The sequence below is a fragment of the Aethalodelphis obliquidens genome, unplaced genomic scaffold (genome assembly GCF_003676395.1).
Source record: "Aethalodelphis obliquidens isolate GAN/ISIS:26980383/991018 unplaced genomic scaffold, ASM367639v1 scaffold89, whole genome shotgun sequence".
NCBI classification, from domain to species: Eukaryota; Metazoa; Chordata; class Mammalia; order Artiodactyla; family Delphinidae; genus Aethalodelphis; species Aethalodelphis obliquidens.
The window spans coordinates 4,573,720-4,643,541 of record NW_020838033.1 but is presented as its reverse complement, the minus strand read 5'-3'; the positions used below and the strand labels follow the sequence as shown (position 1 = coordinate 4,643,541).

Here is a 69,822-nt window from a genome sequence, read left to right as displayed (position 1 = left end):
AACACCTCATTTCCAGGTGTTTTACATACCAACAATAAAAGACAACAACTGTTTTTCCTTCTAAGGCCTAGGGATCTACAACACAAAAAGAAGAGAATGTGCCCTCTCATATTGTCAAAGTTAAAAACAAACTTCAGGGCTTCCCTGGTGGCGCAGTGGTTGAGAGTCCACCTGCCGATGCAGGGGACACGGGTTCATGCCTTGGTCCGGGAGGATCCCCCGCGTGCCGTGGAGCAGCTGCACCCGTGAGCCATGGCTGCTGGGCCTGCGCGTCCAGAGCCTGTGCTTCGCGACGGGAGGGGCCACAGCAGTGAGAGGCCCGCGTGCCGCAAAAAAAAAAAAACAAAAAACAAACTTCAAATCACAGTGCTTTAACATGTCCAAAAATGATGGCAGATAATTAGTAAATCTGTTTTTAAAGCCTGAGTCAATTTTCCATTTCAAATACAAAAAAATAGATTCCTGGATTTGGACAGTGAAATGATGCAGAGTAGCTCAACGTTCATAACTAATATTTCCTCCCCACCCGCACATCCCAGGAACCAGTGGGTTTACAAATGTTGGCTCAAAAAACGGAGTCACACAAGGCCAAAGTTATTACCATTAGCCAGCATTTAACTACAGAAGAGAGGAGTTAATCAGATGAAGGACACACATTCTAATTTAGAAATCCAGACCAAAGCTAGACAGACTAAAATGTAGTCGGAATACAAAAGCAACTTAGGATAGCAATAAATGGTTTAGAAGATCCTTCTAAAACAGAGCTTCCAAACTTGTCTGAAGATAAGACACATCGTAGGGCATCTGTTTAAAAATCAAGCACAAAAAAGATTGCTGGGCCCTAATCCAGACCTACTAAAATCAGAAATTTTGCAGGAGAGAGATCTGGGAATCTGTATTTTCAATGAGCACCTTAAGTATTCTTGGTGTTAGGGAAGTCTGGAACACAGGGTTCTAAAGGAGCATTAGCAATCAACTGCTATCTGAATGGGCTGCAGTAAAGAAAAGGTGATGAATACGTTGGTTAAACATGAATATGTCTGTACATTTATCACACATACACACCATCAAAATTGCAGCAAAGGGATTTTTTAAGGCATAAACTTCAAAAAAAAAAAAAAACGGGAAAGGAGACAACAACATAAAGAGAGACGTCAACAAAATTTTGGAAGCTGGAAAGCAGATGCACTAGTGATAAATAACTTCACAGAAAGGAAAAAGTTAAATGCTTGCAGCAGTAAGAAGCAAGCAGGTTCCTACCACAGAATCTCAGAAAAGGCTCAGAAATTGGAGGCACCTAATACCTCTGGATAAAGGAGTGTAGGAGGGGCTAAAACAGAATTGGTTGAAAGTCTGTATAAGAAATAAGATTCTTCCATCCTCTCTGCCCCCTCCCCCATGATGCCTGGCAGAAGATGAGAGAAGTTGAACCAGAGGGCCTCTTGAACCAAGGGACCAGTCATAGCTAAGGGCAGCAGAGCCATAATGAAAACAGAGGGATCAAGTGAAAGTCTAACTTGTACTCAACAATGAGACCTCTTCCCCCATCCCCAGCTCTCTTCTCCCACTTGGCTCCAAAAACACCTGCTGCTGGGCTTATATTCTCCAGGCAGAAGACTGGAGCAGCCCTCTCTGAGGAAAGTGACCAGTGCCAATTCACCCTAAAATGGTGCCCACCACTTGATGAGCCAGGGCTCCACACTCAGCTTTTTAGTGCCTCATCCTTAAAAATGAACAGACATAGCCAAGAATTATCAGACATTTCAAGAAAACCTCTAACATGAAAGACAGGAATCAAAGCAAACAAAACACAATTCCTGACAACATGCAAAAATATTTATATATAAAATTCCAAAAAAATTTCCTGGAAATTAAAAAAACTGATAGCAAGGACTTCCCTAGTGGTGCAGTGGTTAAGAATCCACCTGCCAATGCAAGGGACACGGGTTTGAGCCCTGGTCTGGGAAGATCCCACATGTTGTGGACCAACTAAGCCCACGTGCCACAACTACTAAGCCTGCAAGCCACAACTACTGAGCCCACGTGCTACAACTACTGAAGCCCGTGCACCTAGAGCCCGTGCTTCACAACAAGAGAAGCCACCACAATGAGAAGCCCGCACACCACAACCAAGAGTAGCCCCCACTCGCCACCGCAACTAGAGAAAGCCCGCATGCAGCAACAAAGACCCAACGCAGCCAATAAATAAATAAATTTATTTTTTTTAAATTGATAGCAAAAAAAATTGATAGCAAATATTAAAAATACAATAGAAGAGTTGGAAGAAAAAACTAAGGTTATCTGAAAATTGAATGAGAAAAAAAAAATTCACAAGAGAAAAAAAATTACAGGGCCATTCTAGGAGTTTCACCATCTGGATTCCCCAAAAGGGGTTCCCAGAAAGAGAGAAGAGAGAAATAATTATCATAGAGAGAATACATTATAAAAGATGTTAATACAAGAAAACTTCCCAAGACAGATGGAAATAAGTTGCAGACTGAAAACGCCCACTGAAGGTCAGCCATGATGATTTTGTTTTTTGGCCGCACCACCAGGCTTGTGGGATCTTAGTTCCCTGGCCAGGGATCAAACCTGGGCCCCCAGCAGTGGAAGCGTGGAGTCCTAACCACTGGACCACCAGGGAATTCCCAAGTATGATGAATTCCAATAACCATCCCAATGCACATCACTGCATTTCAGAATACCAGGGATAAAGACAAGACCCTAAATGGGACTTCCCTGGCAATCCAGTGATTAAGACTCTGCGCTTCCACTGCAGAGTCTTCCAGGGGGTGCAGGTAAAGACAAGACCCTAAAATCTCTCAGAGGAAAAACAGATCCCACACAAAGAATCTAGAATCGGAATAGCATCAAACTTCACAATATGATTTTTGAAAGTTAGAAAATGACAAAGGCTTAAAATTTCCAAAGAAATATGATCCCCAACATAATATTTTATATCTAATCACACTACCAACCAGCGTGAGGGTAGAAAAGAGATGATTCAGACATGCAAGACCTCAAAAAATGCACCCCCTCCTATAGACCTTTTTTCATAAAGCCTCTGGAAGAGACTCCACTAATGTGTTCGAGTGTACTGAAAAGAGAAACTTTCATCCGAGTTTAGGGATGAATTAATGATTGACACTCAGAAAATCAAGCAAAAAAAAAGAAAAAAGAAAAAAGGCAATTATTATACTTAGGGGAAAAAAGTATGAAGAAGGAAATATAGTACACAGTCAATATACTGGATGCTTTTTTTTTTTTCCTTCTTTTGATAACACTCACCTCTACTTCCTTCTGGACTCATGGCAGAGGAGGGAGGCTGGAGGTCTGGGAACTACTTTTCCTAGAATCCCCTGTCAACGAGGTTGTGGTTTAAATTCCACCGACACAACTCATTCACTCAAGATCTGGAAGATGGAAAGAAGGTAGATGCTACTACTGACCTTCCAGGAGCAATGAGCAGGTGTGTGGCCTCCAACAGATGACAGACATGTGGTTTGCAGCAGTTTTCAATATTCTGTAAGTTGCCTGCTTTGGTGTTTAAGGCAGCCAAGATTATTAATGGTTGCAGTTTCTTACAATCCCCACAAGTGGCTTTCCCTGACCTATGCTCCCCTGGCCTTCCAATGATTTGGTAATCTGTGAAATCTCAAGAATGGTTGGTTTTTCTATTTGAATCCTGATATATAATACAAAATATTGATTTAATCAAGATTGTGATATATCTCTATTAGGCAGATAGCAGGAAGGGTTGAGCGTGAAAAGCAACATAAGAATGCAAAATTCAGTGTCCACAGTAGAAATTCAATAGATAATATCTAAGAATTGAAAAACTAAGACATAACAGTGTGAGTATACTATGTAGAAACACGAAGGTACATCAGGAAAAAAATACCAGAAGTATTCAAAGTGATTGAGGACAAATAAGGAGAAATGGAGCAGCTTTTTAAATTGTAAGACTTATAGTACTATTTGACTCCTTAAACGATGTATTCTTACTCTATTGATTTTTTTAATTTAATTACTAAAAATCAAAAAAATCTAACACCGTATAAGCAAAACCAAGCTTCAGACTGACCAAAATTTCAAAAAAATGAGGTCAGTACTGGATCTGTTACCAATGCAGTTAAAGAGAGTAGAAAATCCCAAACAAACCAAAATAACCCGTGTCTCACTCACTGTAATGGAAGCAGGCTGCCTAATGCAACCCGAATCTCTGGCACAGCCTGGGTGTAACCAAACAATGTTCACCACCCCAGAGCTCACTGCACCACAGGTCAAATATGGGAGGAACTTCCAGGCCACTATCAGAATTCGTGACCAAAATTTAACTGCAAAGGTAAGCACAAAAATAGAGGGATAAATCTTAAAATCAATTACCTTAGCCCCCTTTTTAAAAGGTCTTCTCCTCAATTTAATGCAACTAATTGAAAAACAAAAATAACCATCTGTTGTCAAAATATCTTTAGAAGTTCTAAGAAACTGTTAATGAGATTAAAAGACTGTTACCAGGTAGGCTGAAACCTAGTCACCAATGACAAAAAACAGCTCTTCTCACTCTAGGTTGGCCATCTCATAGTACTAGCCCTCGACTTCTGTGTGCCTTCCTTCATTTGCACACCCCAAATATAAAAGTAGAAAGCTTAGACATAGAACAGTCAGAAGTAAGGAAAATCAGTGATGACAGTCTCCGTTAAGAAAAGGCCTGGGCTTCCCTGGTGGTGCAGCGGTTAAGAATCCACCCGCCAATTCAGGCGAACGGGTTCGAGCCCTGGTCCGGGAAGATCCCACATGCCGTGGAGCAACTAAGCCCGTGCACCACAACTACTGAGCCTGTGCTCTAGAGCCCGCGAGCCGCAACTACTGAGCCCACGTGCCACAACTACTGAGGCCCGCGTGCCTAGAGCCTGTGCTCCGCAACAAGAGAAGCCACCATAATGAGAAGCCCGCACACAACAGAGTAGCCCCCGCTCGCCACAACTAGAGAAAGGCCGCATGCAGCAACAAAGACCCAACGCAGCCAAAAATAAATTAATATTTTTTAAAAAAGGCCTGAAAGAAAATTTAAGCAGATGCTCCATAAAATGTTGATCCAGACTCCACATGGAGAGAAGTTTCATGCCTCATTTCAAAGATAATATATTAAGTCCCAACTCACCACAGATAATCTTATAACAAAGCTATGACTTTCATTGGAGAGTCTCTTTCTCTCACTCTAACACCCTTAAGCCATCAGATACACATATGCTCCTTGCTGAAATGCTAGAAAAATCTGCACATTTTCATTCCTTGATCACTAGCGATGATCTGCTAAACCAAGAGTCTACTTTGAGCTATGAAAACAGGGCAAGCTGATCCAATTACACAAGAAAGGTACTAAATCAAACAGGACCACCTGGGCTTTGGGGAAGAGTACTGTGATTCCTGAACAAACGTCAATATAAAATATACAGCAGATGTAGCAGATAAAAATGTTTTCATATATTAAGAGTTATAATGGCCCTTGAGCTACTGATTCATTTGCATGTCCAATAAGTCGTAGGCATCATGTTAAGACATATGGCCTAGATGATGGGTATGACAAATTATATTCAGTAGTTCACAACAAGAACATCTGTGTTCTCTCTCCAGCCTCATGAGGCTTACAAAAAAAAACAGTCAATAGTCTCCAGAAGTGAAGAGGTTTTCTGTTTCCTAAATAAGCAGGTCTGGCAAACTAACAATCCCATCATCCCCCATATAAGAATTGCTCCCCAACAATCTCCAAACCAGTTCTCAAGAGCCTAAAACTTTAAGTCCTAATCCAGCCACACAAGTTTAATTTGCAGGACCTAAAAGAAATCAAGATTAAAAGAATAGGCTTTACCCAGGAAAGTTTTTAGAAAACACGTTCCACCGTACAGGCATCATACTCCTTCATGATATTGATGGTTTCAGCATCAACACTGGTCAACTACTACATGTGGAAAGAAGTGGCAGGAAAAAATGTCTATTGTAAAGGTTGAGCTCAAAATTTACTATGCCATTTATCTGTATCTTTGGAGAGCTCACACTCTCTGAAGCCTTGCCTCCTATCTCTCTGCTTCTCACTCCCTAAGCTCCAGACACACTGGAACTTCCTTCAATTCTTCAAAATAGCCGAGTTCTTTCCCTCCTCAGGACCTTCATCTATGCCATTTCCTCCCCTCTTCCTTTAGGTTTCAGCCTTAGAAGTCAATTCCTCAGGGACCTTCCCTGAGTGCCTGCCTTCCCAATGAACCAGGATCAGGCTTCTCATTAGCTCTCTCCACAGCACTTATAGCAAGAGTAATTAATTATTTGTTTAATGGATGTTTCCCCCACTAGACCATAATCGCATGAGTGCAAGCTCTGAGTCAGTTTTGTTCACTGCTGTATCTCCAGCACCTACCACAGTGCTTGGCACACAGCAGGAGCTCAAAAATTGTCACATAAGTGAATGACAGGGCCCCAAAAAAGCAGCTTCAGCAATTCTACTTATAATTTACCCTACAGATACGGTCACACATGCACAGGACCAAATATATATAGTTATTCACCGGAGCATAGTTTGCAACAGCAAAAGACTGGAAACATTAAATATCTACCAGTATAGGGCAGGTGCCCACTCTCTTTACTGTTCATGCGGAATGATGGTCAAAATAAGTTTCTTACAAACTGCAGATAGAATTAGCAGTGTGCTACACTCGTTTAAAAAAATGCAAGAAATGTATGTATTTGCTTTACATGTACACAGTATCTCTGCAAAGGATCTCAAGAAACTGATAATATTAGCTGACTCTGGGGAGACGAACTGGAATGAAGAGTAGACAAGGGTGGAGGGCAGACTATTGACTGTAAACCTTTTTTTTTACCTTTCAAATTCTGGGCCACGTGAGTGTATTATCTATTTAAAAGAATGATATTTGTCAGGACTTCCCTGGTGGTCCAGTGGCTAAGACTCCACGCTCCTAATGCAGGGGACCCAGGTTCAATCCCTGGTCAGGGAACTAGATCCAACATTCATGCCGCAACCAACAGTTCGAATGCCGCAACTAAAGAGCCCGCACGCAGCAATGAAGATCCCGTGTGCTGCAATGAAGACCTGGCGCAGCCAAATAAATAAATAAAGTATTTTTTTTAAATAATATTTGTTAAAGACAGTCCTGTCCTTATAAGACAGTGATAGCAAGAGTTTAAATTAATCTCATACCTGGATCTTTGATGACAAACACCCTGCCTACATCTGAGCACAGGGAAGGTAGAAGTGGAAAGAAGGAAATCTCACTATCTACAAATCTTAGACAGCTTGTCCCACAGTAGACTGTACCACTTTAGAAAATGCTTTTTTCTTTTTTAAACAACCAATTGTTCCAATCTGGACTTATGGAGAATGTTTCACAGTCAGAGGGATTATTGGGAGGAAAAAAAAAGGGATTATTGGATTCAGCATTTCTATAAGCACAGAAAGCCGGTTGATGAATTTGTACTGAAGAATTATCATAAATACCAACTAAAAACAAATTACTTTCACTCAGGGGCCTCAGTCTAAATGGAGCTTAATATGAATCCATGAAGTTTAAGAAACTAAAAATTTTTTGAAAACCAATTATTAAAATGGGGAGGACATCTACACACGTTCCTTGGATATACAGATGTGCCAAACTTCAAGACACTCTTCAGGAAAGAAAGACCTGAGACTAGGCTGAACACAACTCCAATAATCATATTTGTTGCCACAATCAAAGCCCTGGACCAGAGTCAAAACCTTTGGATCTGAACCTGCATATCAGAAACAGAATACTCTGGACTAACGATGGCAAGAGAAAGGTGAATCCAGGGCCACCAAGAAGAGGATTAGTTTTGGGGTTATCTCCAATGTTACAAGGGCCACTGTCACACACTGCAAGAAATGATCTTCATAATCCATTCCAAGACCTAATGGAGACACAGTTATCTTCAAATAATTATCCCCTGAAAAACAAAAGGGTAAGGACTTCCCTGGTGGCGCAGTGGCTAAGACTCCGTGCTCCCAATGCAGGGGGCCCGAGTTCGATCCCTGGCCAGGGAACTAGATCCCACATGCCGTGGAGCAACTAATAGTTTGCATGCCACAACTAAGGAGCCCACATGCAGCAACTAAGACCCGGAAAAACCAAATAAGTATTTTTTAAAAAAGGGGGTATTCACTAAGTAGAACACACTGAAAAGGACATTTACCAAGTAGCATTAAGTACTTAGTGTAGGGCTTCTCTGGTGGCGCAGTGGTTGAGAATCTGCCTGCTAATGCAGGGGACATGGGTCGAGCCCTGGTCTGGAAGGATCCCACATGCTGCAGAGCAACTGGGCCCATGAGCCATGGCCGCTGAGCCTGCACGTCTGGAGCCTGTGCTCCGCAACAAGAGGGGCCGCGATAGTGAGAGTGCACTGCAATGCACCGCAATGAAGAGTGGCCCCCACTTGCCACAACTGGAGAGAGCCCTCGCACAGAAACGAAGACCCAACAGAGCAAAAATAAATAAATTAATTAATAAACTCCTACCCCCAACATCTTCAAAAAATAAATAAATAAAGTATTCAGTGTAGTCATACTAAATTGCTCTAACTTTGCCAAGCCTAAATGGCAAGTTAGAAGCCAATTCCTGGCTCCCTTATTTGATAACCTATTTGCCTCCACAGGCATGGTAAGCCAAAATATTAAAAGACCTAAGACTGACACAGACATTAGCAAATGTATCACCTTCTTTCCCTACTAACATTGTTTTTCTCCATAAGGTTCTATTCAGCATTTTAAAATACCCCTCGATAATAACACCAAGAAGTGCGTGTGAGTTTAGCCTGTGGCTCCCCAGGCTCAAAGGCTTGGGAGTGAGCGTGAGGCGAAAAAAAAAGTGGGAAACACTCTTTCTCTCTTCCTCAATGCCTTGGACTTTCAAAGCTAGGCAAAGGCAATGATTCTGCATTTAATCACCAGATGAATAAGTAACAGATTTGAATTTAGGAGAAACATAAAGGCGTGTAAGAACGTTCAGTAAAGAGTACCGCCTCCATTTCCTTGCAGAGCAGCTCTCAGGATCTGCCAATGAACCTCACTTTGACATCAAACACCCCATCCACTCTAATCCGGGCCACATCCCTCAAGAGACAGTCAACCGGAACTCTGCCAACTTCTGCTCGGGAGCTGTGTAAAGAACAGTAGCAACAAGAGCCTACTTTGAGAAGGAGATCAACAATCACACTCAAGAAGAAAAGAAGTTATTTGGCAAAGGGAAACATGTTGCCAAAATGTTAGTCACAGCTTCAAGGTCCTGGTTTGTGTTTCTGCAACTATTCTTTGCTTTGACAGAGTCCATTCTCTGGCCCAGCAAACCCAGCTCAGCTTCTGTCCACCCTCCCCATTTGAAGCAGTCAAAAATCCTTTCAATTTGGTGGTATCAAACTGTGACACAGACAAGATGTCCACCAGAGACTGAAAAGGAGGAAAAAAATGTGCAATTTGCCATTTTCCACTTCGGACTGGCTCCAGTAGAGCAATGGAAACACATGACAGGATAGGAAAAATGGAAAACCATTATGTGAAAGAAGCAGGCTATACCAAAAGTCTGCCCAGAGCTCTGAGCCTCCACAACTTATTTCAATACCTTAAAAACAAACCAAAAAGACACACTGTAGGTTGAAATGACAGCAAAATATTAAGCAAGTTTTTACCCCCAAATAAGTGTACAGATGGGTTACATCCTGATAAACCTATTGTAAGTTGAAAATACTGTTAATTCGAAAAGACATTTAATACGCCTAACCTACTGAACATCATAGCTTAGCCTAGCCTACCTTAAATGCGCTCAGAACACTTACATTAGCCTAGAGTAGGGCAAAATCATCTAACACAAAGCCTATTTTATAATAAAGTGTTGAATATCTCACGTCATTTACTGAATACTGTACTGAAAGTGAAAGACAGAATGGTTGTATGGGCACAGAAAGGTTGTAAGTGTATCAGCTGGTGTGGCTGACTGGGAGCTGCGGCTGTCTGCCTCTGCTCAGCATCACAAGAGTATGGTGCCAAATCAGGGAAAGATCAAAATTAAAAATTAGAAGTACAGCTTCCACTGAATGCATATCACTCACACACCATTATGAAGTTGAAAAATCTTTAATGGAACCACGGTAAGTCAGGGACCACCTGTATACACTTCATACCTGCAGTTCTTCCTGGGGTTGGGTTGCTGAAACAGCCTGAATCAGCAGGCCCACGGTTTTCAAAATTACTTCAAAACAATAAGAACACAGGTTCAAGTCCACCAGGTTACTCTCCCAAAGAGCCCAAGAAGTCAAGAAAGAACATCCGACAATTTTCTCTTCAAAAGAAATAGGACTTGTGCTTTCCCTTCTTAAAAGCCATCAGTAAAACCAGAAAACTGTACAGTTCTCAACACCTTCCACTTTCCTCTACATTTCACCTTTGTGCTGACATCACCTAACTAATCAGTACCAACTAAGGTAAACACTACTCTGATATCAAGTGTGAGTTAGAATCTGCCCCTTCTTAAGCAAATCCACATCAGACTTCAGAAATGCCAAGACCTTCAGGAACACTTCTAAGCTAAACAAATTCACCTAAGGGCAAAGTGTTTATAGAGTATTATGCCCAAAGAAAACGCTAGAACAGTCAAGATGCTAAAGGATTAAGAATAAAGAAGCTAAAATTGTCCACAAGCACACTGCTTCCCCAACAACTGGCAAAAAGGGCCAAAGTGACTGGACCAAAGCAAAAGGCTCAACTGTCTACAACACTATTTTCCAGTGAATTCTCAAAGACAATAAAATAGAAATAAAATATTGCATTCTTCCACATTCTCCATCAACCAACCTTATTTATTCCCAATTCTAACTTCCCCATCTCGGTCTTGATGGCAGCCAATACAATGTAACACAACAATATGAAATTTTTGGCTACTAAAAGTTGACACTGAGAAAAGTTTAAAAATTGGACATGTATCAAATCAAAACCAACTCTTCCCTGGCACAAAAAAAAAAAAAATGTGCAAGGCTGAGAGGAAGAAACTGGGAAAGACATGTCTTCTAAATATCAATATCTCAATCCAATTTTCAGGGATCACTTCTTTGCAACCACTTTAAAGATCCCATTTGGTTAACACAATCTTTTAGAAGCAGAGAGGGATCAAACCTACATTTCCAAGGGAAAAAAATGAGACAGTTTAATGATTTGCCTCAAAGTTACTTAGTAAATCCTTAGGAATCCTTGTTCCCTGAGGTTCTGTTCTGGTTTGTAAAAGGAGAAAAAAAGTCACTCAAAACATACCATAAGTCATTCAGAAACAAACATAGGGCAAAAATAACACGATGAAAAGGGAAGTGGATCCTGGAGGTGCCCAGAACTAAGACTTCACGTCACTCCAACCTGAACCTTCAATTGCAGGTTGCTCCCATGCGAACCCCAAGGTTTCTCAATCCAACCTTTAACTCAAATCTGATTCCTTCTCAACTAATGTTCTCCAGATTCCCTCTAGAGTAAGCAATTTCCTCAGTTATCCCTTCAACCATTGGTTTTCACTCATCAACTCCCAAAATGTCACGGCGGCCTCCTCACCCGGAGCATCCTGTTAATTACCTGCTCCCAACAGGTCCTCCCTCCCCATCTCCCTTTTTGCGCACGGTTACCTCGTTCCTCACCCTGAGTCGCCGTCTTACCTTACCCAACCCTTCAGGATCCCTTATTTCCCGTCTCTCAATAACCTTCCTCACCTTTTCACAGTCGGCGCTCGCCCCACACCAATTCCCGACCACTCCTCCCTACTTAGATTCCCCACGCCCCCTCTTCTCCAGGTTCTTCAGGCCCAGCCCCCACTCGCCCTCCCCTCAGGTCCCGCCCCCAGGACCCCTCTCTCCCACAGGCCCCTCCTCCAAAGTCCCCCACTCTCCTCAAGCCCCGCCCCAATCGCCCCTCCCCCGGCTCTCCCTCCCATTCAGGTCCTCAGGTCATTTCAGCGACGGACCCACCCTCCCCGGCCTCTTCCCGACCTGGGCACAGCGGCTCCGGGAGCAAATCCTCCGCCACCTCCGCTCCGGCTCCGTCCCGTCTTGCTCGCCCCCCGGCAAGCTCCCTTTCTCGCCGCCGCCCCTTTTGCCAACCCGGAAATGGATCTGCTCCCACCGTCCCCAGCGTCCGCGAACAAAATGGAGGAGGGGGAACAGGAGGAGGGAGCAGAGCGCGAAGAGAAGCTACACGCATGCGCCCCTGGAAAGCCCTCCCCCTGCCAGGGCACGTAAAGGCGGAAGTGGGCGGGTGGCCGCCATCTGGAGAAGGTCGCAGGAATTTGGTTTAGCAGCTAAAAGCTGGGATCGCAACTTTGGCTGCGATTAGAATCACCTGGTAAGACTTGACTAAATAGTGATACCTGAGTTCCATCCCCAGAGATTCTGATTTAATTGGTCTTGTGTATGGCTAGGCATCGGAACTTTTAAAATTGCGAAAGTGATTCTAACATGTTGCGGAGGTGGAGAATCACTGAGCTGAACATCTTTTTGAATATCTTTTTCATCTTTTTTGCGCGCGCGCGCGCGCACACATACACCCCATAAATATCCTTTCCTAATTTCGAGTTAACGAAGAACCCGCCCCAGTCAACCTTGCAAGGGCTCAGTAGTCAAGCTCTGGTTGTCACGGGAACAGAGGCAGGCCTTGTTAACAAGTTATCCTTAACGTCATCTTAGCTGCCTGACTCGAACACCTGTGAACGTCCGTCTCCTCTTTACCGGGCCTGGGCTTCCTCAGTTTCCAGAGCTGGGGGTTGGTGCTGTGGACTTCCAGCTGCCTGGATCAGGGAAAGGAATCCTGTGCCCTCCCTGGTGGGGCTGCTGTTAACTCGGTCCCAGCTGACTAAGGATCCCTCCCTAGCCCACCCACAAAAATGCTTTTCCGTTGCAGTCTACCCCATTGTCATATATCTTCACAATGTCCTTTGGGTCTCTCCATCATCCTTATTTACGCTGAATCCGAAGTAAGGGGATAGAGTTGGGACTTAGTTCTCACTACTTACTGCGTACCTTTGGGCCGCAGCTACCCTATCTGTAAAATGGGTCTACATAATAGTGCCTGTCCCAACTATTTCATAGGGTTGTTGGAAGGCTCAAATGAGGTGATGAATAGGAAAGCACGTGATAAAGTGCTTTCATCAGGTCCCCAGCTCTTAAATGCTTTAATGGAAAATTGAGGAATTTTCAGGGCAAACAAAGTAAGTGAAGGCAGGGGACATAAAGAGAGATAAGTGGAACACTGAAGCAGGCTTTTGCTCTGAGGACACTTGCCTAACTAGATGAATTTGAGCTTTTTCCAGGTTTTGTGGGAAAAGAAAACACTCCAGGACCTCCTCAACAGGGGAGTTTAACAGGACATTCTCCTTTGTAAAGATGGGACCCCAAAGGACTACATCCTCATGGTTAGGGTGAACCAGAAGTAAACCTGTCCCCTCCTCCCTTGGATGTAGGGTTAATAGAGATAGATTCTAGGCTAAGATGATAATAGATTTTTCACACAGAATGTTCAGTAAGACAGTGAAAGTCATGTGGATAATTCTTGGTTGTGCAGAATGGTCCCTTCCATTGCCAAAATATAGCATCCCTAACTCCTGCCTACCAAACGCCAGTAGCACGAACTTATCATTGGGATAAACAAAAAAAAACACCACAGGAAAAAACAAAAAACAAAAAACACCACAGGGAATTCCCTGACAGGCCAATGGTTAGGACTCCGTGCTCTCACTGCTGAGGGCCCAGGTTCGATCCCTGGTCAGGGAACTAAGATCCCACAAGCCTTGCAGTGGGGCAAAAAACAAAAAAAGCTACCACAAATTTCCAACATGCATCCATGAAGAACCACTGCCCCATGCTATACTGTCAAGTTGCCAGGGGCCAATTTGTGAAGGACTTTATTATCTCTCATGAAAAGTTAGATTTTTATCTCTAGGGCAAGAGGGAAACCACTAGAAAGTTTGAGCCGAGAACTGCCATGACCCACTTTGCCTTCTAGAAAGATCCCTCTGACTGACTGCAGCATAGAGGATGGATTAGAGGGGACCAGGTTAAAGGCAAAAGTGTTGTGGACATCTAAGTGAGAGATGATGGATGCCTGCACTGAGTGGCCGCTGGGTATGACTGGGCACAAAGACTTCGGAGGCAGTGCTGTTGGAAGAGCCCAAGGCCTCGAGTCTTAGTTCTCCCCACTACTGAATAGGGTGAGACTTTGGGCAAGGTACTCAACCTCTACCAGCCTCAGGCTCCCCATCTGCAAAGTGGAGAAAAGACTAAATGGAATGCACCTGAACCGTGTACACACTTGGAAAACATTCATGAGTCATAGTATATTCACTATGTCACATTTGTTGCTGTCTGCAGGCTCTCTCTAGTTTCGGTGAGTGGGGGCTACTCTTCGTTGCAGTGTGCGGGCTTCTCATTGCGGTGGCTTCTCTTGTTGCAGAGCACGGGCTCTAGGCGCGCGGGCTTCAGTAGTTGTGGCTCACAGGCTCAGTAGTTGTTGCACACAGGCTTAATTGGTCCACGGCATGTGGGATCTTCCTGGACCAGGGCTCGAACTTGTGTCGCCTGCATTGGCAGGCAGATTCTTAACCACTGCGCCACAAGGGAAGTCCCGGACTATACACACTTCAAATAGTGGTTGCAAATTATATCTCCGTAAAACTGCTACTCCCCCTGAATGCAAAACACTATATTGTTTTCAGATATATACATATGTAATGAGAGTTTACAGAAACTCATGGAAATGATACCACACTCAGGAAAGTGGTGGCCTCTGGGGAGAAAGGAAGAGCCTGTGACTGGGGGCAGGTACTAGGAGCCTCAGCTGTAAGGTAAGATTTCATTTAAGCTGAGTGGTGGAGACACGGGTGTTCATTATATTAGTCTTTAAACTTTTTGTATGATTGAAATATTACACAACACATTTAAAAATAACTTTTTAACAAGAGTGAATGGTTAGGATACACAGGATATTTGCCAGATGCAAAAATCACCACATAGTAACTGCAAAGAGAAAAAACAAAGCGTCTTTGCAAAGAGAAAAAACAAAGTGTCTTTTTAATGGAGAAATCTGGCAGTGCCTCCTTAACCACAGAGTCAAACACAGCCACCACTAATATGGGCCAGCCTGACACTGTTCGCCTCCCGGCATAATGCTATTAACAGCAGCACCTATAAAGTATTCTTCCCTAGAATATTTAAGCTCTGGAAAACTACTAGAGCTATACGGTCCAAGCTGGGAGCCGTTAGTCACTTGTAGCTATTGATCAATTAAAATGTCATTATTAAAAAAAAAAAGTCATTATTCCGCACAGACATAAAGAAAGAACAAACTTGTGGTTGCCAAGGGGGTTGGAGGTGGGGGAGGGACGGACCGGGAGTTTGGGGTTAGTAGGTGCAAACTATTGTATAGACAATAGATAAGCAACAAGGTCCTACTGTATAGCACAGGGAACTATATTCACTCTCCTAGGATAAACCAGAATGGAAAAGAATGTAAAAAAAGAACGTAGGGCTTCCCTGGTGGCGTAGTGGTTAAGAGTCCGCCTGCCAATGCAGGGGACACGGGTTCGAGCCCCGGTCCAGGAAGATCCCACATGCCGCGGAGCTACTAAGCCCGTGTGTCACAACTACTGAGCCCACGTGCCACAACTACTGAAGCCCACGCGCCTAGAGCCCGTGCTCTGCAACAAGAGAAGCCACCGCAATGAGAAGTCCGCGCACCACAACGAAGAGTAACCCCTGCTCGCCGAAACTGGAGAGAGCCCGCGCACAGCAACGAAGACCCAACGCATACAAAAAAGAAAATATATAAATTTATTTTAAAAAAAGAACATATATATGTGTATAACTGAGTTACTTTGCTGCGCAGCAGAAATTAACACAACATTGTAAACCAACTTTACTTCAATAAAAAATAAATTTTAAAAAAGGGCTTCCCTGGTAGCGCAGTGGTTGAGAGTCCGCCTGCCGATGCAGGGGACACGGGTTCGTGCCCCGGTCCGGGAAGATCCCACATGTCGCGGAGCAGCTGGGCCCGTGAGCCGTGGCCGCTGAGCCTGCGCGTCCGGACCCTGTGCTCCACAACAGGAGAAGCCGCAACAGTGAGAGGCCCGCGTACCGCAAAAAAAAAAAAGTGATTAGTCTGAATTGACATATGCTGTGGGTATAACATGCATACCAGATTTCAGTGACTTAATACAAAAAAAAAAGAATGTAAAATGTCTCAATATTTTTATATTGATTACATGTTGAAATGATATTATTTTGGATATATTGAGTTAAAGTATTAAATTAACTTACTTGTTTCTTCTTACTTCTTTAATGTGACTACTAGAAAAATTTTAATTACAGGTATGGCTCACATTATATTTGTATTGGACACTCCTCTCTAGGCAGAACTAATAGCTTATACTCTATAGAGGGGACGGGGATGCAAGTAAACAAGAGCATGGGGAAACAATCAGACAAGTCAAGAATTTACAAGACATCTGTCCTAGACTTTGAAAAGTCAATGTCATCGAAAAGAAAAGAAGCTGTTCTAGATTAAGAGGCTGAAGAGAAATAACAGCCGAATGCAACGCATGGACCTTGATTAGATCCGGATTTTTTTTTTTTTTTTTTTTTTCTCTGTACGTGGGCCTCTCACTGCTGTGGCCTCTCCCGTTGCGGAGCACAGGCTCCGGACGCACAGGCTCAGCGGACGCGCAGGCTCAGCGGCCATGGCTCACGGGCCCAGCCACTCCGCGGCATGCGGGATCCTCCCGGACCGGGGCACGAACCCGCGTCCCCTGCATTGGCAGGCGGACTCTCAACCACTGCGCCACCAGGGAAGCCCAGATCCGGATTTTTTTAAGTTTTCTTAAAGATTTTTTTGAGACAACCTGGGAAAATTAAATATAGACTGAATATTAGCAGATATCATGGAACATCTGTTGATTTTCTTAGGTGTGATAATGGTGTGGTAGACATGTAAGGGAACGTCCTTATTCTTAGGAGATTTCTGCTGAGGCTTTTAGGAATGAAATGATATTAACGTTTGCAACTTACTTTCAAGTAGGTTGGCAAAAGAAAAAGTGTGTGTGTGTGTGTGTGTGTGTACAGAGAGAAAAAAAGCAAATTTAGCAAAATGTTAATCATAGAGTCTAAAAAGATCTAAGTATTCATTGTACTAATCTTTCAACTCTTCTGTGTTTGAAATCTTTCATGTTGAAAAGTTGGGGGAACAAGGCAAAGTAAAAAAGGAATGAATGGGACATGAGGAGTTAGAGACGACCCTTTCAGGAAGTTTGGCCTAGAACTGGAAGTGAGGGGGTACAGAAGCTAGAGCGTGTATGTCAGGTGAAGGAAAGCATTTGTAGGGAGTTCCCTGGTTGCCTAGTGGTTAGGGTTCCAGGCTTTCACTGCCGTGGCCTGAGTCCAATCCCTGGTCAGGGAACTGAGATCCCACACACACAAAAAAGAGTTTGTAAAAATGGAGAGTTGAGAGGGGTTTAAACGCTTAATGGGAAAGAGCCAGTAGAAAGGCAGAGAATGAAAGATATGGGTTATTCTGGTCAAATTTCTCATGCCTGGAGATAGACCCTCTGAGAGATTCAAGATTGTACCCCGCTCTCCCCATCCCAGGCCTCCTCCCTATTCCCAAGCGTGGTGAGAAGTAATCTTGGTGGCGACACCTAGTGGATGCAAAGGGCACTGCTTAAATTCTTCACTGTGCACCAGATCCAGAGAGCATCTTATTACATCTTATTTATTACACGCTAAATTATTTCCACCATTTTTTCACTGCTAAACCAGCCTAGGAGGTGAAACATTATTAAGTAAGCTCATCCTCTCCCCATACAGCCCACAGGGCTCTCTGACCACCTCGTGTCATGAGGGGCAGCTCTCAGTGCTGAGCAACACTCCCATGTCCACACTTTGCCCATCAAACCCTTTGCCTGCTTCAAGGACTGGGTCATCTCTTCCAAGAAGTTTTCTCTCTCTGTTTTGTGTGTGTGTGTGTGTGTGTGTGTGTGTGTGTGTGTGTGTGTGTGTACTTTTTGGCCACACCCCACAGTATGTGGGATCTTAGTGCCCAGACCAGGGATTGAACCCACACCCCCTGCATTGGAAGCACGGAGTCTTCTTTTATTTTGGTTGCATTGGGTCTTCGTTGCTGTGCACGGGCTTTCTCTAGTTGTGGTGAGCGGGGGTTACTCTTCGTTGCGGTGCGCGGACTTCTCATTGTGGTGGCTTCTCTTGTTGTGGAGCACGGGCTCTAGGCACGCAGGCTTCAGTAATTGTGGCTCACGGGCTCTAGAGTGCAGGCTCAGTAGTCGTGGCGCATGGGCTTTGTTGCTTTGCGGCATGTGGGATCTTCCAGGACCAGGGCTCGAACCCATGTCCCCTGCATTGGCTGGCGGATTCTTAACCACTGCACAACCAGGGAAGTCCCTGGAAGCACGGAGTCTTAACCACTGGACCGCCAGGGAAGTCCCCCAAGGAGTTTTCTCTTATTGTCCCCCACCCCCCTATCCCCAGACGAGTAGTGAATCTCCTTGGCTTAACTCCAAGAGCATTTATCATCCTGTGTCTTGTCCCCTTCTTACAGCTCCTATTTCAAACAACCTAATTTACTCATTCAGCAAATATGTATCAAGTGTCTTCTTGGTGCCAAGTACTGTTCTAGGTTCTGAAGCGTGAACAAGAGAAACACATGGAGCTAACATTCTGGGGGCTGGAGGAGCAAATACACAAAGAAGAGTAGATGATGTCAGGTAGCGATGAGAACTTTGAAGAAAACACAGGAGGATTAGGGGAGAGAGAGTGGGGGGTGTGCGGGGGTGGGATCAGAATAGTCAGGAAAGGCTCAGGGAAGAGCAAAGGTAAAATCCCTGAGACAAGAATGAGTGTTATGTGTTTTAGGAGCAGTAAGGCAGTCAATGTGGCTGGAGTGGGATGAGTGAGAGAAGGGAGAGGAGGTGAGGTCAGAGAGAGAGCATTTTGATTTTTCACCTAAGTGTTATCAAAAACAGAGGAGCATTATAATAATCAGAATTGTTTTAGTTGAACTGTAACATTACAGTGAAATGTATAAATCTCAATGGACACACACACACACACACACACACACACACGTGTAACCACATCCAGGTCAAGATACAGAACATTATGTTCATAGCATCACTATTTGCAGTAGCCAAGACATAGAAGCAACCTAAATGTCCATGAACAGATGAATGGATAAAGAAGATGTGGTCCATATATACAATGGAATATTACTCAGCCATAAAAAAGAATGAAATATTGCCATTTGCAGCAACACGGATGGACCTGAGATTATCATACTAAGTGAAGTAAGTTAGACAGAGAAAGACAAATATCATATGATATCACTTATATGTGGAATCTAAAAAAATGTTACAAAGCAACTTATTTACAAAACAAAAATAGACTCACAGACATAGAAAACAAACTTATGGCTACCAAGGGGGAAAGTGGGGGAGAAATAAAGTAGGAGTTTGGGATTAACAGATATACACTACTATATATAAAATAGATAAACAAGGACCTACGGTATAGCACAAGGAACTATATTCAATATCTTTAATAACCTATAATGGAAAAGAATATATATATATACACATGCATATATGTATATGTACATATACATATATGTATAAATGTATGTGTATATACATAACTGAATCACTTTGCTGTACACCTGAAACTAAACACAACATTGTAAATCAACTATACTTAAATGAAAAAAAAAAGATACAGAACTTTTTTTTAAACCAGGGAATTCCCCTGGGCATATTTTTTTTAATTAATTAATTTATTTATTTGGCTGCGTCAGGTCTTAGTTGCGGCACGCGGGCTCTCTAGTTGTGGCACGAGGGCTTAGTTGCCCCACAGCATATGTGGGATCTTAGTTCCCTCACCAGGGATCGAACCCTCATCCCCTGCATTGGAAGGCGGATTCTTAACCACTGGACCACCAGGGAAGTCCCTGACACAGAACATTATTATTACCACACAGGGCTTCTTCACACCCCTTCAATACTCTCTCCCACCCCATGAGTAACCACTATTTTCACTCCAATCCCCATAATTTTGCCTGTTTTTTAACTTCTCTAAACAGAATTATATAGTGTGTAGTTTATATGTCTGGTTTGCTTACTCAGTATTATGTCTATGAGATTCATTTACACAGGTAGTAGTCATTTGTTCCTTTTATTGCTATGTAATATTCCATTATAAGAATATACTACAATTGATTTGTCCATTCACCTGTTGAAGGATACTTGGGTTTTTTCTAACTTCTTTATCATGAATATACACCTAGGAATAGAAATGCTAGGTCACAGGTACGGTGTACATTTAGTTTTAGTAGATACGACCGAACAGTTTTCCAAACTGGTTGTACCAATTTAGACTCCCGCCAGCAATGTACAGAAGTGCCAGTTGCTCCGCATTCTCACTGACACCTGGTATCGCTGCTCTTTAAGTTTAGCCATACATTATCTGATTCAGGTTTGTAAAAGAGCACCCTGGCTGCAGTGTGGAGACCCAACTGGTGGGGTTAAGAGCAGGTTGGAGAAAGGAAGCTGAGAGCCCAGGTAGGAGGCTAGTGCAGTCGTCCAGGGAAGACGTGAAAGCGTCTGGACTGGGTGGTAATAGAGAAATCGTAGAGAAGTGGACTGATCAGGTTGTGTTCTGGAGTTGTAACCGCCGGGCCGGGCCGATGAGATGAGTGAGGGATGAGGGAAAGAGGCATAGAGGGTGAGTCTTAGATTCTCGCCTGGAAGCCTGGAAAACTTGGGTGGATAAGAGGACCTTTTTGTTTGTTTGTTTGTTTGTACGCGGGCCTCTCACTGTTGTGGCGTCTCCCGTTGCAGAGCACAGGCTCCAGACGCGCAGGCTCAGTGGCCATGGCTCACGGCCCAGCCGCTCCGCGGAATGCGGGATCCTCCGGGACCGGGGAACGAACCTGTGTCCCCCTCATCGGTAGGCGGACTCTCAATCACTGCGCCACCAGGGAAGCCCGAGAGGACCATTTTCTGAGATGCAGAAGACTGAGGGAATAACTGATGCAGGATGAGGGAAGGTCAAGGGCTCACGTGTAGCTGTTTGAGTATGTGATGTCTCCTGGAGCTCAGGCTCTCATTAGAGCCTAACACGAGGCTCTAGATTCTCCGCATAGTATAACTGGTAGGTACTGGTTGTGTGCAGAGTGCATGCTGTCTGGGTAGCGGCTAGAGCAGCGGTCCCCAACCTATTTGGCACCCGGGACCGGTTTCGTGGAAGACAATTTTTCCACGGATGGCGGGGGGGATGGTTTAGGCGGTAATGCGAGCAATGGGGAGAGGCAGATGAAGCTTCGCTCGCTCACCCGCCGCTCACCTCCTGCTGTGCGGCCCGGTTCCTAACACGCCACGGACCACTACCGGTCCGCCGCCTGGGGGTTGGGGACCCCTGGGCTAGAGAACGTGCATGCTGTCTATAGCGGACACATCTGGGTTAGGGGCCCCGTTCTGCCCCCTCGCTCGCCCTGTAACTTGGACATTATGCTGGGACTGCCCAGCTTCTAGCTTCCACCTCACAGTGTTAGAATTAAACGCGATCACATATCCATGGCACCTGGAACGTGGAAGAACGAAAACATTCACGCTTGCAAGTCCCAGGCACTAGGTGGCTTTTCTCCCAAGGTTAGCGCCTTTTCCTCTCACCCACATTTTCAAAGTCACTCCAGAACAGCCTGGTTGAGGTAGCCCAGAGCCCCAAAAGGTGATTCCCTCTCCCCTCCCTCGGCCTTTCCTTCCCCAGGCTCAAAGAAACAGAATGGAGAACAGCAGACGGGTTGATTCAGAATTTTATCAGCTTTTACTCCACCGGGAGGTTTCTGCAATGACAACCGAGCCTGTACAGTACACACGTTTCACTCTGGAAAAGCTGTGGGGCACAGGAAGGCGTCCGGGAGGCCCCTGGGCGGCAGCAGGGCAGGCGTCAAGGCTAGGGGTGGGCAGCAGCAGAGACTGGACCAGCGGGCCCCAGGGTTTGGGGAGGATGATGAGAGGTGGAGTGACAAGGCTGCTAAGAGGGGTCAGGAGGAAGGGCGGCTGCAGGGAGAGAAGGGCACATCAGCAGTAGCAGGGAGGAGTAGATAGACAGAGGTCCCTGTCTGTGAGGGATGGAGGGGGTGGGACACAGCGCCTGTGAATGTGCTGGGGGTGGGGAGTCTATAGACATTTGGGGGGGGGCAGGAGCAAGACAGACCGCTGTATAAAAGGGACTGTACAACATAACCTATGATACACTGTTTACATATGATACAAGGCTCTTTCCCTCTTTGAGTTTTAAAAAATAAATTTACAATTCCCGAGCTTTTGGTAAAAAATATATACACTCTCAGAATAGGAACGGCAGCTGCTTTGGCTGCTGCCTCTTCGGAAGGGAAAGAGGTGGTGCCAGAAAGGAGGGTGAGGCTGCACCAGGAAACCTCACACCGTAGCTGCCGGGAGCCCTGCACCCCTCAGCCCTGGAGGCCCGTGATGGGAGACAGAGGGGAGACAGACAGGTAATAAAGGCATCGCCAGAGCCCAGTTTTGCCTTTCCAGTCTCTGCCGTTTCATTCCCCACCTTGGGGGGCTGCCTGCCCCAGGTACAGGGGTCCACCCCACCCCAGCTCTGATGGGAAGGACCAAGGGGGAGTCAAGACAGGGAGGAGGATGAGACCATGTGTTGGTATCCCACAGAAGAGCCAGAAGGGAGGTGACAACTCCCTGCTTAGCAGTGAGACACCCGAACAGCAGGAGTATGGACAGCGGGCACCCCAACCCGACCCTGCCACACCTCACCCCACTGCAATGCAGACGGAGGGTCCAATAGGCAGCTTAGGCCAGTGTTTCCCTGAGCATCTTTCACCCTCTCATGGGAGCCCACCCAGGGACCTTTGGGAGGCCTGAGGGGGGAAATCCTAAGGGCTGATGGGTAACCCTCCCGTCTGCTGCTTCTCCTTGCCCTCCCGAGCAGCTTCACCCACAGGCCTGGACATACAGGGCATCAGAGGAGCTGGGCAGGGAGTGGCGGGGCGGCGAAAGCACCCCACACCGTCCCAGCGGCAGAGTAGACAAGGGTAGCACCAAACAGAAGGACCCCCTCCCCGGCACACACAACACCCTCCCTCAACTACCAGATGCACTCCTGCTCCTTCAAAGGGGGCGCACATACCCACACACACACGCACGCACACACCCACACGGACACAAGGTAACTATAATATTCGGGGGTCCATCTAGGGGTCCCAGCGTGACCATGGAGAAGCCTGGCAGGCGGTGGAGAGGAAGGACGCCAATCCCTCCCGTAACTCCGCTCTGCGAGATGGGAAGGGGGGCAGCTTTCCCGCCTGCTTGGGAAGAGGAGGCTGGGAACTGCACCTCCGGAACAGACCTCTATGCGAGGGGCTGGGGAAGGAGCTCTCTACCCACTTTCCCTGGGAGGGCAGGCACCAGCAGAGTGTGGTTTGGGCTTGAAGGAGCAAGGCGGAGAGGACTTCAGCAGGACGAACAGGCTTGTGAGTCCAGGGCTAAGTCCACCCAACTCTTTCCTGCTCCCGGGGACAGAGGTCAGACGTGGGTTGGGACGTCGTGCAAAGTGCTTGAGTGCCAGGCGCCCAAGGACCCTGGTGAAGGGCCAGCCAGAAGCTCCGTTCTCACTGACTATTGGCCTCCAGCTTGTAGGAGAGCTCGAAAAGGAGGTTCTGGTTGTCGATGACCTGGAACTGGCGCACGTAGGCCTTGGTCTGCAGGTGATGTGGGGAGGCCTCCATATCAAGGCCTGGGGGTGTGAAGACAGGGAGGCAGTCAGGGTGCTGGCCACCCTTCTTCCCCTACACACATACCAGCCAGAGGAGAAGGGTGTGGATTGGGACAGATGTTGGGCAGGAGGGCCCCCCAGGCAGGCCAAGGAGAGAATGGAGAAATGACACATTTTAGGAAATAAACATTTAAGTGGGGACCTCTCCCAGGAACCCCCCTGCTCAGTCAAAGCTCTACCTGCAACGCTCTCAAAACGCCGTGGGTTACTCACAAAGGGGCCGGCTCCGGTATTTGCGGACGGTCCTCACTTTTTCAGCCACTGAATGCTGGGAGATGACAAGGAATGAGTCCTGAAAAGGGCACAGAAAGATGCCCCCCCCTTCTAATGCTCTCCCTCCTCCAATCTCCAACTCTCTTGGTTTAACTCCCTCCAGTCCCCAGCTCTGGAGGGTCTCTAAAGGACCAAAGAAGGGGTGCAATAGGGTGCCAGGTGAGGGGGAGGCAGAGTTGCCCCCCCACCCTGAGCTGCCTGTCAGTTTTGCCACCCGTGGGCAGGTTGTCACAGTGACACCTCCAGGAAGACAGGAGTCTGTCAGGCAAGCTGGGTGCCATGAGGAAGGCTGGCACCTTTAGGGGGGATGCTAGGAGAGGACGAGGATGCCAGCCCTCCCCCACTCAATGGGAGTGAGGTTGGCAGTGCCACTCACCAGCTTCTCAATGTTCACCAAACCATCTACAAGGGTCTTACTCCCCTCGTGCAGGAAAGTCAGGTCTAGGGATGGGGAGAGAAGCAAATGGGTAAGAGAGGAGGTCCAAAGGGCCCTTCCCCTCCCCCCGACCGCACTCAATCTGGGGGGAACTCCTCTCTAGGTGGGTTCAGAGAGAGCTGAACACACAGAGCTGAGTTCAGAGGGGACGGAGGGTCAGAATGGGGCATGGAGAGCGTGGAGAGAAGAATGTAGCTTGGAAGTGACTCTCACCTTTGAGGATCAGAGGCACGAAAGGAATCACAGGGGGTTTCATCTTGGAGATCACTTCTCGGTAGCTTTTGTGGTTCCTGCAGGGGTCCTACCATTCCACAGAAGAGGGATAAAGGGACAGACAGGCCCAGTGTACCCCAAAGTCATCCCCCACTCCCTCCCTCAGCCCCTGCCCTAGAAATATCTTCAGTCAGATAGGGGTGTGTTTGGGTGTCTTGCTTGGGGCTCAACTTCTCTCCCCTCTCCTCCAGGGATAACGAAGCAGCAATCCTCCCATCTTCCCTCCCAGCGTGGTGGGCAAGGGCGGGCGGGGGTGGGGGGACCCAGGCACTAAAAACCTTGAAAGGGAAGCTTGAGGTAAAAGGTTTATGGGCACAGACATTCTCTGGGGTGCCAGTCCAGGGGCAGATAATAGAGCCAAACCCACTCACTGTCAGGTTCTCAAATTTGCGGAACAAGTTCTTGAATTTCCCTGGCAGCTTCTGCAGTTTGAAGGAAGAAGAGATGTCAGAGTCTGGAGCTCCTTGGGTTTCACGGGATCTCCTGACTAATCCCCAGGTGTTAGAGGGGGAAAGGGTCTGAGTGTCTCCCAGGGGGCTGGGAAGCTGGCCGGCGGGGAAGTAGAACCAGCCCTGGGCTAGGTCTGGGGAGCTTGAAGCGGCCCAGAGGAACGAGTTATTCTGGGGAAATGGAGGCCTCTGCAGATGCACGTGCCACGTACAAGGCCTCACTGGGTGCTGTCTGAAAGCCAAGAGCTAAGGCTGCGATCTGGCCGGGACTGCCCCCTCCCACCCCACCCCCACCCCACCCCCACCCCCAGGGGAATCCGCCTCTACTAATCTGCCCTGGGACCGGGTCCCTCAGCCCTGCTGTGTGCCCCGGGGCTGTATTTGCCAGAAGAGGGCGCCTCCTTCCAATCGGCACAAAAGCTCCCCAGAGGCGAGCAGCGGTCCCGGGAGGCCGCTTTGGGGTGAGCCCGAGATGTCTAGGCTGAGGGTGGAGGCCAAGACCCCCGAGGTGGGCCAGCACAGGTGGGAGGAGAGGAAAGGAAAGAGGTCTCATCACCTCCCAGGTGAGCCTCAGGCGGCTGACCGCGGCGTTGTCCAGCCCCATGACCACGGCGAAGAAGGACAGCAGGTCCTGGTTCTGCTTGCAGCTGCGGGGGCGGGAGGCGGGGTCAGCGGGGGGGCGGCTGGCCATGGCCTCCCCCTCCGCGGCCGCCGCACTCACATGGCCGCGATCTTGATGAACTTCTTGAGCAGCTGCGCGCGCTTGCCCGGGGCCTCGCAGAGCAGCACCTCGGTGGCCACCCAGTGCGTGACCTCGCTGCAGCGCTGCAGCAGCAGCTCCAGGTTGGCCGTTTCCCGGCGGCCGCGCTCCCCGTGGAACACGTAGTCCACGAACTCCAGCTGCGCCCGCGGTGGCAGGAGGGGCCGCCAGGGCGTGGGGAGTGCGGGTGGGAAGAGGGCAGTGCGAGGCGGTGAGCAGGGTAAGGCAGGAGGACGGGGCGGGAGGGGTGGAAAATAGAAGAAAACCGGGACAGGACAGGATGCAACAGAGAGGGGGGAGAAAAGACAACCAACATTAATAATGCTCTACCATCTACTGAACACTTACCCGGTGCCAGGCGCTTGAACCGTCTGATCGACATTATTGTCCTTGCCTTATTTTCTTTAATAGTGAATATTTTACGAATTCTAACCGTGGGTCAGGCTCTGTGTAAGCAGCAATTGCATCCTGAACCACCCAGGGAGGGGGGCGGGTAAGGCGAGGTGTTTCCTCTCTCTTTGCGTTTTTTTTTTTTTTTTTTTTTTTAAGATAAAGGGAACAAAGGCTTAGAGAGGTTCTGGCGGCACACTGCCCCAGGGCACGCTGCCAGGGAGCGTCCTAACCAGAACTTTCAGCCCAGACGCTGCCTCCCTCCAGGCCCCCAGCCCAGCTCCAGCCTCAATCCCCACCTCGTGCACACAGCGGAACAGCTCCCAGTGGAAGGCAGTAAGGTGGTTGGCGACGTCCTCAGGCTCCCCTCGGTGGATCTCTGTGTCTCCAGGGGAGACCTGGATCTCCTCGGGGAGGGGCACCTGGTGGCAGGCAGGGACATGGGCTGGGCTTCTGAATTTCTGCTCCCGGTCCCTCTCAGCCTTCCCTGTCAGCCCAGGCTTGTGAAGTTCTTACCAGGGCCTCATAGCTGTCTCGGGTACAGGCAAACAGGTGACTGTTGATGCCCAGCGTGGTGAAGACACAGTCTTCGGTCGGCTGGAGAAGGACCTTCTCTGCAGGAGAACGAGCTGCCCTGCCTCAGCCCCGGCCCCTGTACCCTCACACACCCCAGCCACCACCGCCGTCCCCTCCAGAAACTCCTAATCCCGCCCAGACATGTTCTAGACTAACAGGACTCATATCATCACCAGTTTATGCCATATTTATCTGACATTTTTCAAAAAATGAGTTCTCTTGCATTTATAACCTCCTTTTGGCTCCCAACCTTCTTTATAGCTCTTCTCTTAGTCTATCATCCCTGTGACACTGGGAAAGCAGGAATTTTTTTTTCTGAATTAGAGGAAAATAAGGCTATGACTACACTGCAGGGTTTTTGCCTTCCTACCGGGATTGGAGGCCCACCCTGTGCCTTTGGCCTCAAAAACGTAGCATCCTTAGATGCTCGTGGAAGTTAAAGGACAAGATTCCAATGTAAGAGGCAAAGCACCCAGGCAGCATGCAAGTGTCCCGGACCACTGCTCCCCAACTTTAATGTGCACAAGAATCACCCGGGGATCTTGTTAAAACGCACATTCTGATTCTGCAGGTCTGGAGTGGGGTCTGAGATACTGCATTTTTAGCAAGCTCCCAGGTGATGCTCATGTGTCTGGTCCCAGGACCGCACTTGGAGTAGCAGCCAGGGCCTAGAATTCAGTCTTTACTCCTGCCCCAAGGCACTGGGCTTGTGAATTTCTTTTTTTGTGCCCCCCGCCCCCCCCCCACCCCCGCTCCCCAGCCCAGCTCCTTCTGACCCTCACCTCCTGAGGAGGCCACAGCTACCAGGATGAGGGAATCCTCACGCCCCGCAGGCTCCTCTGAGTACTGCAATTTCTCCGTCACAGAGCCCAGAATGTCCTGCACAGATGCTGAGAGGCGGCTGCGTATGGTCACGTAGGAATGGTCAGGCATATAGACCCGGCAGAAGACTGGATAGAGACCGGGAGGTGGTTTTTCACCAGTGGGCAGAACAGCAGCATCAGCACAGTTCCCCCCTGGGCACCTCTGTTCCCCACCCCACCCCAACCTGAAATTGGTTGGCCTCTGAAAAATATGCTGTGAAAAGGACTGGTTCTATGAAAAAGGGAGACTCCACAGAGGGTGCCCGAGATCCGGAGCCCCCGGAGCCACTAAGGAATCCCTGCCCCTCCTACGGTCCACACTCACTCTCATCGGAACCCCGGAAGGCCACGCGGGTCTGCAGACAGGAGTCTATCCGACGGAAGTGGCGGAAGAGTGGCTTCACCTGCTTGCTGGGCAGCTGGCTCTCGTCCGGGATCCTGCTGTGGACACAGCTGGACATCAGGAAGTCCTGCCAGGCATACTGCATGCAAGGCAGGCAACATCAATCAGGGATATCAGAACTGGTCAAGGATGCCCCGGCATCAGGTTCAGAGAGTGGTGAAGGGGGTAAGAAGAGAGGACGATGGCCAGCATGGGACAACTGTCTGAATGACCCAAATCAAATGCCACCTCTTCCGTGAATTCTTCTCTATCCATCCCACCCACCAGGAGAGGTCACCATTTTGTCTTAATAGCTGTAGGACATTGGGCTAATATTTGTTTATGTTCATGTCTTATCTCTTTTACAAGATTGAGAGCTGACTGAATTTTATTTTCATCCTACAGGTCTAGCACACTGCCTGGCACATGGTAGGTGTAGGTCATCAGCTGTCTGCTGAATTTTGCCAACAAGAACTTCACAGTCTGGGGGACTTGCCCAGTGGTGCAGTGGTTAAGAATCCGCCTGCCAGTGCAGGGGACACGGTTCAAGCCCTGGTCCGGGAAGATCTCACATGCCGCAGAGCAGCTAAGCCTGTGCTCCACAACTACTGAGGCTGCGCTCTAGAGCCTACGAGCCACAACTACTGAGCCCGTGTGCCACAACTACTGAAGCCCGCGCGCCTAGAGCTTACGCTCCACAACAAGAGAAGCCACTGCAATGAGAGGCCCGCGCACCGCAATGAAGAGCAGCCCCCGCTCACTGCAACTAGAGAAAGCCCGCACGCAGCAACGAAGACCCAACGCAGCCAAAAATAAAATAAATTAAAAAAAAAAAAAGAACTTCACAGTCTGGGAGGGAGGGAGACATGCATACAGCTACATCTAACACGAGGCAGGAGGTGTTAGGTGATATAATAAAGGTACAAGAAGAGTTACGTTGGTATGGGGGAGGGACAGCTACTACTAAAAGATGCCTTCACTGGGAGGATGGCATTTGACCTGGACCTTGAAGGACAACAGGAAGAGAAGGGGGTGGGAGGAGGGCACGCTGGGGTGAACCACATAAGTGACAGCAGGAAGTTGGGAACACAAAGGTGTTCGTGGAATGGTGGGGTGTATAGGGAGTGTCACGGGTGAAGGGGGATGTGGGAGATGAGATGGGAAGAATGACCAGAGGCAGAAAGAGAGAGTCTCGGATGTTGCAACTTTATCTTGTAGGCAATGGGGGGCCGTGGATATTCTTGGAACAGAAGCACAATGTTGTCAAGTTTGAAAGATCTCTCTGGGGTCAGCATAAGAAAGACACAAAACCATAAGCTGAAGCCCTGGATGGGAGGCTGTGGCGATAATCCAGGTGAGAGATAATGACGCCTAAATGAGGGTTATGATGGTGGGATGGAGCAGGGAGAAACTGAAAGGGCTGAAAAGATGGAGGGATGGATGCGGTAGTGTCCTGAAGCCAGCTCACATTGGTTCATGAAAGCAGATTGTTAAATTTTGGGGAGTTCTGCCAACTGGTTTTTAAACATAGCCATTCAAAAATTAATTATACATACATATGTAAACTTACATATATATAAAACATATAATTATATATAAACATATATATATATGTTTTATAAACTTACAGCCAAATTATTACCCAAAAAGTAGTTTCCTAATTGTTTCACTACCTTTTACTCTTATCTATGCTCTTCAGGTTAAGTTACGTCTGTTGGATTTATATGGTGAAGATAGTACCTAATGGCCTGCTACTGCACATCTCTTCCCAACTTCACATTCAGTAATGTCATACTGGTAGCTTGGAATCAACCACAGTGAGAGAATTTACACCATGGGAATCAGCAAAAGCTATAAACCAGGGCTCTTTTTCCTGAAGTGCTGATCGTTCAATATTTATCAGTACACCATTGGATTGACAAATAAATGGATGGGAGAATGGACCCCAAAAATGACTGGAGACAGTGCTTTGTGCTACTCTCCAGTAAGAGAAAGGGAATGAAAATAAAAGCATCTTGGAGCCCAAAGGCCACAGGCACCCAGCCCTGTAATAGAGGAACAAGGGGGATTTCTTTCCTGTCCCCTCCCCCAGCCTATTCCCCTCACTTTAGCTCCACTGTTTCCACAAGCTGGTGCAGCCTCAGTGTGTCCTCTCGCAGGTCCTGATAAAGGGACTCATCCTTCATAATCAGCAGGTACAGATCCTGCAGAGATGAGAAGAGAGAAGGTGAGGGCAGGGGTCTCAAGCATCACCCTCTGCAAGGGCGGGGCAGGGTCTCCATGCCTGCGAGCACAGAAGAACCGTACATGCTAAGGCTCACTGGCATCATTTCCTTCCAGGTACCCAGCTTGAGAAGTATGGTTCCTTCAAAGGGGTCCCCTTCCAGAGCAAACAGCCTGCTCACCCACCTTCTCATCCCAGGCCCACCTTGATGATGCGGCCAGCCCCCTCTTCCTCCTGCAGCAGCCCTTGGTAGGTGTCCAAGAAATGAAGGAGCATGGCTAGACAGGCCTGCTTCCGGCCAAGCCCCTCGGGGCCCTCCATGCCTCCTGCCCAAACAAAGCTGACCCCTAAGTTAAGAAAAAGCCCTGGGCAGGCAGACCTGAGGACACCGGGAAGGGGTATGGGAGGCAATGGGAGGCAAGGCTACCCCTAAAAATTCTCTAGGTTTGGGGCCATGGAGAAAGGGGCTCCAGGGGCCCTTGGAACCAAGACCACCTCATGCCCCAGCCCAGGTTTTTGCCAGAGTAGGTAGGGATGACACCCACTAGACCACATCCAGCTCCTGCCCCTGCCTGTTTGAATTTCACCTGAGAAAATTCACTAGAAGCTACTCTGCCTGGACCCAGCCAACCCCTGATCAGCCCACAGCCTGGAGCTTACAGCAGGCTGATAAAGGCCAATGGTGCTAACCACAAGCCTGACAAGACTTCAGTGTAAGGCCTGGTGTTTCTAAGAGAGCCTATGATATTCTACTCACTGGCCTGACGTTTATAATTAGGTCCTAGAATAACCTGGTGAGAGGCCCTGTGAATAGCCCAGCCAGTGGCTTGTCTCTAGTAGACCCCGCTGAAGCACAGCCACGACCTGATGTTTACATCAGACCCTGTAATAACTCACTGGGCAACCAGATGTTCAGAGCAATAATTCAGTGGGGAGAGAGGCACTCTTAATAGAGTAATAACCCCTTACATCTATACAGGGCTCTGCAGTCTCCAGAGCACTCCCACATCTGCTGTCAGAATGGTCTCCACAGCAGCCCCATAGAGAGGCAGGGCAGGTGCTATTTACCCCCGTTTTACAGAAGAGGAAACTGAGGCCCCAGGAGGTTAGGTGAGCTGCCCAAGGTCACACAGCTGGTGAGTGAAAAACCTGGAATTGAAACCCAGGTGTGTTTTCTAGGGAAGAGCTTAGACCCTCACATCACATGTGGGGTGAGGGGGGGTGGCTCCCGCCTGACCTCCCCTTTTGCAAGCTCCCCAAAAGGATATTACTGGTGTAGCTCCTGCAGAAACTTCTCCGTGGGAAGGAAGAGAGAATGCGTGAGGACGATGTCATCCAGCAGGATATCTGTAGAGAGCAATTGTCACCACTGATGTCGGGAGGGCACTTCCAGGACCCAATTTGACACTCACCACACCCTCTCTTGCCTCCGAGGGCAAATTCTCTTTAGCCAGGCTGGAGCCCCAGCCACCTGCCCAGTCACGCTCTGCACACACACACGCGCACACACACACATGTGAAGGTTCTGGGCAGCCGCTGCGGGGGTGGGGTTGGCAGCTGCCGAGGCGGCTGGAGAGAAGGAGGGGGCGCGCTTGCATGGCCACGCCCACTTCTCTCCAATGTGTGTGGGAAGCTGGTCAGTTAATACACCCAGCTTGAGATCTGCCTGAAAAAAAGAGGAAGAGGCAGCCCCCAGAAGTGTCTCTAGACAAAGAGAACTTTTAAGCACAGAGGTTAGGGTCAACGTGTGTGTGTGTGTGTGTGTGTGTGTGTGTCCCTCCGCCCTTCTTCACTCCCTACCTAACAAATTTGAGTTCCAACTAGGCAGGTGAGAACCAGCCCCATTCAAAGGGAGAGGGAGCGACTGCCATCTCTTTGATCCCAAAGCCTTTAAATAGAAAGCCTGTGTCCTCCGGACGCCCAGGGATTAAAGAGTTAATGATGGAAGGGTGGAGGGGAGTGGTTCCTCACACCACCCTTTCTCCCTCCACACCCCCATCTGGGCCTGGCTCAGCCCGTCAGCCAGGTACAAGGTCGCCCTGACTTGCAGCCAGACCTGGGGTGGGGCAGGGCAGCCTGGCACACACAGACAGGCAGGGTTCGGGGAGGGAGCCAGGTGTCCTCACCAGGACAGGTTAGGGCCAGGTCCTCAGGTACTGCCCCAGGGCAAAACCAAGCCTTCTGATGGCCCCCGGGTCACCGTCCCCTGGCCTCCAATTCCAGCCATGAAGGTGGAGCAGGAGAATCAACACCAGATCCTCTACTTCAACTACTTCATTTCACAAATGAGAAACTGAGGCCCAGAGCTGTGGGAGGGACTTGCGTGGAGCTGGAGTAAGAACCCAGACTCCTGCGGCCAGCAGAGCGTCAGAGTACAGTGGGCAGGTGGGGCTGCTTAGACGTTTGAGAGCCTTTGGTTAGTTTGGGGTACCTTCTGTAAGTCCCCTCCTCCCACACGCCCTGGGAGGGAACCGAGATGGCTTAAGAACATTGGTTATATTGGAGAATATCAGAGTGGCAGGTTACGCTGATTCTCATTCACTCTGGGACTGGTTTGGGGTTCCCCAAAGCAGTTACTCTGGGGATCCAGCCTGCCAGTCCAGATAATACGGTGACAGTCAGTTCAAGAGTCCTTCCCCAGGGAAGACTGAGCAGCGCCTGTGGCACCATCTCCCTTTTCCTCTCTGCCAAGTTTTTAAAGTGAGTCTGAGCCCCCCAGCCCTGACCCTCAGCTCCAGGTATGGGGACGAGGAATAGGGATGCCCAAAATCTTTCCTCTACTCTTTATCTCACAGGAGAGCTAAACAGAGCAAAGGAAGAGGAACGTGGGGGCAGAGTGGGGGAGATGCTGCTATGGGGGCTACAGTTTGGCGTCTGTCTCTTCCAAGGCAGGCTCTGGTCCAATGTACAGCCTCCCCAGGGAATGTGTCATAGAGACATAGGGTGTGTGGTGTAGGCGGGAAGTTATGGTTAAGAGAGCTGTGTGTGTCTGATATTTTTCTAATTAAATACAAAAGGTGTCAGCTCCCCAGGGCAACTACAACCTGAGCCAAGGAGAGTACCTGGGTGTTGAGAAAAAGCTAGGGGAGTGGAGCCCCATTCCACACACCTGGGTTAGGACTCCCTGCAAAGGTCTGGGAGCAAAGCATGAAACCCCATCTTTAGGCCCTCAACCAGGGCTCCCAATCCTCAGACCCCGCTGGGCTTGGTGAAATGCCGAGAGCTAGCCCTAAAGACCCTCCGGTCTTCTACCTCAGCCACTAACCAGCAATCTGAGGCCTCAGTTTCCTCAGAATCCCCTTAGTACGGGTGCTGGTGGGGAGTGGCAAAATAGCATCATCATTCAGGGAATAAGCCTCTCAGGGTGCGGTTATTTTTTAAAGAGGCCATGTGCTGAGGCCTGCCACCGGAAGGGTGGGAGTCGGAGAGGTTCAGACCCCCCGGGATGCTGCAGGGCCCTGATGTCTGCCCAGCTGCCTCTCCCCCAACAAATACCTTCTGAGTCAGCCCCCAACTAGAATACCTCCCTCCCCCCAAGTTGCTAAGGACAATACATCCCTTTGCCGGAGCCCAAAAGGCAGCTTGGGCCGCGTGCCTGTCTGGCACTGCCCCACTGAGTGGGCCAGCCCTCTGCTCTGGGTCTTCTAAACGGAATCGGGGACTCCTGGAAGGTCTTGTGGGGCTTGGCCACCTCTAGGGGGCTGCACTGACTGGTCTGGGCAGCTTCCATCTTAGTGTGTCAGGCCTTAATTTTGGGCCACAGAAGGAGGTAGTCAGCATCAGGGACGCATGAGGGTCTAGATGAAACGTCCAGGTGAGAGGAAGGGTGGCTTAAGGAGAGAAAGGGGTTCAGCTTCTTCTGCAGCCATGGGTGAGGCTGCTACAGGGAGGAAGGTGGCACTGCCACTTCTCTGCTGCAGAAAGGTCTGTTTCTCCCATAGGCCCCCAGCTGACCACTCAACCCTCCCCCGCCCCCACGCCGAGGCTCGGCATAGGGCAACCCCCACCCACCGTCCAAGGGCAAAGGAAGAGGAACCAGGTGGCAACCCCCTACTCCGGGATGGATGAGCCAGCCACCCCTTACCTGAGGCGACGCTGTCCTTGGTGGCCCCTCCGGCCAGCCGCTCCAGAACCCGGTTCAGAAGATGCTCCGGCCGCTCGGGGGCGCCCAGGGGGGCCCAGGGTGGGGAAGTCAGAGGCTCGCCCGGGGACAGCTCGTCTGAGGAGTATGAGGAAGGGGAGCGCAGGGGACCCCCTCCCCCGAGAGGCCCGGGCCCCGGCACCTCCTCCAGCTGCAGCCAACAGGGCCCCCCGCTGCCGAGATCCTCCGCGACCCCCGCCGGCTCTCCACCGTCCTCCTCTGGGGGCGGCTCCAGACCCGGCTCGGCGAGGGGCTCCCGGAGGAAAGCTGGGAGCAGCAGACGAGACACGCTCTGACGCCGCTGCAGCGGCCGCGGTCCCCCGGCTAGACCGCCGCCCCCGCCAGGTCCCCCACCCCCTCCAGGCCCGCCGCAGCTCCCCGGACCCCCGCCGGGACCTCCCGCCACCGTTCGCCCCGCCAGCTGCGACGTCTGCTTCTTCAGAAATTTCTCCAGCGGCTTCATGCTCCCCCCCGCCCCTTTGCTCGGGGCCGCCGGGGGACCCAGGTGTCCCAGGCACAGGCGGGGGTGGGGTGGGGACACGGTGCTCAGATCTGGAGGGTCACAGCGGAGGGCCGTGCCAGGCGCCGGACTGGGGGCCAGAGGTGCCCGAGGTGCGCTGGCCGGAGTCCAGTGGCCAGGGACCGGGGGAGGTGCCAGAGGGAAGGAGTGCCCGCTCTTAGTGGCCCCCCATGCCGGCTGCAGCGCACGCGGCCCGAAGGGTGGTTAGGCTGCGGGGCCGGTGCCCAAGACTCTGCGCTCCTGGGCCGGGCTGCGGCGGCAGAGCCAGCGGGCGGAGCGCAAGGCTGAGAGGACGCAGCGGCGGCGGCGGCGGCGGCGGCGGTGGCGGCTGCGCTCCCGGCCCGGAGGAAGGTGGCAGAACTGAGACCGCGCCCCCTCCTCCAGTCCCCGCCCAGTCCCCTCCCCTCCCCTAAATGGACCCGCCCCCTGGGCCGCGCCAGGCTTCAACTTGGGGCTGACCGCGAGGGAAACAGTAAGGGCTGACCGGCATTGGGTTCAGAGCAGACGCAGACATTAAGGACAAGGGTGAGGGAGTAATTTACCAATGGAGAGGGGGTTCCTGGCTCGAGGCTTACGAGGACTCTTGGTATCATTGCAAAGAACCAGGCTGAACCTTGACTCACCTACCTGTATTCAGGTGAGGCCTACAAAAATTGCTGATTGGGTGTCCATCACTCTCGATCTCGGTTGTGTGCTCTGTTGCCATACTCACTGGAATATGTGGTCTTTATCTTGCTTCTGTAAGAAGGGATGGGAAGGCCTCCGGTGCATTGGCATTGGAACTGGGGGCGGTACCCATCTGCCCTTTCTGGTAGGGCACCATAGGTGGTGAGGGCCTGGCCTGTGGGAGGCAGGTACTGGCAGGCAGGTAGGAGCCAGGTAGGGAGCAGCAGGTTGTGGCAGGTCTAATTAGGGTGAAGAGAAGAGACAGTAGGCAGGTGGAGGAGGAGACCAGGGGCACAAGGGCACCTGAGCCTACTGGCAGCAGGAGGAAGCAGAACCCTGGAGATGGGTGACAAGCTCTAGAACTGCCAACCAACACCATCAGGCATAGAGAGCCCCTCCAGAGGTGACATAACCATGGAGTGGGCAAAGTGGTACCGAATTTGCACTCCAAATAATCCTTAATCCTGATCCTATGCCCAGATCATTCTGTCCCTAAGGGTACACTGTCCCAGGAGGAGGGGTGTATAGAGACACGCGCAGTGTAAGCACATCAAGGTTAAGGTAACAAGGTGGGAGAGTAGCACCAGGCAACAGACGGGTCGAGGCTCCTTGGACAATGCCCCACCTCTGTTTACCGTGCACGGACCAGGCAGGGACAGGAATGCTAAAGGCTGGGAGTGGTGGTAGAACTGAATAGGGTGTGTATTACACATGTGTCACTGTGTGTGCTTATCTGGTCCTACGTGTACAAGAGCATGTGTTCACAGAAATAAAGCTTTGTACACCCATCTGTTTGTAGATTTGCAAAAAGGAACAGTAAAAAAAAAAAGAGAGCACAATTTTGGCTAAGAAGCTAGAATAAATATCAAAGTATCAGTTTCCTGGACCCACTTTATTGGATACCCTAATATCCCTGGGGTTAAGAGGGGAAACTGGCTGGAGTGGCTTGGAGCTCCCCAGGCATTTTATGAACCAAGTAAGAAGAGGGGAGGGCTCCACTCCCAGCACATGCCACAGTTACCAGATTAAACTGGTTGCCTTGGTAACGTCCTCTCTGGGCAGGATCTGGGATTGTCGGCTAGGAAGGGGGAAGAATTGGGCAGTGTGGAGGGTGTAGGGGCTGCAAATAAAAGGGTCAAAGAGACTTCTGGAAACGGGAGTGTGGGGAAACAGGACCTCAGCACACTCCAACTACTCAAGGATGTCAGGCATAGACTAAGTTCAAGACCTTGAATCAGAGAGGAAAACCAGCATCGAGTTATGGTCCTCCTAGAACAGCAGTGGTTCTCACACCAATTGCACACTGTAATCCAGGGAACTTTTCAAAAATACTGTTCCCCAGGCCACACCTCAAATCAATTAAATCAGATCTCTGAGGTAGGGCCAAGGTTTATGGTATTTTTTAAAAGATCCCCAAGTGATTCATATAGCCAGGGTTGAAAATCACTGCCCTAGAGGGACAACCCAACCTAAGTGGGCTGCAGATGCTGGGAGACAACTTGGGGATTCTAAATCCTTGGCTCTTCTGAGTCTCCCGTAAGGCCTGTGCGCCGACCTTGTGGGGAGGATTGTTGGCAGGGCATCTACACTCCATGAAGAAATAGAGGGAGAGAGGGTGGTATGAATAACACCTGTGAGGAGACGGAGGCAAAAAACTGTGAGAGCCCAGCCCATGGACTTCTGGAAGGGGGTAGGGCAGGGCTACCTAAGGCTGATCCGTCTGCCCCTTAACACTCTCGCCTTCTTTCTGCCCACTGAGAGGCAGGCCGGGAGGGCAGAGAACCTGGGGGCTTTGCTGAGCTTGAGTTTCTTCTTGCTGAGCTGGTTACCAGGGCAACAGAGAGAGCAATGGGATCTAACTGCAGGACTGGAGAATCAAGAGGCAGGGGTGAGGGGGAAATATCATGCTCATTCCTCCTGCCAGCAACGCACCCCCAAGGCTGGCTGGCATCCTTTGGATGACCCCAAGAGATCAGGCCCATAGTTACCCATCACTCTGCAGAGGAGAAGGTAAGTAAACTGACATGAGTCAAAGAGGAATTAGGGCTGAGGGTCAGAAGAGTCAATGGTTCTCTGGCTGTGGCAGCAGCACCAAAGGGTATAGGAGGGAGTCCCAACTGTCATTTTAAGATGCACCATGATGCCCATGCCCCCAGTGTACAAAGACTTGTGGGACCCAAGGACAGATGCTGCCAGCTCCACACTGAATTCAACTGCTTCCCCACATCAGGGATAGCCTTTGTAGTAAACTTCCATACCACCCAGGATCTGGAGGATCTGCAGGAGGAAATAGGCAACTCAAAGCTAGCTACCAAGTGGCCTAGGTAACTGGGAGTGTGAGCCAGAGCTGGTCTTTCAATTGCCCCTCTTCTTTACTTGTACTGATAGGAGCCTCTCTCTACACTGTGGTCCTTGATACTTCAGTGCCAGCTCAAATTTTCCTTTTCAAGAGGACAGCTAGCTATTTGCACCTTCCCCTCATCCAAGACCTGGTACAGTTGTATTGATATGTGGGGCATCACCCTGGGAAACTTACTTGCCAAGCACAAAGGAAGGCATGAGGGTAACTAGCTGTTCATGTAGGTAAGCAACATCTCACTAGATTTTCTGTCCCTTGCACTTCCAATCTAAGAGACTGCATATCCTGGTGTCTATGTGGCAATGGGGTTAAGAAAATTAATAGGGAGTACAGTCATTTGTGGCCTCATAGTGGGGGGTCTTCACCTCTCTGGGCTTCCATTTCACAATTCTGAGTTGGCTCAAGCTGGGACTGCGACTCTAGGGAATCAGGGGGTCCCCTTCCCTCCCTCCCAAATCAAGACCCATGCAAAACACTGGCAAAGGAGCCAAGTTTACATGTCTAAATTTTATTTTCTCCAAGTCACAATGCCAATCACATATGTGCACCCTTTAAAACAGTAACAAACAAGAACAATACACATGGAGAAACTCTTGCAACAAAACACAGTGGACCAACAGAGACAACTGTCACAGTGTCTTAAGGTCTGGGAATCTGGGCATGTGGCCCACTGGCTTGAGGAGACATCTTCAGGTTTAAGGCAAAGGGAACAGCCTACAAAAGGCACAACCATCAGCCACCCCTGGAACAATCTCTTAGTTGTTTCCTCCTTGGGGGTTACAGTTTGAGTGCCTCTTTCCCCTCCCACCCCTGTGACTCAGAGTGGTTAAGCCAGCTGCTGAAGAGAAGGAACAGAATTAGTGACATTACTTGGGGAGAGACACAGCTGCCACCTTCTCCCTCAGGTTCTGTAGAAGGACAGGGACAATGGCCAAGTTACCCCTGGCAGTCACAAGTGCTGCAATAACAGGAATCTCTTCCAAAGAGGCAGCAGGGGAGTGGTTCAGCGCCATAGATAAGAAGGAAAGGAGGGAGGAGCCCTTGCCCTGAAAAGTGACTGGCGTCCTTAGGCTTTAGGCCCAGGTGTGGTACCCTCTGTCTGCAAGGACAGGAGTAATAAAACTTAGGGAAAACAAGGTAGTAACATCTAAAACACTTGTAGCAGGAAAGACACGGAGAAGAGCAATTGCAAAGGACAGGGAAGACCGCTGGCTGGGTAATATCTGCCTCTAGAGAGATGCATTGGTCCATAGCAACTGGAAGGGGTGTGGTAGAAAGGATGTAAAGAAAAGCAGAGCCCTCTAATTCCACTTACCTCAAAGACTGAGCCCTGAGGACTGTGTGAATACACACCCCTAAGGTGCAAAGGGTCTCACTCCACCCTCCCTTTCTCACTAAAGCATCTAGTTTGCCATCTCTCTCCACTGTTGAGACTTTGCCCTTAGTAGAGAAGTGAAGTCTACCAGAGTACAGAGACTGATGAAGGCCCAGAATTCTAAAAACCGAAGTCAAGAAGAAGGACTCCTACCACACACTTTGAGATCTTCTCCACAACGGGACACTCTGTGCAGACAGCTATGTTTCCATAGAGTTAGAAGAGTTAAGAGAGTCCAAGTATACAATAACAAAGGCCAACCAAAAATGAAAGGCCAGCTCTTTGTAGACTTGGTGGGGGAAGACTGGCTGGTAAGGTCTCAATTATCTGGGATGCAGGGAAGAGCCAAAAGGGAACCCAGAGAAGCTAGCAAACCAGAGAATGAACTTGTTTCATTTAAAGGCAGAGAGAGAGAAGGGGGCGGGGTGTGTGTGTGTGTGTGTGTTAAAGGAATATTAATTTAAGAATAGCAAGCCAGGCTTTAAAAACGAACATCTTAGAAAACAAAACAGGATGGAGCTTCCCTGGGAGCAGCAGATGCTTGAATTTCCCAGGAGAAAGTGAAGAAGAGCAAAAGATGTGGGCTCCTAGATGTAGACTCAGAAGCCTGGGCTGTCTGGATCTCTGCTCCTCTGAGCACAGCCAAGTCAAAGAAAGACTGAAAACGGGAGGAAGTCCACTTGCTTCTCCCTTTCTCCAACAGAGCCTACCCTCAGAGGAAGGCAGGGGTTCCCCCCATTCAGCTGCTTGCTGGTAGGAGCCATCCTATATCTTCGAAGCCCTCCTGGTAGTAGACAGCCAGTTGTTTTCTATCCTGGGTTCTCACCTCTGCTGTCCTGACAGGGGTGAGAAAAAGGGAAGAACCACCAAAGTGTTAGTGGACCTTTTGGGTATTTATAAGCTATTTCCAAAAAGCCACATTTCTAAATAATGTATATTAAAGTAATATCCCTAAAACAAAACAAAACAATAAAACCCCCATGGTCTTTCTCCTCCATGACCTTTAGAATTAGCTCTGCTGTAACACCTCAAATTTAGATTTCCCCTTTCCTTAATAAGGAATGCCCTCCTGCATTTTTTCCTTCCAGCTTCCCAAATAAAATGCTACCAAATTAACAGTGGTTTTTACTCAACCCTGCTCAGTGCATTCATAAAACAAAGAAACTGGCAAATTCTGGGACTCCTCTAAGCCTCCCCCTGAGATATCCCATGATTACAATTTGGAGCACTAATTAGGTGACTGTTCAGCAAGTAAGCATAAGCATTAGTTTTAAGAATGTTCTGAGTCATATTAAGTTGTACACTTACTTTTATACGATGTTAGATTTAAAATATTCAGAAATTCATATTAACTGGAACCCCTGCTTACAACCTGAAATAAAGTTGGAATTTGTTATCAGGTCATTATTATTAAAAAAAAAAAAAGAAAGAAAAGACCATTTTCCATAGAAACACACCCAGAAAAGGAGAGAAATCTGAAGAAAAGGAAAGCCCACTGAGGTCGGATGTGCCCTAAACATCCCTTGTTTAGAGCTGCTTCCCTAGGAGCTCTCATACCTCAGGTGGTGGGGGCTTGATGGTGACTGGCTGGGGAGTCCTCCGGGGTGGGGAGGGCTTTGGCTGCACCTGCTGCTGGGCGGGGTTATAGTAGGTCACTCCTCCATATACCTGTGATGGGGCCTGGGACCCCAATAAGCAAGGAGAAGAAAAAGGAATTAATTCATCCAAACTATGATAAACAGGAAACATTATTCAGGCACAAAAATAAGAGCACTGAGGAATTTATAATTTTTTAAATCTCTAAGCTGCCCCCCTTTAAAATAATTATTCATTTCTGCCTTAATATGTCCTAATAGGGTTCTTACTTCTTCAAAGTACTACCCAGCTTTCTCTAATTCCTACCATCAGCTGACAAATGGAAGAAACTGAGCTCAGTGGTGACACTCCAGATGCCACATGGTGTCAACCTTCTGGGAGTTAAACAGTACAGGGAGGGGTAGGGCTGGTAAGTAGAATACAACTTCATTATGCAGTTGAATAAACAGCAGACATGCGCACCTAAGACATACTAAAATACTTGAATGAAACACCATTAAAGAAACGGAAGAGAATAAACAGATGATGGGCATCACATAAGCTGCATTTCTAGCTCCTGACCACCAAGAGGCGTCCTGACACCACATGCAAATCAGTGGCATTGAAATGTTCTCTCCAATTCCTTGAGCATTCTCCTCATACTATATTCCTGTCTGATTTAAAGGATGTGTACTTAGGAAAATCTCATTAGCCATCTCACCTGTGTGTTAGGATATAGATGAGGCGGTGGCGGGGGAGGCAGTGCCCCTGGAGCATAAGGGTAACTGGGATTACCAAAGTTCATGACGCCTGGAGCAGAAAAGTAGGTAGGAGCAAGCAACTGCTGAGGTGGTGGCTGTCCTGGAGCCATGGACACTGGTGGGGGATAGAGGCCTGGATTGGGCAGAGGTGCCGGTGTCTGGTGGGGATGTAAACCTGGACAATAAGAAAACAAAAACTGAAATAAAAGGTAACACCATTTCCATGGGATGGCCTGGCTGAACTGCTCACCACAAACTGCTCAGGATGGAAGTCCTCAGGATGGACCCAAGAGGAGTTTGTTGCCCAAGCAGCCGAAGTGGCCAGCTTCATTAGCAAGCAGCACAGAGCTCAAGAGGATGGGGTTTGTGAAGCCCCCAACACATATCCTCACGTACTGGAAGCATACAAGCAGAGGCGCAAAGCTTACCTGGGTGGGGAAGGTGCATTTCTGGCTGCACAATCATGCCCTGAGGAGGCAGTGGGGCAGGGCTGTCACCATGGGTATAGATTGGTCCCTGGAACTGCACTGTAAGATATCACATTGGGACTCTCATAAACCCTCACTCTTCACATCACATGGACAAGTCTCCTTGACCCCCAAGCCCTTTGAAAAGATGTTCTCATTTCCATGTGAAGAAAACAGCAACCAGAGAATGTTTGTTAACCACAAGGAGAGGTCAGAAGGGAAATTCAGGAGGCAGGAGGCTGGTCTCTTAGTTCACTTCACCCTGCCAAGAAAGATACTCCAACAATAAAAATAAACTCACATGGATCATAGTAATGTCCCTCCATGATACTGATGTGCACAGGAGGGGCAGGGGGCTCCGGCACAGGTCTTTGCCGTTGAGATGAATAGCGTTTGGCTCGCCCACCCTGGACACCCTGAAATAAAGAAAGAGGTTTGAGCAAGAAGACTTCCAAAAGGCTGACTCTTGTATCATGTCCCACCCTCCTTTAGGTACTGCAAAACACTTACTTGGTACATGGCAGTGTTAAAAAAAAGTATTTGCAAAAAGAATTGAAAAACCAATAAAAAAGCATCAAGATCTAAACCCAAACCCTGTACCCTACATTTAGGGAGACCCAAATTAAAAGGGAAACATGCGAAAACTGACTTAGTTTAAACAGTGAATGAGCTGTGACATGCAACCCCCTGCATGTGCCCCTTTCCCCCTTCTGTACCATTTCTTCCATCCGGTTAAACTGAGGTGGAGGTCCTGCTCCCATGTGTATGTGGTTGGGCATACCTGTAATACACCAAAAAAGTCACTGCTGCAGAGCAGACAGATGTGAATGGGACTCAAGATACCATCAAGAAAGTGACAGGCTGAAGAATCCCAACATGGGGAATGGCTTTCTTCCTTTAAACTAACAAAATTCCTTTTAAACTATCTCTGCTTCCTGTCAACTCCAGCATTTGGAAATTTGCCCCCATTGCCTGCCACCTTAATACAGCAATAAAACCTCTGAACATGAAAAAAAAATTACTTCAGTAATGCAATTCAGAAAATGCAAGTTCAAAATTTTCCCATCAAGTATTTCCCTGAACAGAATCCCTGGGAGGTTATAATTAGCATATTACATTATCAAACATCTTGAAAAATCTCAGCCCTGAAGTCTCCGAGTAACAACTAGAGAGGTGAGGATGTTCTAAATCTACCTGATTATTCCTGGCCACAGAGGTCTGGGCTAGAAGTATAGGAAGAGATTCCCCTCTGGCTGAAGATGACTCAAGACAAGAGGGAATGTTCTAGAGACTGTCTTCCAATGGTAATAAGGCATTGGTAGGAGAGTGTACTCCTCTATCCAAAGATCAACTCCAGGTCCAGTTTAGGCTACCCTGGTTTTCGGTGTTCAAAAATTACGCACACCAGATAAGAATGCAGAAATTGCCAGTCCAAATGAGGATTTCCAATCTTTGAGTTCGATTTAGATTTCAGAAACGAAGGAAAAGATCCTCTAATCTATCTGACTGGAGGAAGAAAAAAAGGATAGGGGAGAGGGGTGGTAGATAGGTCCTAGTCACTAGCACTATGTTGTCCAACAGGATATCCACTAGCCACATGTGGTTATTTAAATTTCAATTAATTAAAATTAAAACTTCAGTTTCTCAGTCACTCTGGCCATATTACAAGTATTCAAAAGCACCATCAGTACAGAAAGTTCTACTGGGCAGCCTGGCTCTAGAAGACTGAGGAAATTAGAGAGGCTTTCCTTTCAAAAAGATTAGGAGATACTCATCCAAATTCAAATGCAGTTTCTGCCTTGAAACATTTAACCATTAGTTCAAATAATAAGAACTGCCTTCTTCCACTTTTTCTACAGCGACTGGTAACGGATTCTGTACTCAGGAGCTCAGTACTGATGACTGATCAGTTAATAGTAAGCAAAGTAGTGGGGTAGTCTTGTGCAATAGATAAAACTGCTCTGAGGTTTTTGAATGAATATACCTATGAATCCATCTGTTTCTTGCAGTTAATGAAGATATTGTCAGACACCACACCTCTGAGAGACATAAGTCCCATGCCCCTAAGTCCAATGATACAAAGGGGAAAAAGCGAGTCACTATCCCTAAGGTACCTACTCCGAAGCTCACGTGATTGCAGGAATGAAGGCTGCCCTGGGCTCCAATTCTGTTCTGTTATATTTAGTTGTGCCACATCTTGTTCAAGTCCACCTGTAGTAGAATCCACTGGAGCCTCCCAGTTCCCAGTCTTAGCAGGTGGAGGAGGCGTAGTTTCTGGGACTGGAGGTGCTGGGGTCAGCCCTTCAGGTGGAGGGGGCACCTCCTCTGCAACCTTGACTGCATCTCCAGCTTTGACCCTGGTTCTTCTTGCCCGGGAATAGGATTTCTTCTCAATAGGCCTGTCAGGAGCTGGTGGTGCAGTGTCAGGAGCAGGATTTGGTATCTCTGGGGCTGCCTCTTCCTTCTCAGGACTACCAAGCACTTGAGCATCTGCTTCTGGAGATGGATCCCTTACTGGAGTCTGCTCCAGGCGCCGTGACCGGTAACTAGTCTCATGTTTAACAGTCTCACCAGACCTGCCAGCATGCTGCCCGCCAGCTTCCATAGGCCTAAAACCAGCACAACCTTCCTTGAAGCCTCCAGATCGAGAGTAATTCCTGGCAGCAGACATGCGGCCAGTACCTACAGCATTCCTGTTGATAAATGTCCTTGGTGGTAAGGTGCCCCCAGGACCCTGGTGGCGATGGGACTTATTTGGCCGCTCCCCAATCCAGTTTGGATCTCTTTGTGGAGGACTCCCAAACCTGAACAAATGGAACAGAGAAATAACAAAAGGGACCACTAGAGACATAAACTGAGGGTCAGGGAGACTTCCTATATTCCTCACCCAATTACGGGCCAGAATAGCATTTTTTTTTTTTTTTTTAATAATAGTGTTTATTTATTTTTACTTGTTGACAGTTTGCTTTATTTATGGCTGTGTCGGGTCCTCGTTTCTGTGCGAGGGCTTTCTCTAGTTGTGGCAAGCGGGGGCCACTCTTCATCGCGGTGCGCGGGCCTCTCACTATCGTGGCCCCTCTTATTGCAGAGCACAGGCTCAGTAACTGTGGCTCATGGGCCCAGTTGCTCCGCGGCATGTGGGATCTTCCCAGACCAGGGCTGCGAACCCGTGTCCCCTGCATTGGCAGGCAGATTCTCAACCACTGCGCCACCAGAGAAGCCCCCAGAATAGCATTTTAAAAAGCAGAGACCTGGGCTTCCCTGGTGGCGCAGTGGTTGAGAGTCCGCCTGCCGATGCAGGGGACACAAGTTCGTGCCCCAGTCCGGGAAGATCCCACATGCCGCGAAACGGCTGGGCCTGTGAGCCATGGCCGCTGAGCCTGCGCTTCCGGAGCGTGTGCTCCGCAATGGGAGAGGCCACAACAGTGAGAGGCCCGCGTACCGCAAAAAAAAAAAAGCAAGAAAAAAAAGCAGAGATTTTCTCCTGTAAATATCAATAGTGTAGGCTCCAAAATTTCCTCACCTGGGTTTCCGAATTCTTCGGGGTTTGATGTCATCAGGATTGTGAGCTGAGCGGATATCATAGCCATAAAGAGCAATGAGCTCCTGTCGGGACTTTGGAGCCTGTTCATCTTCCCGAAACTTGTCATGCTCCCAGCGACCCTCATCCTTCCACAGCTTTCGTTGACGTCCCTTGGGTCTGGTTGAAACCAGGGATAAGTGTCTTAGGTTGGCAGATTCTGCCAAGTAAAGATGTTCATGGGGCTTCCCTGGTGGCACAGTGGGTGAGAGTCTGCCTGCCGATGCAGGGGACACGGGTTCGTGCCCCGGTCCAGGAAGATCCCACATGCCGCGGAGCGGCTGGGCCCGTGAGCCATGGCCGCTGAGCCTCACGTCTGGAGCCTGCGCTCCGCAACGGGAGAGGCCACAACAGTGACAGGCCCGCATACCGCAAAAAAAAAAAAAAAAAGATGTTCATGAAATAAACAGGGTTGGGCAGGGAAACAGTAGGAACTCAGGTATTCTCTCCATCTTTCCCAACAGGCTATACAAAACAGGCCTTCCAAAAGCAAGAGTGAATCACAGCACCTCAGGGCCTGCTGGGCTCAAATGTAACAGGAATAGAAATGAGGAGAGACTTCACTTCAAACTACTCAGCACTCTGGAAACATCTCTCTCCTATAAGGCCACCTATGCAAGTATTTCAGATCCCAGAGGTTTTGAGCCTCAGATTAAAGAAGGCAGTGGAAGTGTGGCTCTGGATCCCAGCTCCTCCACCAAGAGTTACTAAATATTCTAAGCCTTACTTTCCTCATTTGTACAAGAGGGATAATCACAGTACTTACCTTAAAATGTTGTGAACAGTAAATGAGATAATACAATTAAAATACTCAGCAAAGTGCCTGGCATATATTTCAATAGTAAGCACTAAATACATACTAACATACTACAGAGCAGTGGCAAGTGGCTGTTACCTGACTTCCTCCTCCTGAGTCTGCCCTCGAAGATCATGCTCAAAAAAGAGCCCTTTCCGGGGTATGTATGCTGGGTTCTTCCGATCTTCATCATCATCCAAATGCTTAGGGCCATTTTTACCAACTTTGTTCTCCACAGGCTCTGTGCTCTCCTATCGGACAGATAAAGGACTCCTTACTCACTCCAAAGTTAAGAGCTCCTATTCCAGAACCCAAATGGAGGCCTTTGGTGGGTACTAACCTGTCCATCCCCACTTTGCCTCTCTCCAGTCACAGTGCCTTTGGTATCAGGCTTTTCTTCCCCCTTCTCGTCTTTTGCTGAAGAATTAGCAGCATCATTGGCTTCTGATTTCAGCTCCACTTTGGAGTTTTCCTCTTCACTGTACTCCCCTTCATCACCCTGAAAAAAGTTTCCCTGTCAGCTGTGGAGATAAGATCTGAATGGTGTATTTTAAAATTTTCCATTTTTTAAAAAAATTTTCCATTCTTTAGGAAAACATTTTCTAACGAATTAAAAGCAAACACATCAATATTCTTACTAAAATTTCTAGAGAACAGAAACATTGTTAAAAAAATTAAAAGCACATTAAAAATATATATATACAGGGAATTCCCCGGCGGTCCAGTGGTTAGGACTCCATGCTCATGCTTTCACTGCCAAGGGCCTGGGTTCAATCCCTGGTCAGGGAACTGAGATCCCACAAGCCGTGCAGTGTGGCCAATATATATATGTATGTTTATATAGATTCCTGTAAGTTTTCCAGGAAGAAATGCAAGGGTCTGTTAACAGCAGCAGCCTCTTTCATTCACTAAGCTTATTATGATAATCATTCATGATGTCAAATCGTGCTGTACACCTTCAACTTACACAGTGCTGTATGTCAATTATACCTTAATAAAACTGGGAGAAAAAAAACCCAAAAACCAAAAACAGTGGCAGCCTCTGGGGAAGAAGCCCAGGGGATATGGATGGGAGGCTTTAAGTGTCTAGCATACAGAAGGAGCTTTATCTTTGTTGATAATTTCTCTCCCTCTCAATGAATCGTCTCTTTAAACATGCAGTGCCTGATAACTACACTCTAACTCAAGCTGTTAATTCTCTCATCTCAAAATGGCTTAGAACAGAGATTCCCAACCTTTTAGATTATATGAACCCCTTTTTAGGATCTAAAATTTTCATGGATCCCCATGAGACAATAGCTCAGTATAGTATCCACAAATTGAGAAAACATGTAATGACAAACAACTGCTATACATTCAATAATACTTTTAAATACATTTATATTTTATTAATTCATATATATATTCAATAATAGTAGTACATAAAGGTGGGAGATGTCGATTTGGTCTACAGATAATGAGAACACAGCTAGTGAATTTGCAACCCTTTATAATAACTCCATGATTTCCCAAGGCACTATTACTCTCAAGTTGGGAAATAGTGGCTTACATTTTTTATGTCTATGATATAAATACTAAATTTTCTGTAGCGTGAGAGCCCCTTAGCAACAACTCTGTCCAGAATAAAATTATAAAATTATGACTTGGAAAACATTAGAAGGACTTGTACAATCACTGCACCTGAGAAATGAAAAAAATTAAAGCCCAAATGCTCTCTCTCCTCTCCACTTTCTTCCCTCTCTTAGCACAGCAAGATTGGATAATCCAATCAATTATACTTCAATTAAAAAAACAAACAAACAAACAGGGGCTTCCCTGGTGGCGCAGTGGTTGAGAGTCCGCCTGCCGATGCAGGGGACACGGGTTCGTGCCCCGGTCCGGGAAGATCCCACATGCTGCGGAGCGGCTGGGCCCATGAGCCATGGCCGCTGAGCCATGTGGCTGGGAGAGGCCGCAACAGTGAGAGGCCCGCATACCGCAAAAAACAAAAAAACAAAAAAACAACTGGATAATCCTGCTTGTGACATAGAAGTGTTAGGTCTGCCCATACAAAGAAGGGTCCCTTAGGCCATCCTTTAAATAGGGGCCACTAGAAAGGGTTAGGCGATAGAGGTGTATCTAGTTCTAGGTAGGGAAAGGGAGCAGCTAAGGCTCCTGCTAAGGGGGCTGGCTTTAGACTAAAGTTACTCTCATATCCTTGTCATTCCAAGATTTGGACCTAAGGAGGCAGGGCTATAGGCCAGGGGAGGTAGGTTTAGAGACCTATGAGGACACAAAGAAATGGATTCAAGGGAAGGTAGTTTAGTCCCCACTGCTGGGTTAACATGTAAGGGTATCAATATACCTCTGCCCCTCTGGTATATTCATGTACACTGGTCTCTTATTCTCCTACTGGGTCTGACACTCAATCTGTACCAGACCCTCTCCTGACTCCAGGTCCAGGATGGCCTCAGGAATCTGATCAAAGATACTCACTGAGACTCCTGATGAAACAAGAAGCTCTCAAGTTCTAAGTTTTTGACCTTTTTTCAAATAGGGCTAAGACTGCTGACTGGCCCAGACTAGTCAGTTAATTCCCCTTCCCCTTTATTCCCTGCTCAGCATCAGGGCGTTTCTGCCTCTAAGTGTTTTGGGTTAGGAGTCCCAGGAAGGTGACACTGCTATGAAACCACAGAGTTCAGGGAGACTGCTTGACCACACCCACACTATGAGAACCACACCTTTACCTACAGCTTTTTAACAACCGAGTACCCTTGATTCTTCCCATTTCTCCTCAATCACAAGAAGTTTTCTCTCCTCTTGAGCTGGGAATAGGTGGGTGGTAATCATTCAGTTCTTTCCTTGGTCCTATGTTCCCTGCAGGTTCTGTAGCAGAAATTGCAAGAATCTTGCTTGGGGGACCTCCCTGGTGGTCTAGTGGCTAAGACTCCACATTCCCAATGCAGGGGGCCCAGGTTCGAATCCTGGTCAGGGAACTAGATCCCACATGCCACAACTAAGACCTGGTGCAGCAAATAAATAAATATTAAAATAATAATAATAATAAAGATTTCATCTTTAAAAAAAAAATGTCTTCCTTGGTGTGTATGTGACCTTAATTCACTACTCCCCCCCCCCGCCCCAACACTGACTAAATTCAAACACCTTAAAATAGTATCAGCATGATTAATGAGAGAACTTTGTTTTACGCTCTATCCCCTCTTAGTCTGTGGTGGAATGCCAAATGAGGCAACTCTTTTATTCCAAATGAGAAACTAATTTCGTTTCCAGGGCAGGACAGAAAGATACAAATAGCACAGTGCTGAGGAGACTCCAAATTAGCATCAAAGTCTGGTGTAATGGAAGCCAAGGTGCTACCCTAGAGTCAAGCTTCTTCAGCTATGGGCTGACATCAAAACCCTTTACCCTACTGCTGACTCTCCCATTCAGTGAACACCCTTCCCAACCCTAAAGCCTAGCTTTCTACTGAAGCAAATGCTTCCCTGGCAGAATTCTCATGCAAAGGTTTTAGCTCATTTTTTCATTCCCCACATATTTCAGAGTAAGAGGTCGACCTGATATCTTCCTCATTCTCAATGTCTCTTCCAGATCTAACTCCTCTGCCTCATTTAAAAATTTTTAAAATTTTTATTGTTTTTAATTTATTACTTATTGAAGAATAGTTGAATTATAACATGCTAATTACTGCTGCACAGCAAAGTGACTCAGTTATACATATATAAACATTCTTTTTCCTATCCTTTTCCATTGTGGTTTATCACAGGATACTGAATATAGTTCCCTGTGCTATACAGTAAGATCTTGTTGTTTATCCATTCTATATATACCAGTTTGTATGTGCTAATCCCAACTCCACCTCATTTTAAACTGCTGTTTCTCTGAGGCTTCTATCACCTAGCTATACCCTGCTTCTCGAAGGTTAGGATTACACCACTTCACTTTTATGAAAGACCTACAGTAGCACTTGTTTTCACAAACTGAAAGAAACTTGAAGATAATTTTTGTTTTAAGAAAAAAGGCAAAAGTGAAAATTGTACTCAGTGTTTTGTTTTGCAGTGAGCTGTCATACTGGCAGCTCCACACCCCAAGCAGAAATAGTGGCACCACCAAGCTCCTGCCCTGGGAACTACACTCAGCCTCTCAGCATCAAGCTACCACAGCTTTGAACTGTGTCTGTGAGCATCCGTGCTTTATGTCGATTTATTCTGTGCATCCCTTGGCAAGATGTGTCCTAAGGTAATTGCTTCTTTGCTTTAAGCCATTTCAGCTCACAGGGACACTCTATCAGACCAAGGGGGAAACCTGTACCTCTATGCCTCTGCCTGGGTCCACCTTGTCATTAATTTGAAGACTATGGCAAGGAGCTCACAGTTTTCACCTCCACTTTGGTCATCCACTTCCACGTACACACTTCAGTCTTACCTGGAACTGCTATATACATTTTCTTTTTTTTTAAGTAAACCTGATCTACTTTTAAAAATCTTAAATTTAAACACCTCAGACTTTGATCAAAACTGCCACATGGGGGACTTCCTTGGTGGCGCGGTGGTTAAGCATCTGCCTGTCAATGCAGGGGGCACGGGTTCGAGCCCTGGTCTGGGAAGATCCCACATGCCCTGGAGCAACTAAGCCCGTGTGCCACAACTACTGAGCCTGCACTCTAGAGCCCACAAGCCACAACCACTGAGCCCACGAGCCACAACTACTGAAGCCCATGCGCCTAGAGCCCGTGCTCCGCAACAAGAGAAGCCACCACAATGAGAAGCCCGCGCACCGCAACAAAGAGCAGCCTGCACTCCCCGCAACTAGAGAAAGCCCGCGGGCAGCAACAAACACCCAACGCAGCCAAATATATATATATATAAATAAATAAATTTATTAAAAAAAAAGCCACATGGAAAAGAATGAAGTTAGACTCTTACCTCACCCCTTATACAAAAATTAATTCAAAATGGATCAAAGAGCAAAAATATAAGAGCCAAAACTATAAAATTCTTAGAAGAAATCATGACTTTGCATTTGGCATGGATTCAGCAAAAGCTTCTTTGATATGACACCAAACACACAAGCAACAAAAGAAAAAACAGATATATTGGACTTCTTCAACATTGAAACCTTACACCATCAAGAAAGTGAAAAGACAACACACAGAATGGGAAAAAGTATTTGTAAATCATATATCTGATAAGAAACTTATATCTAGAATATATAAAGAACTCTTACAACTCAATGATAAAAAAAACACCCAATTAAAAAAAGGACAAGGTATCTGAATAGCCACTTCTTCTAGGAAGATACACGAATAGCCAATAAACACAAGAAAAAATGCTCAACATCATTACTCATCAGGGAAATACAAATCAAAATGAGATACCGTTTCATACCTACTAGGATGGCTGGAATCAAAAAATCAAGACAATAATAAGTGCTGTTGAGAATGTGGAGAAACTGGAATTCCCATACATTGCTGCTGAGAATGTAAAATGGTGCAGCTGCTTTCGAAAACAGTTTTGACAATTCCTCAAACAATTAAACAGTTACCACATGACTCAGCAACTCCACTCCTAGGTACACAACCAAGAGAAATGCAAACATACAACCACACAAAAACTTGTACACTAATATTTACAGCAGCATTATTCATAATAACAAAAAAACAGAAACTCAAGTGTCCATCAATGGATGAATGGATAAACAAAATGTGGTATATGCATACAACGTAGTATTATTCAGCCATAAAAAGAAATGAAGTACAGGGGACTTCCCTGGTGGTCCAGTGGTAAAAAATCTGCCTTCTAATGCAGGGGGCACGGGTTTGATTCCTGGTCAGGGAACTAAGATCCCACATACCACAGGGCAACTAAGCCGGCGCGCCACAACTACTGAGCTCACGCGCCTCAACAAGAGTGCCTGTGTGCCACAAACTACGGAGCCCACATGCCCCAACTAGAGAGAAAATCTGCACACCACAACTAGAGAGAAGCCCGCACACTGCAAAGAAAAATCCCACATGCCTCAACGGAGACCCTGCATGCCGCAACTAACAGCTTGGATGAAAACCTTGGAAACATTATGCTAAGTGAAAGAAGCCAGTATATTATATTATGTTGCCATATAATATATGATTCCATTCATATAGAAGGCCAGAATAGGGAAATCTCTAGACACAGAAAGTATATTTGTGGTTGCTTAGGGCTGGAGCGAACAAGGATGGAGGAACTGTGGGGGGCAAGTGACAGCTAAAGGGTACAGAATTTCTTTTTTTCTTTTTAAGATTTTTTTGATGTGGACCATATATGTATATTTTAAATTAATTTATTTTTTGGCTGCATTGGGTCTTTGTTGCTGCACGTGGGCTTTCTCTGTGGCAAGCAGGGGCTACTCTTCATTGCAGTGCGCAGGCTTCTCATTGTGGTGGCTTCTCTTGGTCAGCACAGGCTCTAAGTGCATGGGCTTCAGTAGTTGAGGCACGCAGGCTCAGTAGTTGTGGCTCGCAGGCTCTAGAGCGCAGGCTCAGTAGTTGTGGCACATGGGCTTAGCTGGTCCGTGGCATGTGGGATCTTCCCGGACCAGGGATCAAACCCACGTCCCCTGCATTGGTAGACGGATTCTTAACCACTGCACCACTAGGGAAGTCCCCAGAATTTCCTTTTGAAGTGATGAAAATGTTCTGAAACTGACGGCGGTGATGGTCACGCATACCTGTATATACTAAAAACTGTAGAACCGTACACTTTAAAGGGGTAAGTTGAATGGCACATAAATTATATTTCAATAAAGCTGTTAAAAAAAAAAACGAAAACCCGCCTGTTATTCCTGTTCTTCCCCAATTACTCCTTTACTCTCTAGTCTCCAATTTCTTACGTCATCCACTCCCTTGACATTTCTACCTTTTCCCTACCGATCAGTCCTTTCCCACATTCACTTTCCTCTCTCAACTCTGTGACCCCTTCATTTCAATCACTACTAGTAATTCCCTCAAGTCCCCTACTCCCATGTGCCCAAGACTGGATCAACTATCTTTTTCTAAGCTTACAACCAGACTTCTGATCATCACTAAAGGGAGTTAAAAAAAAAAAAAATCATACAACTTCACCCATCAGTGCCACCTCCAACCTCAACTACTCAAACTTCCTTTAGTCTCACAATTCCTACACTGCCCTTCCACCAACAACCATTCTTTACGTTTTTCCTTCTACTTCACAAGGAAAACAAAACAAAGGGCACACCAGCTTCCTCCCCATATACCTTTGCTTCCCACTTCTCTATAATTACAATGGAAGATGTTTCCTATTTCTTCTCATGTACTCAGTCAAGGACACCAATACACGCATTACCTATCCCCTCCCTTTTCTCTCCCTTTCTACTGATTTCTTCAACCTTTAGCCATACTTTATTCTCCAACTTAAAAAATAACACCAAACCCTCTCTTGACGTTACAGCCTTCTTTCCAGCTACCAGCTCTCTAGCCTCCCCTTCATAGGCTAATTTCTTTAAAAAATTTTCTTGGAAAAAAAAAAAAAATTTTCTTGGAGGATTCTGCGAAAATGGCAGCAGCATAGTTTTTGATCTCTTCAAATCTCCACATGAAATGGGAGCAAGATCAAAACCCTCTGGATAACATTTACAACAAAACTAGGTTACAAGCTATCCCCCAGGACCCAAAATATAAGCACATAAGAGCAAAGCATCAACAGCCACAAGACATGCATCAGATTGGTATCAGTGCTGGAAAAAGCAGAGAGCACTAAATGGACCTGAAAACAGAAGAACCCTGAACTAGTCAATAGAAAGCAAAACTGAGAATAACAGTTGAAACCAGAAGGGGTTTTACTGTCTCCAATAGAATGTGTGTTTAAGGGTCCTGCAGTAAGAAGGTCTGAAAGGGTTAGAGCAGTCTAACCCTTCTGAAATCTTAAAACCAATCTAGTTGCCAGGGCTCCCCTCTAGGAGAGTAACACACTGAAGATAAAACTGTTGAAAAGGGAATCAAATTCAGCAGAAGAGGGATAAAAGGAATGAAGGAAAGAGAAGGTCCAAAACAAGTTAGAGAAGGGAACAAAAGCAGAAAATCTCAGAAAGTAAGCCATCATATATATATTTTTTAACACTACAGAAAAACAACTGAAGAGGGAGCTCTATGAAGTTAGAAAAAGTTACTCTGAGCCGTACTTCCTTCGAAAAGATCAGGAAAACTAATTTTTAAAATCAACAAAGGAAAAATACAGAGATCAAATCCCACATAAACTTGCTATGAGAAAAAAAAAAAACGTAGAATAGCATTCCTACAATGAAAGCATGCCAAAAAGACATGCATATCATATCAAAATTGTAACTTCTATTTCAAAATGAGCAAAAAAGACATTAATATTATATAAGGCATGAAAGAACATCAGTCAGAATTAGAAAAATCCAAAAATGAAATGAAAGAACTCATTCATTCAAAGGGAGATATTAGAAATTAAAAAAAAAAATTCATTTCAAATACAAAGTCTAAAACTAGAAGGAACACAAACAACACAAACACAACAATAATGCCTTATGAGAAATTAAAAGTGAAAAGGAAGAAAATATTTAAAAATCAACAGAAAATGAAGAAACAGATATAAAGGATTACAGAAGAAGGGTCAAACACTGAAGACAGGAAAAGAATATTGGGATAGAAGTTCCATGACATACTGTAGAGCACATCTCATACCTATGAACACTGATCCAGAATGACCAACTCCAGGACAAATTCTAATAAATTTATTGGACTTAAAGAAAACATACTGGGAATATCTAGACAAAAATAGCAAGTGACTTATAAGGGAAAGAAAATCAGGTGTTCACCAGTCAGTCCGGTGCAAGATAAAAGCTCTGGGTCACACTGGTATTTTTCCAAGGGTATCATGGAAAGACAATTTGCAAGAAATACAAAGGACAGAGAGAGCATGCTGAGTTGTACTATGAATGAGTGACCACCAAAATCTTTTCAATGGATACACTGTAAAGAAAAGAAAGGGATGAAAAACTAAACTGCAGACTAAGAGATAGATCAAAATTTTAAAAATAGGCAAGACTAAAGTGTAGCATCTAGGTATATACAGTTAGTAATCAACAAGAAATTCAAGCAAGTAACATTACAAGGAAAGGCAAGATATCAAGTCTACTTCTCTAATCTAGACAAGTGCTGTCCAACAGATCTTTCTGGGATGATGGAAATGTTTTTATTTATGCACATGTGGCTACTTAAAATGTAGCTACTGCAACTGAGGAGCTGAACTTTTCAGTTTAATTAATTTAAATAGCCACATTTGGCTGGTGACTACCCTATCAGACAGAACAGAACTACACCTCTCTCTTAAATTTCAGACAATATATACTAGATATTGCCACATCAAAGTCCTACATGTTCCTCAATCTCAAAACAACCAAAACTTAACCCAACACTGTCCTTCCTGAAATCTCCTCCCACTGTGGTCTGTTTCTTAGTGAATAACACCATTCATCAACCTGGGAATCCCTTTGAGTCCTCCTTAATTCAGGCTCCACATTCAATCAATCAAGAAGTTCTGTTAGTATCACCAAAATATCTCTCAAATCTATGTCTTGCTAGTGCCACTGCCATGTCCCTTCTTTAGGGCACCATCATGCTCCTTGGACTATCCTAATAACCTTTTAACAGCTCTGTCTCCAGTCTTGCCTCATCCACAATGCATCCTCCACACTTAAGCCTCCAACAGCCTTTCTTTCTTTGCTGTTAGAGTAACATCCAAACTCATTTATAAACAGAATGGTAAACTCCTATAAAGTCACAAGCACCAAACCTCACTGAACACTCCATACTGCCTGGCAGTCTTTCTGATGTTTCTGTTCTCTAGTGACAACTGCAAACATTCCTCACTCCAAAACCTCTTATCTCCTTTTTACTCTTTGCAGATAACTTTACCATTGACTTCAAAGAAAATAAATCATCTCATCAATCACCACATTCTGTCAATTCCATAGCCTAAATAACTGTCAGTGCTGTCCACTTCTATTTTCACTGCCACCACTCCACTCCATGCCACACTTACTACTTTCCTAGACTTCCACAGTAGCTTTCTTAACTAGCTTTGCTGTCTCTAGTCTTGCTCCCTTCAGATCAACTCTCCCCACTGCACACAAAATAATGGTTATAAAAATAATAATTCTAAAATATTACTGTGCCTCAACCTGGGATCTTGTTAACATACAAATGTCTGAGTCTTCCCTCCCTCTGCAAGATTGTTTCAGTAGGATTTTTTCATGTAGGTGTTCCCTGGATCTGACAAACACTGCTTTAAAATTTAAGTCTAATTCATAACCTGTATCACACTCTTGTTTAAAACCCTGGTACACTTTTTTACTTCCTTAGAATAAAATCCAAATAGTTTTCAACCTGGCTTATAAAGTACTTTAAAATTTGGACTGAGATTCATCCTTACCACCAGTCATACTAAACCTTTCATATCCTCCAACTCACCATGGAGTCCATCCCTTCTAGACCTTCTTTCCACACTGTTCCCTCTGCTTAGAAAATTCTACCTGGCTAACTCCTACTCACCCTTCAGGTCTCTATTTGAACATTCGCTCCTGTAAACATTTCCAAACACCCTAAACCCAGTTAGTTGTTCCTGCTATGTGCTCCCAAAGCACCATATGCTTCCAATAACATGGCATTTACCAAACATTATTGTAATTACTTAGTTAACTGTCTATATTTTCCCCCTCTGACCTGGAATGTACTGCTAAGTTCCATGAGGGCAGAACCATGCCTGTCTTTTATTCCAGTGCCTAGTACAGCTCCTGGCTCTGAGCAGGCACTTAATAAAGAGAAGGAACAAGTAATCCCTGCATGATCTGGCCCCTACTCACTAATATGCCCTTATTTCTTGTATCCATCCTGTCCCGACAATGTTCCAGCCACACCAAACTACTTTCAAGTTTCCAAATATTTAATCTTCTCTCCCGTCTCTGGGCTTTTGTAGCGGTTGTTCCCTCCGCCTAGAACATGGCTTGCTTGGCTAACTCCATTCATTCTCCTCTGACAGCCTAAGATGGACTCAGTACCCGGCCATTAACACCCTACTTAACCCTATCCCCTAGCAGTTGTCACCAAGTCCTACGATTGCCTCACTGTTTGTCTGACTTCCTTATTAAGTTGTAGGATTCCTAAAGATAGGAACTTTGTTATATCTGTTGCATCTCCCGGGCTTAATGGAAAGTCTAATATGTAGCAACAGTTCTATAAAATTTATAGAATAAACCTTTGATCCACAATCCAATTCCTCCTTATATCTCAGGGCTCTGTTCAACAACTCCAGTAAACAAATAGCCATTCTGATAGCGTCTCTAGTAGTTTATCCAATCAAAACAAGTAAGTTCACAAACATTTGGCTTAGGGAAGCTTTCTGCTAAAGACAGAAAACCTTATCCATAAACTGAGAAATGTTTCTGACACAAACCACTCAGAATCCTACCCTTTTAAGGTCTTCAGATATACTCAGAAAAAATATCCAACTGGCTGGCTTCACTACCTAGGCATCATGAAATGGAGTGTCAAACAACCTGTAAAAGGCTTCAAAATGTTCTCATTCTCTCATTTAGAACCTTATTTCCTTTAGATAGGGTGAAAAGCCAGCTATTAACAGTATAACACATGTGGCCTGAAGAAGCTTACACCAAGCTTCCCTCCCTATAACTGAACAAGACCCTTTATAATAGTTTTCAGAAGCACAAATGAAGAATGCACGAGAGGAGTAACAAGTAGGTGATGGTACTTTTGAACCACAGGTGCGTACAGTTTTTAAAATACACTTTCCAACCTACACCATAGGAAAAAGAAACTATCACACTCACTTCTGAGTCTTCTGCACTTTCATAATCCGAGAGAACAGCTGAAAGGAAACAGAAACATGTAAAGAAAAAAAATTCAACACAAGTTATTATAATTACATCTCCCGACTGCCTGTTGCGGATCAAGCTAAAGCTCTCATTTAATTCTGACTTCAACCTATGAGGGAGATAAAATTACAGTCCCCATATCCAGACTGAAAACAGGTTCAAAGAATGACTTTGACTTTCCCAAGATCATACTGCTAAAACGTACGCTTTTAAGCTCTATGCTACAAAGAGCCACTTTGCGGCACCCTCCCCCAAATCCTTACAGTCTGAGAGGATGTCAATTGCTGGAAACAGCTGACCTGAGTTTATGGGCAAACAACTCTGTCAGGATGCTACTCACCATCGCCCTCGATGCCATCTTCACTCTCCTAAAAGAAAGGAAAAGACATGGGTTAGTTCTGTGATTTCCAGAGGATGAGAGCTGAAAACCGAACACAAAATGGTTGGAAAGGGGCACGAGGAAAGGTACATCTTTAACAAGCAGCATCCGAGGGAGGTCCCGTCTATTCACCTCCAGTCCCAATTTCTGAATAAACATCCACTACCCATCCGCAGAAGCTCTGCCCTCCCCCCACAAACCGCTCCTCCTCGCTTGGGGCTCCGGAGGCAAACCGCACTGGGATAGCTCTCTTCTCGAACACGTTACGCCTCAGCATCTACCGTCAACTCCCAGCCTCCCATCTTCACCTACACCCCGCCCGCCCCCCGGCCCGCCCCGCCCGCGCGCACTCACACACTCCGACTCCTCAGCGCTCTTGGCGCCCCCGCTCTCCAACCGCCGCAGATGAAGGGCCCCGGCTCGGCCTCCGCGCTGGGAAAGGAGAGAGCCACTGCCGCCGCCTCCAGCGCTACCACTACAGCTCCCGCCGCCCCGCGCCGGGGAACCGCCGCTGTCTGAGCCGGAAGCACCAGATTCTTCGTCCTCGGTGTCCTGCGAAGCGCGCTGCCGCCGCCGGTCCGCCATCTTACGGAGAACAGCCGCCGCCGGCCAGCTCCTGACGTACCCCGCCCGTCGCAGGGGCTGCCGGGAAGCTCGAGACCTGGTCCCAGCATGCTTCACTTGCGGCGCTGATCGCCTGGCTCTTCAGAGGGAGGGGCTGGGGGCGGAGCTGGCGCGCTGCGACAAGTTTGCCGGCGAGCGGGATTGCGTAAGTCGGTGACGTGAGGGGGCGTGACGCGGCCCCTGACTTCCCCCGGTAGGGCACCGGGCAAGGGGGGAGTTGCACTCGGGCAGCCTCCTTCGGCTCCACGCCCGGCCATCTTGGGCTTTCTGAGTGGATATCGTTGACCTGTCACAGCTTCACTGCGGCATTGGAGTTGTTTCATGATTTTCTTTTTCGTTTCTACCTACGTTTGAAGCAGATCGTTTGACTGAATTCGTTTGCTTGGTAAAATCACGAATCAAGGGAAACCTCTGAAGCCGTTGTGCTGCATCAGATTTGTTACACCAGCCCATTTTAAGCTAAAGGGCGGAGGAGAAACCAGTTGTCCGTAGTGAAGCCCGAGGATTTAGTGTTGCAGCACTACAGTGTTTTCCCTTGTATTCTCATTTACTCTTCCCTCTTCAAGTGTCTTCCCACCCCAGCCATCACCTCTCCCAAAGCGCAGGCTGGTATGATGGTAATCTTACCAAGATTTTAGAACCGATTTTAAAAAAGAGAATCATAGGAATGGGCATTTGGTTCAATATCCTGACATGATTTCCTTCTTGTTAAGGGCATGCCAGACGGGTAGATGAGGGAATGCTGAGATTTTGGCAACACATTTTTCAGCAATGAAAAAAATCGGTATATTTGTTTTGTACCATAATAAAAACATATAAGAAGCGTAAGCTATTAGTGCACCTACGGGAGTACACATTTTAATAATACACACCAGAGAAAGGTCACTATCATAGCACAGGATTCTGTCCTGTGTAATGCTTTTACAAATGCTATGGTTAAGGATACTGATGTTTATCAAATTTATAGACAATATGAAACCAGAAGGTATTCTGAATGCCTTCAGAGATATAATCAGGATCCAAACAGATCTCAGCTGGTTAAACAAGTGGTCAAATGTGACAACTTGTAAATACAGCTCCAGAAACCAACTGCCTGAGTTCAAAATGGAGGATGTGTGATCTAATAAGTGTTAACAGAAAGAAAAAAAAAAAAAAGACCCAGAGGATCCTATCTATCTCAAAGTAAATTGATATAGTAAAGCTGCCAAGTTTAGTGTCTAAATAAGGAAAGTGATAGTCTGCCACTTTGCCTTTCAGTTGTTTGGTCTGGATTCAATTTTTTTTTTAAATAAATTTATTTATTTATTTTTGGCTGCATTGGGTCTTTGTTGCTGCACGTGGGCTTTCTCTAGTTGTGGCGAGCAGGGGCTACTCTCCATTGTGGTTTGCGGGCCTCTCATTGCGGTGGCTTCTCTTGTTGTGGAGCACGGGCTCTAGGGCACAGGCTCAGTAGTTGTGGTGCACGGGGCTTAGTTGCTCCGCAGCATGTGGGATCTTCCCGGACCAGGGCTCAAACCCAAGTCCCCTGCGTTGGCAGGCTGATTCTTAACCACTGCACCACCAGGGAAGCCCCTGGATTCAATTTTTAAATGGACATGAGCAAATCATCCAGAGAACTGAAACATTCAAGATCCTTTCTTTTGAGAAACAATTGTAAAATCTCTGAATGTTAACCATGAAGATTGGGATTGCCACAGCAAACTTTAACTATTTGAGGGACTATGAGGAAAGGAGGAATTGATATTTTTTCATCACCCTAGAAGGCAAAGCAAGAACCAGTGGGCTCGAGTTACAAGAAGTTAGATTTTGTCAACGAGGAAGAATTTTCTAACATTTAGAAAAAAACGTATAAGAGAAAACAAAGTGTTAAAGGAGAAGCTGGACTTCATTTGTCTGGAATGTTGTCAAAGGGAAATCATGTATTGAAGTCAGACTAGATGACCTCTAAGGTCTTTGCAACTGAGGTTTTACTAATTTAGACACCAGGCACCAAGTATCCTATCATCTCTTGTTTTTAAAGTTGCCAATTATGTGTAAGGAAGAACACAGGACAAAGAGGGATGAAACATACATTGTGTTCATACACCAATGGAAGTTAATATCTCATATAAAAGGGAAAATAGTGTTTTTCTATTTTGTGAAAATGGATTTCTTTTTCTAGTCTTTTAAAATATACAAGCAGAATTGTTTAATGCTTCCCAATAAATCTAATAAATTGAAGCAGAAGTTCAAAATTAACAGCCACAATAGTTTATTTACAATTGAACTCTTTATAAGATATTTACAAGACAACCAATTTTACACATCAGAAATGGTATCAAAAGTATGAATTACAACACAGACAACAATATGAAACGGGCATAAAACAAAGCTGAAGTGGACAGACAAGCAATTTCTCTTTTTAATTTATTAACACTAGCTTAAACTTTGTTAAGGAAAGAAACAAAGAACTGTGTTTTAGGAGAACTGCAGGTCCTTCAGTTGAAGATTGAATTTCAGTGTTGTATCCCATGTAGGGAAAAAATAAGACTAATTTTCCCCCCACACTTCAACACACTGTAATTTTGCTCTTGGAACTTTGCTAATCTACTCTCCAACCTCCTTCTCAACAAAACTTCAACATATCCAAATCAAAGGAGAATTGATCTAGAAGAGGGGACAATAAAATAAGAGGTCCTAGGTAGAGGGAGAACCAAGGAAATAGAATCCACTTAAGACTGGCCAGATAGCACCCATGGATTCCTCTTAGTCTAACTCAAGTTCAAAATCTGGGGAGTCTGCTGGATAGGCACAAACATAAAGGCTAAGTTTGCTAATGCATACCCAAATTAGGAGTCTGACAAATGCTGAAAATCAAGAAGAAACTGAGAGGAATCAAGGAATAAAAGAGACACTGACTGGTCTTTTTCTTCTTGGGCACATTATAAAGGAACATAACATAGGTCAGAGTAGGAAAGCCAAACAGCTTGCCATATTAAAATGATGGAGAACAAAGAAAATCTGGCCCAGTTTTTCTAGAAATCTCCTTCCTCTCCTTAAGGTGTGAGATGAGAGCCCCTAGTGGAATAAGTCCTATTTCTCTCTACATTCTTGCTGCAATGAAGTTCACAGCAGGTTCCCTTGTGGAGAGCCCACTCTCCTAAGCAGATGGAGTTACAAATGAAAACCCATAGCCACACACACACACACACACACACACAAAGGAGAAATAAGAGCAGCAAGATCATCCAAGAATACTACATGTGCTGCCAGAGTAATTCCTTTAAAAGTCAAACTCAGGGAGCACAGATCAACATCTCACAAAAAGCTTTAGCAGTGGGAGGCCCCTGAGGAACTTTTTTCTTCCCTTCCCACAATGGTATCCCATTCTCTCATGCTCCACTGATGGGCCGGCCACACATCCTACATACCTTGGCTTCTCCTCTAAAAGTGCTAATAATCTGGGGACATATTCTCTTCAAGGATAAAAGCCCCTACCTTCTAGGAGATTAGACCCCTACTTGTTTTCATACAATAGTCCTGAAGACTAAAGAAAGGCAATTCCTATATATTTAAGACCAGAGGTCTTGGCTCTATTTTCCTTCCAGATAGTTACAGGGATCTTACACTGAGACCAAAGTGGCCTGGAGCGCTGTCCTGAAATTCTTTTAACAAAATGGGGGTGGGGTGGGAGGTGGGTGGGAGGGGGGAACTAAGATGGTACACATACAAATCTATTTTTACAAAATGAACGGAGAAGCTCATTAGGTACATCTGTTTGTTTCAAGATGTAGACATTTGCCAGCCAAAGGAAGCACATATTTCCACACACACCCCCACCCTCCCTAAATCTCTATCCCACCACCAAGAGCTCAGCTAAAAGGATAAAACCCAACTAAGGAATACTGGAGAAGTGATGTGACACAAAGACATCTATACAGGATCTGGCATGCCATCCCCAAACACCAACGGCTTTTGTTTAGAGCCATGACTGGTCCCAAACTTACCATCCTCATTCTCTTTTCAGAAGATTTTATTCTTTGAGGGGTGGGGGAAGAAATTCAGTTACCCATTAACTAAGAAAATAATCACAGCCAAACATCCCTTCCCACATGGCTATATCACAGGATAGTTTTAAGAGAACTGTCTTTTCAGATATTTATCTACCAACTCCAACCTCTTTTCTACCCTGTGAAGATGACTTGCTTTATCACGTCACTTGTTATTCCTCATCTGGTCCTTAAGCTCATGGTGAGGTTTTTTGTTTTGTTTTGTTTTAGGGTAAAAACCACTATGCTCACACTATAAGGAAGGGTATACCAGGGCAAGAACAGTGCCATGCAGGCACAGCTCTAAAGGCAGGGGTTGCTTCATCTTCCAAAAGTCTAATGAAGAGAGCCCTTTCACCCTTTTAACATAGGCAAATGTAGAGAAGCAGACCCCTGAAGCTTCCAAATCTGCCATCCTATAGATTTAGCTTGAGAGTTCATTTCCCCAAAAGGGGAAAAGAAATCCCAATCACCCTCCATAATTCACAATTAGCCCAGTGAAAGAGTATTTGTGAAATCAGAGTGATGAAAACAAAACCAAGATCAGGGGAGTATGGAAGGGCATTACCAGCGAATGATAACATACATGAGGACATTGGTCACATATACAGGTCTCTGCCACTCTCTGGGAATGGCATGCTACAACTATCTGAAGACAGAAGGTTCTTGCCAGCACAGCTATTTCCTACATGTCCGATGAGGTGTTTGCTTCTTCTGGATCTCCAACCTGCATCGGCTACGCTCATCCAACCAGGGCAGCTCAAAATTCCTGGCAAAAAAGGATACAGAAATCAACCTGCAAGACTAGAAGAAACTCAGTATGGACATGAGACTAACTCAGAAAAAGACACTATGCCCTTTACCACTCCTAGCCCTGACTCCCAAGTCCCAGGTTTAGATTGTCTTTCCTGCCTCAAAGCCAGAGCAATGGTGTGCTATTAAAGTGATTGAATAATCTATTTCTAATTCAAAAAGGAATCCTCCTAATTCCTGGCTTGGGAATCTTATCACTGCAAAAACTAGTGGCCCAGGCAGCCTCACTTCTGTCAAAGAGCCATGGCTATCCCTAAGCCAGCTATTCCACCTTATATCTAGGCTTTCATGAAGTCTGGAAGGGAGGTGAAGCACAGACTACCTGAGAGAGGAGGGGAAAAAAACTTTATACTTACTGTGGAGTTAGTTTTGGTAATGGTCGTCCAAATGCTACAACAGGCAAGAAGGGGGTAATCATCAAACTTTCAACTACGGAAGAAAGCCAAACGGGACCTTGTTAGTGACACAGATGGAAAATGTCTAGCAACTATACCTGTTCCAAAATACTGCATTCATTCAGAGCAAGTTGTATCCTGGAGCCCTGTACTCTTTTAGATAAACAAAACTTACCATCATCTGGCTCAGGGAAAAATGAGGTAACCTCGGGCTCAGATTCCTGAATTCCTTTCTTTTTATACATTCTGAGCTGCAGTCGCTGTAAAATTCTTTGTTCCCTGATCCTCTGAATATCCCATCTGGGAAAAACAAACCAGACAAACAAAACAAACAAACCCAACATTACTGAAAACCAGCTCTATAAAGGCAACTCACACAATCCAGATGCTAGGGAGATCTCTGCTGAGTCTTCTAGATGGGGGATGGGGGGTGGGGAGGGGTACGGGGGTAAAGAGAACCGCCTGCTTGGTTAGGGAAGAGCTGTATAGGTCTGGCAGTCTAGATCATGTGTTGGTGTTCCCCAGAAGAAAAAGAGGCCAAACGTGTATAACAACAACCACTTCACACTCTGATACTCAACCAATTGAGTAATTGAAAAGTATTAAGAGCTCCAGGGCTCCCCTCAGCATAGATAAGAGAGGTTAGGGTCCTATAGGGCTCAGTTGTCCCCAGAATGGACATCTCCAGCCTCACCTTTTCCTTCTCTTCTCATCCAGCTCCAGTTTTGCATGCCGCTTCGAAAACACACTGTCATCCAGGTTCTGTGTAAAGAATAGCAGCTGATAAGCTACTTATCACCGTGTGACACATTTCCATCATTTCCAGTTTCCAGGAATGTAAAATCTTTCACCTTCAGGTCCCACCTGAGTCTGTGAGTTCTATGGATATCATAGGAACCTCCTGGTAACAAAATCAACAAAACACATACTCCTTTCCCCACCCCTACCCTGTAGAATCTCCATATTCCAAAATCATTTCTATAATTTTCCAAGGTGAAAGTCACATCAAACTGAAACAACCCTTGAGACTGCCACAAACCCTCCCTACCTCTATACTTTATAAGAGTCTGAGTTTAAAGTAAGTATCAAACTTATAAGAGTCAAATGAGGTTGGAATATATAATTCTGTTGCTGAGTGGTACACGCTAACTTTTCTACATAGCATGGAATCTAGCTTTGTTTTGAACATTCCCTAGTTATTTATTTTTTAATAAATCACTTAGCCACTCTGGACCTCAGTTTTCTCATCTATACAACAAAGGAGTTGGACTAGATAATCTCTCAAGTTACCTTCTTGCTTCAAAGTTCTATTTAACCCATCCATACAGTTACAATGACATATTCAAGTAACAGGCCCATTTCTCTCTCTCACTCCCTTCTACTGACAGGTCTTAGGTACCTACCTCCAAAAGGTCTGAAGGATTTGGGTCCCTTAGAGGCTCTACTGAGTGGTCCCTCCAAGAAGGAACTGGAAAGAAAAAAGAAAGAGAGAAAGAAAGGGAGGAGGGGTGGAACCACCCTTAAATCCAAGGTCACACAACCTACTATTCACTAGGACAAGAGATCTCTCCCAGATAAGACAAAGTTACCAAGTGATAGGAATCCATTCTATGGCCTCACCTGAAGCCATATTCAGTGTCCTTGCTACGGTATTAAAAGAACCTAAAATGCCATTGCAGTCTGCCAAACACAGGATCACAAAAAACCCTAAACCAATACCTGACAATTCACATAATGGATGCTATTGCAGTTCCTGAAAAACAACTGAAATTTGTAGTCATTTTGAAGTCTATAGTGTAATCATACACCAAGGAATCTCACTCTCCCCCATCCAACTGATGGGGAATGCAGCTCCCAACCATCCACCATCCCACCACCCCCACCCCAGACCCAGCCAGCACAGTTCCTATTCTACTCACCAGCCAAGACTGAAGTTTCTCCTGCAACACTTGATGGCATCAGACACCCTAAATAATGCAGGAAAGAAGAATCACCTCAGTGTAAAAAGAAAAAAAGCCCATACCCAAAATGGAGGAAAGGATCATCACTGAAGTTCTCACTAGGAAGCCATTTTGGTTTTTTGAGTTGTTCTTTTGAGAATTTCTCTCTGGGGGAGGGGAAGAGGGAACAACAGACAAAAGAAAAGAAAATAAGCCCACCACTTTTTTTTTTACACTGAGACGACTTCTTTTCTTCATTATTTAGGGTGGTTTCCCTGCAACAGTTGATGGCCAAGGATATCAAACCTTAAACTCAGAACATGGCAGGTGAGTAAAAGTTGACCCTATTTTTCAAATAAAAGATCAGTGTTCTCAAAACTTACATATGTAGTCTTCTTAAACAGCTCCCTCCTCCCTCCAAACAAACTACCTTGCTGGTCCAGCCTGAACAACATGCACAAAGACTTTGGCTTCCTTAGAACAAGCCATTGAGACTTCCTCTTGAGATAGGGGCGTCAAGAATAAGGATTCACACGTTTATTCACAACTCAGGGTCCTCAAAGGACTGGGATTCCCCCCAATCAGACTCTTTCTGTACTGCTAGGCCCACAATATTAGACGTGTTTGGAATTTTCTGTACTAGGGCAGAAAGGGTTTTCAAAAATAGCCAGTCACACAGAACAGCTCCGGACTAAGCCATTTCCCAATCCCGGATGGGAAATTGCTTCACGGTTTCTCTTGTTACACAGCATTGCCATGGCAGCAAGAAGGTTAACCATTAAGGATGAACCTGTTCAACTAACTGAACCAACAAAAAACCTGAGCCTAGATCAGGGTCCTGGTCTATCGCATGTACTCAAGTGTAAGGCCTAATGAATTTTAGATAATTAAGAAGAGTAATCTATCTTCCCCACTTAATTTTGTCACCAGAACAGCCAAACAAAGCCTGGAGAATGCTCTTGTCTTACTGGAATGGATTCCCATCCCCATCCCTACTAGGGCAAGACACAGCATCAGAAACTCAGGGCTGTGACTCTATCCAAGGCTTCCCCACCGTCACCCCGGAGCACCCGCTGTGACTGTCACAGACTAACATTACACGATTGAAGGCACATTCCAGTTACTGGTTGATGTAGGAGATAGGGGAGCATCTCTGTGTGGAAGCCATGAAGAAAAAAAAGGGAATGAAGACCAAGGTCCCATACCCCACACCCATCCCAAGCAGCTCAGATATCCCAAGATAGTCCTTATTGTTTGAAAAATAGTTTGTAGACCATTTTATTTAAATATATGAACAACCAATGGGCTACTGCAATCCAAGTAAACTCTTCACATTTAGAACCTTTGTGAAGTATCGTAAGATAAAGTAAGACTGTTGGTCTTTGGCAGATTCCTCCTGCCCCCCAGACCGGGACATAGAGATACAGATAAATGTTTATATAGTTAAAGAGCGGAGGCCCAGGTGAAATTCCCCACCCCAAACTGGCTCCCCAACCCAAAAATTACCATTGGCCCCTGAGAACACCCAAAGACCACCCTCCCAGGTTTCACACAATATCAATTGCAGGAACAGTCGTGCATGGCAAAGTATAAGTTCTATGCATTTCACAGCACAGAAAACCCTTCTTTCAGAGGGCATGCAAGTTGCCGGAGATTACACCCCCAAGTCTGGTGCTCTTGTGATGAGCAACTTACTGGCAAACACATCTCCCAGTGTTGTAAGCAGGCAAATACATTGAGCACATTTTGCTGTAATTCCATCTATTTGCAATGCCTGCACAGTGTCTGTCTCTGGCTGTTAACTTACTCATTCTTGACAGAACTCTGCTTTATTGATTGCACTTTTTTAAAAATGCCAAAGGCATTTTCACACTTGTTAGCTTGACCGCCACCACTAGGGTATAAGAGCAAGTGTTCTCTATGCCTTACTTGCTACAGTCTCCTCCTTCTTTGGAGAGGATTCCCGTAATGGTAACGGTGATGGGGGAGGCTGGTGCCAACGACACAAATACATTTCTGTGGTGGAAAGGTACGGCAAATCTTCTATCTCACTTGAGAAGGCTTTCTCCTTGGGATGGGTGCTGGGTCCCTTCTGGGGAGTCGAGAGTCTTGGCGGGGTGTCCACTGAAGACCGGGGCTTTTCTGGAGTTTCCTGGCTCCTCAATTCACGTTTACAAACAGTTTCAGATAAGGAACCACAGGGTTCCTCTTTAACAGGAGAGTGCTTAGGAGTTTTTGTTTTGACTTTTGAAAATTCAGGAGCCAGCTTTTTAACAGGAATCTTTCTTTCTGTACTTCCAAATGGGGATTTCCTATTAGATAGGGAAGAAAACATTATAGAATTTATTGACTCTTGAATAAAATCTAATTTGATTACATTTTGGGGCAAGAGAACTAGCTTGCTTCAAAATAACCAGTATTCAAGTATCTAAATATCTGCGTTCATTTGGCTGTCATGAGCAGGAACAGCTTCATGCTTAACAGTATATATAATAGGCCCTTAGTAAATGTTTGTTGAACAAGTGAGTTTCCATGCTTAAGAACCTCTACTAGTATCCTACTGCCTACTAAATCTAAAAAGGTCCCTATTTTATTCAAGATCCTTTAGCTGGGGCTTCCCTGGTGGCGCAGTGGTTGAGAGTCTGCCTGCTGATGCAGGGGACACGGGTTCGTGCCCCGGTCCAGGAAGATCCCACATGCCGCGAAGCGGCTGGGCCCGTGAGCCATGGCCACTGAGCTTGTGCGTCCGGAGCCTGTGCTCCGCAACGGGAGAGGCCACAACAGTGAGAGGCCCGCGTACGGCAAAAAAAAAAAAAAAAAAAAAAAAAGAAGACCCTTTAGCTAACATTAGAGGCCTCTACTTTGTGGCCTGTTTCATTCCTGTCAGCCAGAGACCAGTCTCTTATTCTACCCCTCCAAACCTACACCATGTTAATTACAATCTCTGTTTC

The 69,822-nt window shown here is 46.5% G+C and overlaps 4 protein-coding genes across 15 annotated transcripts in view; all 4 read right to left on the bottom strand.

Annotated features, from left to right (window-relative positions):
- WIPF2 (WAS/WASL interacting protein family member 2) overlaps window positions 1–12,205 on the bottom strand; it is a 45,515-nt gene extending 33,310 nt beyond the window's left edge. For 5 of the 6 annotated variants that reach the window (XM_027094627.1, XM_027094628.1, XM_027094626.1 and 2 more), the window contains exon 1: window positions 12,046–12,205. The gene's annotated coding sequence lies outside the window, so the exon portion shown is untranslated. Of the gene's footprint in view, window positions 1–9,045; window positions 9,185–12,045 lie in introns of all 6 variants that reach the window. The other variant, XM_027094630.1, reaches the window with a different exon arrangement.
- Window positions 12,206–21,898: 9,693 nt separating this feature from the next.
- On the bottom strand, window positions 21,899–35,494 carry RAPGEFL1 (Rap guanine nucleotide exchange factor like 1). 4 transcript variants are annotated; one of them, XM_027094403.1, is made up of 15 exons: window positions 34,630–35,494; window positions 31,814–31,892; window positions 30,750–30,885; window positions 30,428–30,525; window positions 28,265–28,380; window positions 27,859–28,026; window positions 27,017–27,114; window positions 26,800–26,922; window positions 26,072–26,250; window positions 25,907–25,997; window positions 25,273–25,323; window positions 24,842–24,929; window positions 24,569–24,633; window positions 24,133–24,211; window positions 21,899–23,880 (listed from the first exon to the last, which is right to left on the bottom strand). In XM_027094403.1, exons 1-15 carry the CDS (start codon window positions 35,147–35,149, stop codon window positions 23,756–23,758), a joined length of 2,016 nt encoding a protein of 671 aa, XP_026950204.1. In that variant the 5' UTR covers window positions 35,150–35,494; the 3' UTR covers window positions 21,899–23,755. The 4 variants fall into 4 exon arrangements, with proteins under 4 accessions (XP_026950204.1, XP_026950205.1, XP_026950206.1 ...); XM_027094404.1 differs by having other exon boundaries at window positions 28,265–28,377; window positions 34,630–35,493; XM_027094405.1 differs by having other exon boundaries at window positions 24,133–24,187; window positions 34,630–35,491.
- A 184-nt stretch (window positions 35,495–35,678) lies between these two features.
- Window positions 35,679–59,749, bottom strand: CASC3 (CASC3 exon junction complex subunit). Of its 2 annotated transcripts, XR_003430305.1 has the most exons (15): window positions 59,426–59,749; window positions 59,033–59,060; window positions 58,648–58,685; window positions 47,126–47,284; window positions 46,885–47,036; window positions 45,933–46,109; window positions 44,528–45,213; window positions 43,126–43,190; window positions 42,711–42,825; window positions 42,371–42,469; window positions 41,903–42,117; window positions 41,164–41,286; window positions 40,915–40,978; window positions 40,317–40,442; window positions 35,679–36,111 (listed from the first exon to the last, which is right to left on the bottom strand). XR_003430305.1 is itself a non-coding variant. In XM_027094402.1 (14 exons), exons 1-13 carry the CDS (start codon window positions 59,654–59,656, stop codon window positions 40,955–40,957), a joined length of 2,112 nt encoding a protein of 703 aa, XP_026950203.1. In that variant the 5' UTR covers window positions 59,657–59,749; the 3' UTR covers window positions 38,719–40,442; window positions 40,915–40,954. The 2 variants fall into 2 exon arrangements, 1 of the variants encoding a protein (XP_026950203.1); XM_027094402.1 differs by lacking the exon at window positions 35,679–36,111 and having other exon boundaries at window positions 38,719–40,442.
- Window positions 59,750–61,922: 2,173 nt separating this feature from the next.
- MSL1 (MSL complex subunit 1) overlaps window positions 61,923–69,822 on the bottom strand; it is a 13,279-nt gene continuing 5,379 nt past the window's right edge. For 2 of the 3 annotated variants that reach the window (XM_027094810.1, XM_027094812.1), the window contains exons 3-9: window positions 68,801–69,183; window positions 66,851–66,898; window positions 66,335–66,399; window positions 65,626–65,693; window positions 65,107–65,231; window positions 64,893–64,965; window positions 61,923–64,492 (exon numbers count right to left, since the gene is read on the bottom strand). In XM_027094810.1, the coding sequence (XP_026950611.1) occupies window positions 64,402–64,492; window positions 64,893–64,965; window positions 65,107–65,231; window positions 65,626–65,693; window positions 66,335–66,399; window positions 66,851–66,898; window positions 68,801–69,183 (853 nt within the window). In that variant the 3' untranslated portion in view covers window positions 61,923–64,401. The remainder of the gene's footprint in view (window positions 64,493–64,892; window positions 64,966–65,106; window positions 65,232–65,625; window positions 65,694–66,334; window positions 66,400–66,850; window positions 66,899–68,800; window positions 69,184–69,822) is intronic. The other variant, XM_027094811.1, reaches the window with a different exon arrangement.

Bases quoted from the DNA above. Each gene is read 5' to 3' on its own strand.
- RAPGEFL1 (XM_027094403.1), bottom strand. From the start codon at position 35,149: ATGAAGCCGCTGGAGAAATTTCTGAAGAAGCAGACGTCGCAGCTGGCG. The intron at 30,526-30,749 runs GTGGGCCTGGGA...TCATCTCTGCAG, and splicing joins GGGCTGGCCGCATCATCAAG to GATCTGTACCTGCTGATTAT. The intron at 24,930-25,272 runs GTGAGTGGGTTT...GTGGAATGGTAG, and splicing joins GCAAATTTGAGAACCTGACA to GACCCCTGCAGGAACCACAA.
- CASC3 (XM_027094402.1), bottom strand. From the start codon at position 59,656: ATGGCGGACCGGCGGCGGCAGCGCGCTTCGCAGGACACCGAGGACGAA. The intron at 46,110-46,884 runs GTAACAGCCACT...GGTTTCAACCAG, and splicing joins ACTCAGGAGGAGGAAGTCAG to ACCCAAGGGACGTCAACGAA. The intron at 45,214-45,932 runs GTGAGGAAATTT...CCATTTGTTCAG, and splicing joins CGAAGAATTCGGAAACCCAG to GTTTGGGAGTCCTCCACAAA.